Genomic DNA, 69,941 nt, shown 5'->3' with positions numbered 1-69,941 from the left:
TATAAAACCCATGAGTCCAGGTCCGAATGAATCCAGAACTGACTGAAGAGTTTTAGACGTGCCCCCACTGGTGCGGGCTCCTGCAAGAAAGCCCTAGCGTCATGCAGTGGATTTGGCAGAAGCAGAGGACAATCTCTGCTCCTGCAATCTTGAAGAGGCTACAGACCTCTTCCCTCTTCTCCTTCCTCTACCTGCAAAGAAAGGGGAATCTTAACTTCTTGCATATCTATTGGGCCGAAATGACTGCATCAGATAATGATGCGTCTTTATCCGTTGAGAGGGAACATAGTGCAAGAAGGTTGACTTACCTGCGGGAGCTGCCGAGATCAAATTAACTAGGCCGTCGCCAAACAAGGCTTCACCTTCATAGGGAAGAGACTCCCTTTCTTCTTGGAGTCAGTATCAGCATTTCCTTGGTGAATCCAGATATACAGGGAATGGGGGGAAGGGGATGTGTTCTGCACCAGCTATTAAATTCTAAATATTTGTATGAAGAGGCCCCAATAAATGTCCATCAGTTATATTAAATATTAATTGTAGGACGTTCGGGGGTGCTACCAGAGACAAGTAATGTTATGCAGGAAAGGAGAAGAGAAAAGAATGTCTCTTTTGCTGGCGCACAAATGATGATTTAAAAATTAACTTTTAATAAATTTGTTAAAATTGTCTAAACACGAAATAAAGTACAATAAGTTTGTATAATGTAATTACCATATATAATAAATGGAAATACATTTATTAATATCAAGGTTCGCTACCTGTGTTGTGTCTTTATTATTGATCCAAATTGACTATATCAATTAGTCTGATATTGAATTACTGGACACTATGTAATATTAGTTGAATGTATATTAGTAATTCACTTGACAAATGTCAGAACCTGGCAATAGTTCTACATATCATACACTTACAGCACTCTTTCCACAATATTTTCCCTTTATTCCAGATCAAATGGTATAATCCCCCACAGTAATTATTCCTGTTGTAGTATAGTACAGTATGGTTGCTGGGGACGTCTTTAATGAAAAGAGAGGGAACATCTAATGTGTCTCCTTATGGGTAAAATACTTGCAAGCTAAGTGCTATGAATAGCATCAGCATGTAGATAAATGCTGAGTGTTAGGTGAGTAATGCAGATAAATAGGGATATCTAATAATTCTACAGAATAGTGGGTGAATTATTAGATATCCCTATTTATCTGCACCTCTAAGCACACTATTTGACTGTTCACACCCTGCTGTGCCTATTACCCATCTCCTCCACCACCCTCAACACTGACCCACACATCATTCACCCACAAAGATACAATAAAGGTAGTTTGGATAAATTAGCTAAATGAAATGGATTTAACCAATTTATCTAAATGACCATTTTTGGATGTTTTCCAGTGTTTGGGAGCAAATGGTCAATTGTCATTTGCTGCCACATATTAGCATAATTTTGTTTCAACTAGAAAAAAAAATTGGACAGATAATCTAAGTGTGGATCCAGTTTAATGCTGATTTCAGAGCCAACTATAGACTTGATTGAGGTACTGTGTCCCCGGTACCAAATACCAATTAAAATAATATTGTGAGGTGTGAGGTGTTCAAAAAAGACTGAAAATGAGTGGAAATTATGGTTATTGAGGTTAATAATACTATGGGATCAAAATTACCCCCAAATTCTATGATTTAAGCTGTTTTTTAGGGTTTTTTGAAAAAAACACCCGAATCCAAAACACACCCGAATCCGACAAAAAAATTTCGGTGAGGTTTTGCCAAAACGCGTCCGAACCCAAAACACGGCCGCGGAACCGAACCCAAAACCAAAACCCGAAAAATTTCCGGTGCACATCACTACTTAATTAGAACTTCGGTCAATGTGAATTAACCATTGGACTCAACCATGGTTATCCTTAAAACCCAGGGGTCTATTTAAGATCGATCTTAATCGATGTTGGGCTTCCAGGTTGAAAAAAACACACATTTACTAACATTTTAAAATTTATATAAAAAATCATCTGTTCGTAAATGCAGTGCACATGGTTTTGCCCAACTGCTAACAAAATTCCTGCTGCGATCAACTTGGAATTACCCCCATCGATTGATGTTTTCACACTGCTCGTTCCAACCCCAAAAACTATGAAGAGGATGGGGGCATATACGCAGGGTCCATCCTGTGCATGTGCCTACATTTTCTCCGGGTGCCCCGCAGAAAATGCGAATGCCTCTGCCTGTCAATCAGTAGAGGGCGTACCTTCGCAGGTATATCGCGATCATGAGCCATGTCTCCCATTTTTGTCATTATAGGTGCTCTGTGAGCTGCTGACCATGCCCCAGCCCCTCTGTCTCCCGTGAATAGACATTGGGGCTTATTCAGACCAGATCGCTTCAATTTATTTTCACCCAGCGGGCAATCAGGTCTGCACTGCACATGCGTATGCGCCACAATGCGTAGGTGCGACGGTCCGGAGATCACAAGAAGATTGACAAGAAGAGGGTGTTTGTGTGGGTGGCAACTGAATGTTTCTAGGGAGTGTCCGGAATAACACTGGAGGGACCCGGCGTTTTGTGGGAGGATTTGTGACGTCACCTCAATGGCTGAATAAGTGCTGAGCTGTGCAGCTCTTGTGCACATGTGATCACACACCTGCACAGCAAATTTTCCCTTCCGCTGTAGGCGGCAACCACCTGATCACAGGGATGCAAAAAACACACCCTAGCGATCAGGTCTGAATTACCCACAATGTGCAAGCTACAGGGAGCCTTCCACCCCCCCCCCTTCCCCATGACTATGGGACACTGGGGGGGGGGGGGGTTGTTTGGGTTAGCTGGACATTCCCAAAAACAGTGACTGTCCTGCAAAAATTGGGTTAGTTGGGAGGTATGTGCAAATACATTTATTGTTTTGCATGCAGGGTAAATACTGGCTTCTTTGACATTTAGCCACAAATGCTGCACAGTTGAATTACAGTATTACACTGCAATTAACAGTTATGCTAGGACATTCCTTCTCCCAAAATCTACCTCTCTCTGCATGTTACATCTGTCCCACAGTGGCGTGCGGTGAGGTCAGTGGCTAGTGAGGCACTACAGCCATAATGTCCGCCGAATCCTGCCGATGACCCTTAGCCAATGCCCGCTACTGCCTCTGAGCCGATACCCACTGCCACCGCCAATGGCTTACAAACTCTCCCACAATCAACTGACCCAGCCCTCCACCACTAATTTCTATCTCAGTCCGATGCCGCCAATGCCCGCTGCCTGCCTGCTCATGTGATATATTATAAATTTTTAAAGAAAAAAAATGAGTGTTTGGGACTGGGAAGGGTGAGGGAGGAGGACATGAATGCAATTTTGTTGTCCAGGGCTTCCATTAACTTAAAGGAGAAGGGTCTGAATGGGTTAAAAAAAATGTGTGAGGTCCCCCCTCCTTAGTATAACCAGCCTCTTTGAGCCGGTCCTGGTTATTTAAATACTGGGGGAAAAATTGGACAGAGGTTCCCCGTATTTAGACAACCAGCACCGGGCTCTTAGACGGGTCCTGGTTCCAAAAATACGTGGGACAAAAGATGTAGGGGTCCCCCATATTTTTAAAACCAGCACCGGGCTCCACTAGCCAGAGAGATAATGCCACAGCCAGGGGACACTTTTATGTAGGTCCCTGCGGCCCTGGCATTACCCCTCCAACTAGTCACCCCTGGCCGGGGTTCCCTGGAGGAGTGGGGACCCCTTAAATCAAGAGGTTCCTCCCCTCGAGGCACCCAAGGGCCAGGGGTGAAGCCCGAGGCTGTCCCCAGCACCCCTGGGTGGTGGGCGACGGGCTGATAGCCATATGTGTAAAAAAAGAATATTGTTTTTTTGTTGTGGAACTACAAGGCCCAGCAAGCCTCCCCCGCTTGCTGGTACTTGGAGAACCTCAAGTACCAGCAGGCGGGGAAATAACGGGCTCGCTGGTACCTGTAGTTCTACAACAACAAAAAATACCCAAATAAAAACACAAACACACACACCGTGACAGTAAAATTATTGAGACAGGCTGTAGCATGTGGATGCATGTAACCCTATAAAAGTGATGGATTGGGTGACTATTACAATACCCACTGTTGCTGTCTGAAAAATGATGGATTTATAGATTGCTCTGCCGAGATATGTTTTTTTTCTAAAATGCACCACAGGTATGGATGGATAGTATACTTGACGACACAGAGGTAGGTAGAGCAGTGGCCTACTGTACCGTACTGCTATATATTATATTATTTATTATTATTATCCTTTATTTATATGGCGCCACAAGGGTTCCGCAGCACCAAATTACAGAGTACATAAACAAATAATCAAACAGGAAAACAGCAACTTACAGTTGATGACAATATAGGTCAAGTACAGGGTAAATAAACATAGCTACATCAGCAGATGACACTGGAATAAGTATCAGGTGGCAGAAGACTGCTGGATTTGGTGCTGCTGAAGATTATTAAAGTAAGAAAAGAGTAAGCACATGAGGGAAGAGGGCCCTGCTCATGAGAGCTTACATTCTAAAGGGGAGGGGTAGAAAGACAGGGGTGAGACAGATGGGGTACATAGAGAGTGTGGAACAGAGGTTTAGGATGAGATTTGGCTGGGTTTGGTGAAGAAGTGGGTCTTGAGAGCCCATTTGAAGTTTTGTAGAGAGGTGGAGAGTCTGAGGGGGAGAGGTAGGGAATTCCAGAGAAGTGGTGCAGCGCATGAAAAATCTTGGAGGTAGGAGTGGGAGGAAGTAATCCGTAGGCAGGAGAGTCGGCGTGCATTAGCAGAGCGAAGAGGACGGGTGGGAGTGTAAAGCGAGATAAGATCAGAGATGTAGATGGGAGAGGAGTGGGTGAGGGTTTTGTAAGCAAGTGTGAGAAGCTTGAAATGGATTCTGAATGGGAAGGGGAGCCAGTGAAGGACTAGTAAGAGAGGAGAGGTGGACGTAGTGCATTTGGTGAGGAAAATGAGCCGGGCAGCAGCATTGAGGATAGATTGGAGTGGAGAGAGGTATTTGTCAGAAATGCCAGTCAGGAGGAGATTACAGTAGTCCAGTCTGGAGATGACCAGTGAGTGGATAAGAGTCTTAGTAGCATCCTGGGTCAGAAAGGGTCTGATCCTGGAAATATTTTTTAGATGAAAACGGCAGGTTTGTGAGAGGTGCTGAATGTGTGGTTTGAAGGAGAGGGAGGAGTCAAGGATTACTCCAAGACAGCGCACTTGGGGGGTAGAGGAGATAGTAGTGCCATCAATAGATAATGAGATTGTAGGAGGTGAGGTTATGCGGGAGGGAGGGAAGATGATCAGCTCGGTCTTAGACATGTTAAGTTTAAGAAAGCGCTGGGACATCCAGGAAGAGATAGCAGAGAGACAGTTGGAGATACGAGTGAGGAGAGTAGGGGAGAGGTCTGGAGAGGAAAGATAGATTTGAGTGTCATCAGCATAGAGATGATATTGGAAACCAAAAGAACTAATGAGCTTACCTAGTGAGGACGTATAGAGAGAGAAGAGGACCAAGGACAGAACCTTGGGGTACCCCTACAGTTAGTGGAAGTGAGGGGGAGGTGGAGTCATGAGAGGAGACAGAGAATGACGGTCAGAAAGGTAGGACGACAACCAAGAGAGGGCAGTGTTACGCAGACCAATGGAGTGAAGGATTTGCAGTAGGAGAGGATGGTCCACAGTGTCAAAAGCAGCAGAGAGATCAAGTAGAATAAGTAGAGAGTAGTGTCCCTTAGATTTAGCAGCATGGAGGTCATTGCATACTTTTGTAAGGGCAGTTTCAGTGGAGTGGAGAGGACGGAAGCCAGACTGGAATGGGTCAAGCAGTGAGTGTGAGGAAAGAAAGGAAGTAAGGCGGTTGTAGACAATACGCTCAAGGAGTTTGGAGGCAAAAGGGAGAAGAGAGATGGGTCGGTAGTTGGAGAGAGTGTTTGGATCAAGGTTAGGTTTTTTAAGAATAGGAGAGATGAGAGCGTGGTTGAAGGCAGAGGGGACAGTGCCTGATGAGAGGGAGAGATTGAGAAGGTGGGAAAGATGGGAACAAGCAGAAGAAGAGATGTGGCAGAGGAGGCGGGAGGGGATAGGGTCAAGTGGGGAGGTGGTGAGGGGACAGGAACGAATGAGGGCCATGACTTCCTCTCCAGATGCATGGGAGAAAGATGACAGAGTTGGTGCGAGGGATGGGGAGGGTTGGTAAGGGATGGGAGAAGGCTGGTTACTGATAGTCTGGTGTGATGTGATGTCCTGACGTATGGAGTCAATTTTGGATGTGAAGTAAGTGGCAAAGTCAAGAGCAGAGAGTGAGGAAGGGAGACGAGGTGGAGGTGGGCAGAGGAGTGAGTTGAGAGTGGCAAAGAGGCGCCGGGGGTTGGAAGACTGGGAGGAGATGAGGTTCTTGAAGTATGACTGTTTAGCAAGAGAAAGGGCAGCACTGAAGGATGAGAGCATAAGTTTGAAATGGAGGAAGTCTGCCTTAGAGCGTGATTTCCTCCAGTGTCGCTCAGCAGTACGTGAGCATTTTTGCAGATATCTGGTGCATTTGGTGTGCCAGGGTTGAGGTGTTAATTTGCGAGGGTGAACAGTGGTTGGTGGAGCAACAGAGTCAAGAGCAGAAGTAAGGGAAGCATTGTATGAGGAAGTGGCTTGTTCAGGGCATGAGAGAGAGAGAGAATAGGAGAGAGAAGTGAGTCAAACAGGGAGGAAAGGAATGTGGTGTCAATAGCTTCAATGTTACGCTTAGTGATGGTAGCCTTAGGAGGTTGAGATGGGGAAGTCGAGAGAGATAGGTTGAAGGAGAGCAGGTGGTGGTCAGAGAGGGGAAATGGGGAGTTGGAAAAATCAGAAATATCACAGCGGTGAGTGAAGACCAGATCCAGTGAGCTCCCATTCACATGGGAGGGTGAGGAGGTCCACTGGGAGAGACCAAGTGAAGAGGTGAGGTTAAGGAGTTTAGAGGCAGGGGATTGTGTGGGGATGTCAATAGGGATGTTGAAATCGCCTAGGATAATGGTGGGAATGTCAGAAGAGAGGAAGTGAGGAAGCCAGGAAGCAAAGTTGTCGATGAATTTGGAAGCAGTGCCAGGGGGGCGGTAAATGACAGCTACTCTAAGATGGACTGGTTGGAAGAGACATATGGAGTGGACCTCAAATGTAGATAATATAAGGGATGGTTCTGGTGGTATGAGTTGGTAGGAGTAACTAGAAGGTATAAGGACTCCAACACCACCCCCATGGCGACCCCCAGGTCGGGGTGTGTGTGTGTGAATGTAAGGCCCCCAGCAGAGAGAGCAGCAGCAGAAGTAGTGTCAGAGGGCGTAATCCAAGTTTCAGTAATGGCTAGTAGGTGTAGGGAGTTGGAAATGAAAAGGTCATGAGTGGGGACCAGTTTGTTACAAACGGATCTGGCATTCCAGAGGGCACAGGATAGGGGGTATGAGTTTGTGGGAGAGATGTGAATTAGATTTTCAGGGTTGCTGTAGCGATGAGGTGGGATTAACTTTGAGGGCAGGGATGAGAGAGTAGTGATGGTACGGGTGCCTGAGATAGGAGGGGAAACTGCAGGAGGTGGGCAGGGAGGGAGGTCAGTGTGATGTGGATGGGGGTGTGGGGAGGTGACAGGGAAGGGAGAGAGGGAGCAGGGCTGAGTTGTGGGGTAGCAGGACCATGGGGCAGAGGTGAATGAAAGTGGGGTAACAGGAAAGGTGGGGGAAGGAAACAGAGGGATGGAGGGGAGACAGAGGAGGAGGTGGAGGAGACTAGGGGGGAAGGATAAAGATACATTATTAGGTAGACACTGAGTGATGTGGGGAGTATAAGAAAGCATTGACATAGTGTTAAGTAGGTAAATAGGTTGAGGGAAAGTGGAAGTAGGAGAGGAGACTGTAAGGGAATCCGAGCAGAAGAATTGTAGAAATGCAGGTGAGAAAAGCAGTGTAGGCTCAAGGGGTGTAGATTTAGTATGAAATGAGTCAAAAGCGTAGATAAAGTGGGTGCAGAAATGTATTTGGAGTGTAAGAAATGAAAGGATTGTGTGAGGTTTAAGAAGCAATGGTAATTATGTTAGATGTTTTAAGTGTTTGCAGGTAAAATTGCATTGGTGCAGCTGTGCTTAAAAAACAAAATTACAATAATACAGATACAGGCATTTGTAGGTGAAATGGATGGTTTATGAAATGTCCAAGTAAGGTAGTTCTGTGCTATGTAATCAGATGCAACAATCAGGAGGTGAGTGATCTGAGGAGTAAGTGACTCACATTTGTTATTAGTTCTTCAGTTTTCTTTGTTTTGTTAGATTGGTGTGCTTCTGTTTTCCTTCTTTTTCACTTCGATTGAACGCTAATTGAACACTGCTGTTATGTGTCAATTTTATCACGCTTTTATAAAAATGCACGCTTAGATCAATAAATGCACAGCCAAATGGCTTTGCACAGCCTACACCATTGGACTTTAGTAGAAGACTATTACAAGTGAAACCAATAATTGAAATCTGTAACCACACCCCACCCCCTCAAATGCCAGGCAATAAATTACCTTAAAAACAACAACCAGGCATTCCACAAAGATTAAACTGGGTCTATATCATTCAAAACTTTAAAAAAGTACTTCAAAATCACATACTATGCAATAATGTTTCAATTTGCATTACCCAGCAGAATTAGCTTTGCATATATAGATATAGTGCAGCAGAATAGATTGGTGGTTGTAGTCAATTGTAATTACCCAGCAGAATTAGCTTTGCATATATAGATATAGTGCAGCAGAATAGATTGGTGGTTGTAGTCAATTGTAATTACCTGTAGGTGACAAGAAGAGAAGAAACGTCAATTCACAATCGATATCAGCTGAAGATAAATTAACGCTGATTGAACGCTGCGTTATGTGTCAATTTTATCACGCTTTGATAAAAATGCATGCTTAGATCAATAAATGCACAGCCAAACAGCTTTGCACATCCTACACCATTGGACTTAAGTAGAAGTCTGGTGGTCAGCAAAATTTTGCACTGTCCTCCTACTATATATAGTGCGCACAACTACTAAAATACACCACAGGTATGGATGGATAGTATACTTGACGACACAGAGGTAGGTAGAGCAGTGGCCTACTGTACCGTATTGCTATATATTATATACTGGTGGTCAGCAAAATTCTGCCCTGTCCTACTATATATACTGCGCACAACTACTAAAATACACCACAGGTATGGATGGATAGTATACTTGACGACACAGAGGTAGGTAGAGCAGTGGCCTACTGTACCGTACTGCTAATTATTATATACTGGTGGTCAGCAAAATTCTGCCCTGTCCTCATACTATATAATACAATGCAGCACAGATATGGAGCATTTTTCAGGCAGAGAACGTAGATATTTTCAGCACACTGAGCACAGATATTTGCAAGCACACTGAGCACAGATATTTGCAAGCACACTGAGCACAGATATTTGCAGCACACTGAACACAGAAACTGAGAAAACGCTGCACGTCCTCTCCCTATCATCTCCAATGCACAAGTGAAAATGGCGGCGACGCGTGGCTCCTTATATAGAATAGAATAGCTGCTGACGGGCACGATTGAGGGAGGAAAGGGACATTTGAATCCAGCCCATAGATGCAATGTGAATATGTAATTTGTACCTTCCTATCTTAAAATGTATATACAGTGTATATGTCACAACTGAGGGCCTGAGCTGACTGGAGGCAGCCTCAGTTGTAGGGGCTGAGGTGTAGTGGAACCTGGGAGGTTGTATCAGACCCCTGGACATGTAAGTTAAATGTAGAAGAATTGCCCGAAGGCGTGCCCACGACAACCAGGATAAAAGTCAATGATGTTTATTTTGACAAACTCCATGCATCACAGCAGTAATAAAAGAGAAACATAAAATCAGCAGAGAAATAATACAGTTCCTGGGTACTACAGGAGGGCAAGGACCACAGGGCTCTGGTAGTATGAGACAGTTCTTATTATCTTCTAGTTGGAAAGTCCTTACTAGGCCCGACTGTAGCAATGGAGATAGCCCAGGATCATACTAGCTGGTGTTCCAGGAAAAGCTGGGCTGCTGTGGATAAAATGGCTGCTGTGGGTACTGGCTGAAACCAGACTGATGTAAGCACGGAGTGGATTGCTGGATGGAACCAGCCAAATAATAAATGAAGCTTGAGAGCGATGAAATATGATTGATATATGGAGTTTGAGAGCGGTGAAATAATAGTGCCGGTGGTGAGTGGTAATCTGCGGAAATGATACCGGCACTTTAAGAAGAGCTGATCTCTGCTGGAAGCTAGGCTGGAAGCAGGTAAATCTGTAACTGGAAACAGATGAGTCCCAGAGGACTGGAGAGTCAGGCTGCACCGCAGGTGGTAGACTAGAGCGGGTCTCTTTAGTGGAGGTTTGGAGATGGTAACTGGAACCTGGAAAACAACCACGGGAGAGAGACAAACTGGAACTAGGTTTGACAACCAAATCACTGACGCCTTCCTTGCTCAGGCACAGAATACTTATACCTGCAGCAAGGAAGGGATTGGCTAGGCAATTATGCAGATTACAATGGAAACATCGGATTGGTGGAAATGAACAGGTGACAGAATCCAACATGGCTGCGCCCATGCAGACACTTGGAGGGAAGATTGGTTTGATAATCCATGTGGGAACTTTAACAGCAATGGCGGCGCCGGCCACAGTAAACAGGAGACGCCAGACTGATGAGTGCACATTTGAACCACGCGGGCAACAGCGGAGGCCGCGGCTGACATAAGCGCCACTCTGACATCCTGCATGCAGAAACTCAGGGACGGCGGCGGAGGCCGCGGGAGATGCCATTCAAGATGTAACATGGCGCCGCTGTGACAGCGTCTCAGAGTGACAGGAGAGGAGGAAGGAATGGGGACATCAGAATAACAGATGGGATCCGGTCCTGGAGCGCTGAGCCAGCCTTAGGAGGCATCTGAAAGGTAAGTTATGGCGTCCAGATACCCGGATCGTGACAGTATACACTAGAGGTCTTTCCGAACCCCCTAATCCTAACATTGTAATTTGCTTTAGGGCGCACCTCCAATTAGTCTAGTGTTTCTTGCTGCCTTTCCAATGAAGCAAGTTTAATTTAGTAATAGGTGAAAAACCATCCCTACAAAGGTGTTAATCAGAGACTTGGCTTTGTGGACACTTTTCAGAGAACAACTTTGTTAGCATAAAAGTAAAGCCAGAAAATGAAGAGCTGTTTAATCACTAGAGATGAGCGCCGGAAATTTTTCGGGTTTTGTGTTTTGGTTTTGGGTTCGGTTCCGCGGCCGTGTTTTGGGTTCGACCGCGTTTTGGCAAAACCTCACCGAATTTTTTTTGTCTGATTCGGGTGTGTTTTGGATTCGGGTGTTTTTTTCAAAAAACCCTACAAAACAGCTTAAATCATAGAATTTGGGGGTCATTTTGATCCCAAAGTATTATTAACCTCAAAAACCATAATTTCCACTCATTTTCAGTCTATTCTGAATACCTCACACCTCACAATATTATTTTTAGTCCTAAAATTTGCACCGAGGTCGCTGTGTGAGTAAGATAAGCGACCCTAGTGGCCGACACAAACACCGGGCCCATCTAGGAGTGGCACTGCAGTGTCACGCAGGATGTCCCTTCCAAAAAACCCTCCCCAAACAGCACATGATGCAAAGAAAAAAAGAGGCGCAATGAGGTAGCTGTGTGAGTAAGATAAGCGACCCTAGTGGCCGACACAAACACCGGGCCCATCTAGGAGTGTCACTGCAGTGTCACGCAGGATGTCCCTTCCAAAAAACCCTCCCCAAACAGCACATGACGCAAAGAAAAAAAGAGGCGCAATGAGGTAGCTGTGTGAGTAAGATAAGCGACCCTAGTGGCCGACACAAACACCGGGCCCATCTAGGAGTGGCACTGCAGTGTCACGCAGGATGTCCCTTCCAAAAAACCCTCCCCAAACAGCACATGACGCAAAGAAAAAAAGAGGCGCAATGAGGTAGCTGACTGTGTGAGTAAGATAAGCGACCCTAGTGGCCGACACAAACACCGGGCCCATCTAGGAGTGGCACTGCAGTGTCACGCAGGATGTTCCTTCCAAAAAACCCTCCCCAAACAGCACATGACGCAAAGAAAAAAAAGAGGCGCAATGAGGTAGCTGACTGTGTGAGTAAGATAAGCGACCCTAGTGGCCGACACAAACACCGGGCCCATCTAGGAGTGGCACTGCAGTGTCACGCAGGATGTCCCTTCCAAAAAACCCTCCCCAAACAGCACATGACGCAAAGAAAAAAAGAGGCGCAATGAGGTAGCTGACTGTGTGAGTAAGATAAGCGACCCTAGTGGCCGACACAAACACCGGGCCAATCTAGGAGTGGCACTGCAGTGTCACGCAGGATGTCCCTTCCAAAAAACCCTTCCCAAACAGCACATGACGCAAAGAAAAAAAGAGGCGCAATGAGGTAGCTGACTGTGTGAGTAAGATAAGCGACCCTAGTGGCCGACACAAACACCGGGCCCATCTAGGAGTGGCACTGCAGTGTCACGCAGGATGTCCCTTCCAAAAAACCCTCCCCAAACAGCACATGACGCAAAGAAAAAAAGAGGCGCAATGAGGTAGCTGACTGTGTGAGTAAGATAAGCGACCCTAGTGGCCGACACAAACACCGGGCCCATCTAGGAGTGGCACTGCAGTGTCACGCAGGATGTCCCTTCCAAAAAACCCTCCCCAAACAGCACATGACGCAAAGAAAAATAAAAGAAAAAAGAGGTGCAAGATGGAATTGTCCTTGGGCCCTCCCACCCACCCTTATGTTGTATAAACAAAACAGGACATGCACACTTTAACCAACCCATCATTTCAGTGACAGGGTCTGCCACACGACTGTGACTGATATGACGGGTTGGTTTGGACCCCCCCCAAAAAAGAAGCAATTAATCTCTCCTTGCACAAACTGGCTCTACAGAGGCAAGATGTCCACCTCATCATCATCCTCCGATATATCACCGTGTACATCCCCCTCCTCACAGATTATCAATTCGTCCCCACTGGAATCCACCATCTCAGCTCCCTGTGTACTTTGTGGAGGCAATTGCTGCTGGTCAATGTCTCCCCGGAGGAATTGATTATAATTCATTTTAATGAACATCATCTTCTGCACATTTTCTGGATGTAACCTCGTACGCCGATTGCTGACAAGGTGAGCGGCGGCACTAAACACTCTTTCGGAGTACACACTTGTGGGAGGGCAACTTAGGTAGAATAAAGCCAGTTTGTGCAAGGGCCTCCAAATTGCCTCTTTTTCCTGCCAGTATAAGTACGGACTGTGTGACGTGCCTACTTGGATGCGGTCACTCATATAATCCTCCACCATTCTTTCAATGTTGAGAGAATCATATGCAGTGACAGTAGACAACATGTCCGTAATCGTTGTCAGGTCCTTCAGTCCGGACCAGATGTCAGCATCAGCAGTCGCTCCAGACTGCCCTGCATCACCGCCAGCGGGTGGGCTCGGAATTCTGAGCCTTTTCCTCGCACCCCCAGTTGCGGGAGAATGTGAAGGAGGAGATGTTGACAGGTCGCGTTCCGCTTGACTTGACAATTTTCTCACCAGCAGGTCTTTCAACCCCAGCAGACTTGTGTCTGCCGGAAAGAGAGATCCAAGGTAGGTTTTAAATCTAGGATCGAGCACGGTGGCCAAAATGTAGTGCTCTGATTTCAACAGATTGACCACCCGTGAATCCTTGTTAAGCGAATTAAGGGCTCCATCCACAAGTCCCACATGCCTAGCGGAATCGCTCCGTGTTAGCTCCTCCTTCAATGTCTCCAGCTTCTTCTGCAAAAGCCTGATGAGGGGAATGACCTGACTCAGGCTGGCAGTGTCTGAACTGACTTCACGTGTGGCAAGTTCAAAGGGCATCAGAACCTTGCACAACGTTGAAATCATTCTCCACTGCACTTGAGACAGGTGCATTCCACCTCCTATATCGTGCTCAATTGTATAGGCTTGAATGGCCTTTTGCTGCTCCTCCAACCTCTGAAGCATATAGAGGGTTGAATTCCACCTCGTTACCACTTCTTGCTTCAGATGATGGCAGGGCAGGTTCAGTAGTTTTTGGTGGTGCTCCAGTCTTCTGTACGTGGTGCCTGTACGCCGAAAGTGTCCCGCAATTCTTCTGGCCACCGACAGCATCTCTTGCACGCCCCTGTCGTTTTTTAAAAAATTCTGCACCACCAAATTCAAGGTATGTGCAAAACATGGGACGTGCTGGAATTTGCCCATATTTAATGCACACACAATATTGCTGGCGTTGTCCGATGCCACAAATCCACAGGAGAGTCCAATTGGGGTAAGCCATTCCGCGATGATCTTCCTCAGTTGCCGTAAGAGGTTTTCAGCTGTGTGCGTATTCTGGAAAGCGGTGATACAAAGCGTAGCCTGCCTAGGAAAGAGTTGGCGTTTGCGAGATGCTGCTACTGGTGCCGCCGCTGCTGTTCTTGCGGCGGGAGTCCATACATCTACCCAGTGGGCTGTCACAGTCATATAGTCCTGACCCTGCCCTGCTCCACTTGTCCACATGTCCGTGGTTAAGTGGACATTGGGTACAACTGCATTTTTTAGGACACTGGTGAGTCTTTTTCTGACGTCCGTGTACATTCTCGGTATCGCCTGCCTAGAGAAGTGGAACCTAGATGGTATTTGGTAACGGGGGCACACTGCCTCAATAAATTGTCTAGTTCCCTGTGAACTAACGGCGGATACCGGACGCACGTCTAACACCAACATAGTTGTCAAGGCCTCAGTTATCCGCTTTGCAGCAGGATGACTGCTGTGATATTTCATCTTCCTCGCAAAGAACTGTTGGACAGTCAATTGCTTACTGGAAGTAGTACAAGTGGGCTTACGACTTCCCCTCTGGGATGACCATCGACTCCCAGCAGCAACAACAGCAGCGCCAGCAGCAGTAGGCGTTACACGCAAGGATGCATCGGAGGAATCCCAGGCAGGAGAGGACTCGTCAGAATTGCCAGTGACATGGCCTGCAGGACTATTGGCATTCCTGGGGAAGGAGGAAATTGACACTGAGGGAGTTGGTGGGGTGGTTTGCGTGAGCTTGGTTACAAGAGGAAGGGATTTACTGGTCAGTGGACTGCTTCCGCTGTCGGACAAAGTTTTTGAACTTGTCACTGACTTATTATGAATGCGCTGCAGGTGACGTATAAGGGAGGATGTTCCGAGGTGGTTAACGTCCTTACCCCTACTTATTACAGCTTGACAAAGGGAACACACGGCTTGACAAATGTTGTCCGCATTTCTGGTGAAATACTTCCACACCGAAGAGCTGATTTTTTGGGTATTTTCACCAGGCATGTCAACGGCCATATTCCTCCCACGGACAACAGGTGTCTCCCCGGGTGCCTGACTTAAACAAACCACCTCACCATCAGAATCCTCCTTGTCAATTTCCTCCCCAGCGCCAGCAACACCCATATCCTCCTCATCCTGGTGTACTTCAACACTGACATCTTCAATCTGACTATCAGGAACTGGACTGCGGGTGCTCCTTCCAGCACTTGCAGGGGGCGTGCAAATGGTGGAAGGCGCATGATCTTCACGTCCAGTGTTGGGAAGGTCAGGCATCGCAACCGACACAATTGGACTCTCCTTGTGGATTTGGGATTTCGAAGAACGCACAGTTCTTTGCGGTGCTTTTGCCAGCTTGAGTCTTTTCAGTTTTCTAGCGAGAGGCTGAGTGCTTCCATCCTCATGTGAAGCTGAACCACTAGCCATGAACATAGGCCAGGGCCTCAGCCGTTCCTTGCCACTCCGTGTGGTAAATGGCATATTGGCAAGTTTACGCTTCTCCTCCGACAATTTTATTTTAGGTTTTGGAGTCCTTTTTTTACTGATATTTGGTGTTTTGGATTTGACATGCTCTGTACTATGACATTGGGCATCGGCCTTGGCAGACGACGTTGCTGGCATTTCATCGTCTCGGCCATGACTAGTGGCAGCAGCTTCAGCACGAGGTGGAAGTGGATCTTGATCTTTCCCTAATTTTGGAACCTCAACATTTTTGTTCTCCATATTTTAATAGGCACAACTAAAAGGCACCTCAGGTAAACAATGGAGATGGATGGATACTAGTATACAATTATGGATGGACTGCCGAGTGCCGACACAGAGGTAGCTACAGCCGTGGACTACCGTACTGTACTGTGTCTGCTGCTAATATAGACTGGTTGATAATGAGATGTAGTATGTATAAAGAAGAAAGAAAAAAAAACCACGGGTAGGTGGTATACAATTATGGATGGACTGCCGAGTGCCGACACAGAGGTAGCTACAGCCGTGGACTACCGTACTGTACTGTGTCTGCTGCTAATATAGACTGGTTGATAATGAGATGTAGTATGTATAAAGAAGAAAGAAAAAAAAACCACGGGTAGGTGGTATACAATTATGGATGGACTGCCGAGTGCCGACACAGAGGTAGCTACAGCCGTGGACTACCGTACTGTACTGTGTCTGCTGCTAATATAGACTGGTTGATAATGAGATGTAGTATGTATAAAGAAGAAAGAAAAAAAAACCACGGGTAGGTGGTATACAATTATGGACAGACTGCCGAGTTCCGACACAGAGGTAGCTACAGCCGTGGACTACCGTACTGTACTGTGTCTGCTGCTAATATAGACTGGATGATAATGAGATGTAGTATGTATAAAGAAGAAAGAAAAAAAAACCACGGGTAGGTGGTATACAATTATGGACGGACTGCCGAGTGCCGACACAGAGGTAGCTACAGCCGTGGACTACCGTACTGTACTGTGTCTGCTGCTAATATAGACTGGTTGATAATGAGATGTAGTATGTATAAAGAAGAAAGAAAAAAAAACCACGGGTAGGTGGTATACAATTATGGATGGACTGCCGAGTGCCGACACAGAGGTAGCTACAGCCGTGGAATAACGTACTGTACTGTGTCTGCTGCTAATATAGACTGGATGATAATGAGATGTAGTATGTATAAAGAAGAAAAAAAAAACCACGGGTAGGTGGTATACAATTATGGATGGACTGCCGAGTGCCGACACAGAGGTAGCTACAGCCGTGGACTACCGTACTGTACTGTGTCTGCTGCTAATATAGACTGGATGATAATGAGATGTAGTATGTATAAAGAAGAAAGAAAAAAAAACCATGGGTAGGTGGTATACAATTATGGATGGACTGCCGAGTGCCGACACAGAGGTAGCTACAGCCGTGGACTACCGTACTGTACTGTGTCTGCTGCTAATATAGACTGGTTGATAATGAGATGTAGTATGTATAAAGAAGAAAGAAAAAAAAACCACGGGTAGGTGGTATACAATTATGGATGGACTGCCGAGTGCCGACACAGAGGTAGCTACAGCCGTGGACTACCGTACTGTACTGTGTCTGCTGCTAATATAGACTGGTTGATAATGAGATGTAGTATGTATAAAGAAGAAAGAAAAAAAAACCACGGGTAGGTGGTATACAATTATGGACGGACTGCCGAGTGCCGACACAGAGGTAGCTACAGCCGTGGACTACCGTACTGTACTGTGTCTGCTGCTAATATAGACTGGATGATAATGAGATGTAGTATGTATAAAGAAGAAAGAAAAAAAAACCACGGGTAGGTGGTATACAATTATGGACGGACTGCCGAGTGCCGACACAGAGGTAGCTACAGCCGTGGACTACCGTACTGTACTGTGTCTGCTGCTAATATAGACTGGTTGATAATGAGATGTAGTATGTATAAAGAAGAAAGAAAAAAAAACCACGGGTAGGTGGTATACAATTATGGATGGACTGCCGAGTGCCGACACAGAGGTAGCTACAGCCGTGGACTACCGTACTGTACTGTGTCTGCTGCTAATATAGACTGGATGATAATGAGATGTAGTATGTATAAAGAAGAAAAAAAAAACCACGGGTAGGTGGTATACAATTATGGATGGACTGCCGAGTGCCGACACAGAGGTAGCTACAGCCGTGAACTACCGTACTGTGTCTGCTGCGACTGGATGATAAATAATGATATAAAAAATATATATATATCACTACTGCAGCCGGACAGGTATATATTATATAATGACGGACCTGCTGGACACTGTCTGTCAGCAGAATGAGTTTTTTATAGAATAAAAAAACACCACACAAGTCACACGACGAGTGTTTAACTTTTTCAGGCAATCACAATATAGTATACTATACTGGTGGTCAGTGTGGTCAGGTCACTGGTCAGTCACACTGGCAGTGGCACTCCTGCCTGCAGCAAAAGTGTGCACTGTTTAATTTTAATAATATGTATGTACTCCTGGCTCCTGCTATAACCTATAACTGCTCCCCAGTCTCCCCCACAATTAAGCTGTGTGAGCACAGTCAGATATTATACATAGATGATGCAGCACACTGGGCTGAGCACAGATATGGTATGTGACTGAGTCACTGTGTATCGTTTTTTTTCAGGCAGAGAACGGATTATATTAAATAAAACTGCACTGGTGGTCACTGGTCAGTGGTCAGTCACTAGTAAACTCTGCACTCTCTAGTACTCCTAAGCTCCAGTAAATCAAGTGTCTCTGTCTCAATCTCACTCTCTCTCTTCTAATCTAAATGGAGAGGACGCCAGCCACGTCCTCTCCCTATCAATCTAAATGCACGTGTGAAAATGGCGGCGACGCGCGGCTCCTTATATAGAATCCGAGTCTCGCGATAGAATCCGAGCCTCGCGAGAATCCGACAGCGTCATGATGACGTTCGGGCGCGCTCGGGTTAACCGAGCAAGGCGGGAAGATCCGAGTCGCTCGGATCCGTGTAAAAAAAGCTGAAGTTCGGGCGGGTTCGGATTCCGAGGAACCGAACCCGCTCATCTCTATTAATCACTCAATTGGATTTTTTTGCCAGCATATTTCTTTTTCTCTGCAACCCACTGCTAAATTGTGCTTCCTAGCTGTTTTTATAAAATCACTGAATCAAATCTAACTCTGATTACATCAGAGAAGGCCAGGTACCCTACACCATAACAGGGGGTTTGAAATTTTGACTTGTCTACTTAAAGATCACCAAAATCTGATCAAAAGGTCAATTACGTCCCTGGGTGGGATTGAACCACCAACCTTTTGGTTAATAGCCGAACACACTAACCGATTGCGCCACAGAGACACTTTGCGAAAAGTACATACTGACAAAGGCTAATAAGCATTTATCTAGAACGTTTCCTAGAAAAACTTTAAAAAGTCAATAATCTGGAGAGTTTTTGTAAGATGTTTCTTCCACCAACCAACGAAGAAACACATTGGTACTTTTCCATGATGAGTGAGTGCTTCAGGTTCTCTTGCACTTACATGTGCAGCAGAGTACTGCAATGGAAGCATGCTGGGCCCATAACCCAGAGGTAGGCAGATTGAAACTATCCTTTGCTATATGCATTTTTTTTTTGTTAATTAAAGTAATCCAAAACTGGGATTGATATTTTGGTTCTTTTATTTTTACTTAAAGTACAATAACTTTTACCATTTTTATTTGTTTTAATAGTATATTGACAGTATTGTTTTCTTTCAAAAATCCACTTAATTTTCTTTACCCTATTATTAAAATGGTAATTGACAAAAACAAACTACATTGTCACCAGAAGAGCAATACAAAATGTACAAGTGATATATTAAAATCATCTTTTCAGCTTGAATTTCAATGATGCATTGGGGCAACGATTTTGTTAGCAACATCTTCACCCTTAAATAAAGATTTTCTTAATTCCTTACCTGTGTGCTAATTAGATATCACCTTGTTTTCACATTAAACAGACTTCCACATGAGAAAGCAGCAAGGATGCAGTATCGTTAATGTTTCCTGGTGTCAACCCGTATTATTTCAGTAGACATTGAAATGAGGATGCATCTTGCTGCCTTTCCAATGAAGCAAGTTTAATTTAGTAATAGGTGAAAAACCATCCTTACAAAGGTGTTAATCAGAGACTTGGCTTTGTGGACACTTTTCAGGAGAACAAATTTGTTAGCATAAAAATAAAGCCAGAAAATGAAGAGCTGTTTAATCACTCAATTGGATTTTTTTGCCAGCATATTTCTTTTTCTCTGCAACCCACTGCTAAATTGTGCTTCCTAGCTGTTTTTATAAAATCACTGAATCAAATCTAACTCTGATTACATCAGAGAAGGCCAGGTACCCTACACCATAAGAGGGGGTTTGAAATTTTGACTTGTCTACTTAAAGATCACCAAAATCTGATAACAAGGTCAATTACGTTCCTGGGTGGGATTGAACTTGGTCGGCTCTCGTATAATTCAGATCTCTTTGTCTCAGGTCTCTCTCCAGCCTAGTTTGCTGTCTGTTTCCACTTCTCTTTTCTTGAGCCGCTCCCTTCTATGCCCTTGCGCACTATCCTGACTTCTCTCGTCTGCTTACTTTGTGCATTCCAACGCACAATGCAAAAGGCCGCCATGCCCTGCATACCCCTTTTCTCTTTTCATGTGCAGATGAGGGTTCCAGCCAACTTTGGCCCACTGCTTGGATGACATCACCATATGCAAATCCATCTGCTGCAGGCCTTCCCCCAGGAATGCTTGTACTAGTTGTTGCATTTGGTTTGTTGTTTGGGGGTGCTTCAGTATTAGGCAGCCTTCTGCCCTCCCATGTTCATCTGAAAATATGTGTTCTCCCTGCAGTTGTTGTCCCCAGATGAGAGTTCCCTTGTGCTGCCTCAGTTGAATCTCCTTTACTTGACAGAGATGTGCCTGAGCAGCGGCCCTCCCCAGCCCTATCCCAAATCATACTTATTTTGCATAGGAGATACCATGGTCATGAAGATTGTTCTCCCAGGGTGAGGTTCATTCATTGCATTCTGGGTATGCTGACCCCTGTGATTTCCCCAAATGTGGGAAACTCGACTGCATTATTTGTGGTAGTGGGGGACTGTGTTTGTGCTTTTCTCTGGTCAGCTCTCGTAAAAGTCAGATTTCTTTGCCTCAGATCTTCCTCTAGCCTTGTTCTTCTTTTGAGAGTTCTCTTGTGCTGTCTCAGTTGGATCTCCTTCACTTGACAGGGGGGTGCCCGAGCAGCGACCCTCCCCAGCTCTAGCCCAACTCCTACTTACCTGCCAAGTGAGATACTATGATCATGAAGGTGCTTCTCCCAGGGCAAGGCTTACCCATTGCACTCTGGGTGTGTTGCTCCTGCGATTTCCCCAAATGTGGGACACTTGACTGCATAATTTGTGTTTCCCCTGGTCGGCTCTGAGATAATTCAGATCTCTTTGTCTCAGGTCTCTCTCCAGCCTAGTTTGCTCTCTGTTTCCACTTCTCTTTTCTTGAGCCGCTCCCTTCTATGCCCTTGCGCACTATCCTGACTTTTCCCGTCTGCTTACTTTGTGCATTCCAACGCACAATGCGAACTACAGGTAGTGCTGCAGGGCCCACACCCTTTTACTTGCCTTACAGAGGAGCTCTGGAGCTGTTACAGTGCCCAAGCTGCTGCAAGAAATCAGCTTGAATGCTTAAGGGGCTGGGGCATAGCACTCATGAGCCCCACACCGAAGGAGGGTGGAGGTGTTTAATGCGAACTAGGGGTCATCCAAGCGCCGCAAAAGGCCGCCATGCCCTGCACACCCCTTTTCTCTTTTCATATGCAGACGAGGGTTGAAGCCAACTTTGACCCACTGCTTGGATGACATCACCATATGCAAATCCATCTGCTGCAGGCCTTCCCCCAGGAATGCTTGTACTAGTTGTTGCATTTGGTTTGTTGTTTGGGGGTGCTTCAGTATTAGGCAGCCTTCTGCCCTCCCATGTTCATCTGAAAATATGTGTTCTCCCTGCAGTTGTTGTCCCCAGATGAGAGTTCCCTTGTGCTGCCTCAGTTGAATCTCCTTTACTTGACAGAGATGTTCCTGAGCAGCGGCCCTCCCCAGCCCTATCCCAAATCATACTTATTTTGCATAGGAGATACCATGGTCATGAAGATTGTTCTCCCAGGGTGAGGTTCATTCATTGCATTCTGGGTATGCTGACCCCTGTGATTTCCCCAAATGTGGGAAACTCGACTGCATTATTTGTGGTAGTGGGGGACTGTGTTTGTGCTTTCCTCTGGTCAGCTCTGGTAAAAGTCAGATTTCTTTGTCTCAGATCTTCCTCTAGCCTTGTTCTTCTTTCGAGAGTTCCCTTGCGCTGCCTCAGTTGGATCTCCTTCACTTGACATGGGGGTGCCCGAGCAGCGACCCTCCCCAGCTCTAGCCCAACTCCTACTTACATGCCAGGTGAGATACTATGATCATGAAGGTGCTTCTCCCAGGGCAAGGCTCACCCATTGCACTCTGGGTGTGCTGCTCCTGCGATTTCCCCAAATGTGGGAAACATGACTGCATAATTTTTGTTTCCCTTGGTCGACTCTTGTATAATTCAGATCTCTTTGTCTCAGGTCTCTCTCCAGCCTAGTTTGCTGTCTGTTTCCACTTCTCTTTTCTTGAGCCGCTCCCTTCTATGCCCTTGCGCATTATCCTGACTTTTCCCGTCTGCTTACTTTGTGCCTTCCAATGCACAATGCAAACTACAGGTAGTGCTGCAGGGCCCACACCCTTTTACTTGCCTTACAAAGCAGCTCTGGAGCTGTTACAGTGCCCAGCTGCTGCAAGAAATCAGCTTGAATGCTTAAGGGGCTGGGGCATAGCCAACATGAGCCCCACACCGAAGGAGGGTGGGGGTGTTTAATGCGAACTAAGGGTCATCCAAGCGCCGCAAAAGGCCGCCATGCCCTGCATACCCCTTTTCTCTTTTCATATGCAGATGAGGGTTCCAGCCAACTTTGGCCCACTGCTTGGATGACATCACTGTATGCAAATGCGTCTTCTGCAGACCTTCCCCCAGGAATGCTTGTACTAGTTGTTGCATTTGGTTTGTTGTTTGGGGGTGCTTCAGTATTAGGCAGCCTTCTGCCCTCCCATGTTCATCTGAAAATATGTGTTCTCCCTGCAGTTGTTGTCCCCAGATGAGAGTTCCCTTGTGCTGCCTCAGTTGAATCTCCTTTACTTGACAGAGATGTGCCTGAGCAGCGGCCCTCCCCAGCCCTATCCCAAATCATACTTATTTTGCATAGGAGATACCATGGTCATGAAGATTGTTCTCCCAGGGTGAGGTTCATTCATTGCATTCTGGGTATGCTGACCCCTGTGATTTCCCCAAATGTGGGAAACTCGACTGCATTATTTGTGGTAGTGGGGGACTGTGTTTGTGCTTTCCTCTGGTCAGCTCTGGTAAAAGTCAGATTTCTTTGTCTCAGATATTCCTCTAGCCTTGTTCTTCTTTTGAGAGTTCTCTTGTGCTGTCTCAGTTGGATCTCCTTCACTTGACAGGGGGGTGCCCGAGCAGCGACCCTCCCCAGTTCTAGCCCAACTCCTACTTACCTGCCAGGTTAAATACTATGATCTTGAAGGTGCTTCTCCCATGGCAAGGCTCACCCATTGCTCTCTGGGTGTGTTGCTCCTGCGATTTCCCCAAATGTGGGACACTTGACTGCATAATTTGTGTTTCCCCTGGTCGGCTCTCGTATAATTCAGATCTCTTTGTCTCAGGTCTCTCTCCAGCCTAGTTTGCTGTCTGTTTCCACTTCTCTTTTCTTGAGCCGCTACCTTCTATGCCCTTGCGCACTATCCTGACTTCTCCCGTCTGCTTACTTTGTGCATTCCAACGCACAATGCGAACTACAGGTAGTGCTGCAGGGCCCACACCCTTTTACTTGCCTTACAGAGCAGCTCTGGAGCTGTTACAGTGCCCAGCTGCTGCAAGAAATCAGCTTGAATGCTTAAGGGGCTGGGGCATAGCCAACATGAGCCCCACACCGAAGGAGGGTGGAGGTGTTTAATGCGAACTAGGGGTCATCCAAGCGCCGCAAAAGGCCGCCATGCCCTGCACGCCCCTTTTCTCTTTTCATATGCAGACGAGGGTTGAAGCCAACTTTGACCCACTGCTTGGATGACAGAACCATATGCAAATCCATCTGCTGCAGGCCTTCCCCCAGGAATGCTTGCACTAGTTGTTGCATTTGGTTTGTTGTTTGGGGGTGCTTCAGTATTAGGCAGCCTTCTGCCCTCCCATGTTCATCTGAAAATATGTGTTCTCCCTGCAGTTGTTGTCCCCAGATGAGAGTTCCCTTGTGCTGCCTCAGTTGAATCTCCTTTACTTGACAGAGATGTGCCTGAGCAGCGGCCCTCCCCAGCCCTATCCCAAATCATACTTATTTTGCATAGGAGATACCATGGTCATGAAGATTGTTCTCCCAGGGTGAGGTTCATTCATTGCATTCTGGGTATGCTGACCCCTGTGATTTCCCCAAATGTGGGAAACTCGACTGCATTATTTGTGGTAGTGGGGGACTGTGTTTGTGCTTTCCTCTGGTCAGCTCTGGTAAAAGTCAGATTTCTTTGTCTCAGATCTTCCTCTAGCCTTGTTCTTCTTTCGAGAGTTCCCTTGCGCTGCCTCAGTTGGATCTCCTTCACTTGACAGGGGGGTGCCCGAGCAGTGACCCTCCCCAGCTCTAGCCCAACTCCTACTTACCTGCCAGGTGAGATACTATGATCATGAAGGTGCTTCTCCCAGGGCAAAGCTCACCCATTGCACTCTGGGTGTGCTGCTCCTGCGATTTCCCCAAATGTGGGAAACTTGACTGCATAATTTTTGTTTCCCTTGGTCGGCTCTCGTATAATTCAGATCTCTTTGTCTCAGGTCTCTCTCCAGCCTAGTTTGCTGTCTGTTTCCACTTCTCTTTTCTTGAGCCGCTCCCTTCTATGCCCTTGCGCACTATCCTGACGTCTCCCGTCTGCTTACTTTGTGCCTTCCAATGCACAATGCAAACTACAGGTAGTGCTGCAGGGCCCACACCCTTTTACTTGCCTTACAAAGCAGCTCTGGAGCTGTTACAGTGCCCAGCTGCTGCAAGAAATCAGCTTGAATGCTTAAGGGGCTGGGGCATAGCCAACATGAGCCCCACACCGAAGGAGGGTGGAGGTGTTTAATGCGAACTAGGGGTCATCCAAGCGCCGCAAAAGGCCGCCATGCCCTGCACGCCCCTTTTCTCTTTTCATATGCAGACGAGGGTTGAAGCCAACTTTGACCCACTGCTTGGATGACATCACCATATGCAAATCCATCTGCTGCAGGCCCTCCCCCAGGAATGCTTGCACTAGTTGTTGCATTTGGTTTGTTGTTTGGGGGTGCTTCAGTATTACGCAGCCTTCTGCCCTCCCATGTTCATCTGAAAATATGTGTTCTCCCTGCAGTTGTTGTCCCCAGATGAGAGTTCCCTTGTGCTGCCTCAGTTGAATCTCCTTTACTTGACAGAGATGTGCCTGAGCAGCGGCCCTCCCCAGCCCTATCCCAAATCATACTTATTTTGCATAATAGATACCATGGTCATGAAGATTGTTCTCCCAGGGTGAGGTTCATTCATTGCATTCTGGGTATGCTGACCCCTGTGATTTCCCCAAATGTGGGAAACTCGACTGCATTATTTGTGGTAGTGGGGGACTGTGTTTGTGCTTTTCTCTGGTCAGCTCTGGTAAAAGTCAGATTTCTTTGCCTCAGATCTTCCTCTAGCCTTGTTCTTCTTTTGAGAGTTCTCTTGTGCTGTCTCAGTTGGATCTCCTTCACTTGACAGGGGGGTGCCCGAGCAGCGACCCTCCCCAGCTCTAGCCCAACTCCTACTTACCTGCCAAGTGAGATACTATGATCATGAAGGTGCTTCTCCCAGGGCAAGGCTTACCCATTGCACTCTGGGTGTGTTGCTCCTGCGATTTCCCCAAATGTGGGACACTTGACTGCATAATTTGTGTTTCCCCTGGTCGGCTCTCGTATAATTCAGATCTCTTTGTCTCAGGTCTCTCTCCAGCCTAGTTTGCTGTCTGTTTCCACTTCTCTTTTCTTGAGCCGCTCCCTTCTATGCCCTTGCGCACTATCCTGACTTCTCCCGTCTGCTTACTTTGTGCATTCCAACGCACAATGCGAACTACAGGTAGTGCTGCAGGGCCCACACCCTTTTACTTGCCTTACAGAGCAGCTCTGGAGCTGTTACAGTGCCCAGCTGCTGCAAGAAATCAGCTTGAATGCTTAAGGGGCTGGGGCATAGCCAACATGAGCCCCACACCGAAGGAGGGTGGAGGTGTTTAATGCGAACTAGGGGTCATCCAAGCGCCGCAAAAGGCCGCCATGCCCTGCACGCCCCTTTTCTCTTTTCATATGCAGACGAGGGTTGAAGCCAACTTTGACCCACTGCTTGGATGACAGAACCATATGCAAATCCATCTGCTGCAGGCCTTCCCCCAGGAATGCTTGCACTAGTTGTTGCATTTGGTTTGTTGTTTGGGGGTGCTTCAGTATTAGGCAGCCTTCTGCCCTCCCATGTTCATCTGAAAATATGTGTTCTCCCTGCAGTTGTTGTCCCCAGATGAGAGTTCCCTTGTGCTGCCTCAGTTGAATCTCCTTTACTTGACAGAGATGTGCCTGAGCAGCGGCCCTCCCCAGCCCTATCCCAAATCATACTTATTTTGCATAGGAGATACCATGGTCATGAAGATTGTTCTCCCAGGGTGAGGTTCATTCATTGCATTCTGGGTATGCTGACCCCTGTGATTTCCCCAAATGTGGGAAACTCGACTGCATTATTTGTGGTAGTGGGGGACTGTGTTTGTGCTTTCCTCTGGTCAGCTCTGGTAAAAGTCAGATTTCTTTGTCTCAGATCTTCCTCTAGCCTTGTTCTTCTTTCGAGAGTTCCCTTGCGCTGCCTCAGTTGGATCTCCTTCACTTGACAGGGGGGTGCCCGAGCAGTGACCCTCCCCAGCTCTAGCCCAACTCCTACTTACCTGCCAGGTGAGATACTATGATCATGAAGGTGCTTCTCCCAGGGCAAAGCTCACCCATTGCACTCTGGGTGTGCTGCTCCTGCGATTTCCCCAAATGTGGGAAACTTGACTGCATAATTTTTGTTTCCCTTGGTCGGCTCTCGTATAATTCAGATCTCTTTGTCTCAGGTCTCTCTCCAGCCTAGTTTGCTGTCTGTTTCCACTTCTCTTTTCTTGAGCCGCTCCCTTCTATGCCCTTGCGCACTATCCTGACGTCTCCCGTCTGCTTACTTTGTGCCTTCCAATGCACAATGCAAACTACAGGTAGTGCTGCAGGGCCCACACCCTTTTACTTGCCTTACAAAGCAGCTCTGGAGCTGTTACAGTGCCCAGCTGCTGCAAGAAATCAGCTTGAATGCTTAAGGGGCTGGGGCATAGCACTCATGAGCCCCACACCGAAGGAGGGTGGAGGTGTTTAATGCGAACTAGGGGTCATCCAAGCGCCGCAAAAGGCCGCCATGCCCTGCACACCCCTTTTCTCTTTTCATATGCAGACGAGGGTTGAAGCCAACTTTGACCCACTGCTTGGATGACATCACCATATGCAAATCTGCTGCAGGCCTTCCCCCAGGAATGCTTGTACTAGTTGTTGCATTTGGTTTGTTGTTTGGGGGTGCTTCAGTATTAGGCAGCCTTCTGCCCTCCCATGTTCATCTGAAAATATGTGTTCTCCCTGCAGTTGTTGTCCCCAGATGAGAGTTCCCTTGTGCTGCCTCAGTTGAATCTCCTTTACTTGACAGAGATGTGCCTGAGCAGCGGCCCTCCCCAGCCCTATCCCAAATCATACTTATTTTGCATAGGAGATACCATGGTCATGAAGATTGTTCTCCCAGGGTGAGGTTCATTCATTGCATTCTATGTATGCTGACCCCTGTGATTTCCCCAAATGTGGGAAACTCGACTGCATTATTTGTGGTAGTGGGGGACTGTGTTTGTGCTTTCCTCTGGTCAGCTCTGGTAAAAGTCAGATTTCTTTGTCTCAGATCTTCCTCTAGCCTTGTTCTTCTTTCGAGCGTTCCCTTGCGCTGCCTCAGTTGGATCTCCTTCACTTGACAGGGGGGTGCCCGAGCAGCGACCCTCCCCAGCTCTAGCCCAACTCCTACTTACCTGCCAGGTGAGATACTATGATCATGAAGGTGCTTCTCCCAGGGCAAGGCTCACCCATTGCACTCTGGGTGTGCTGCTCCTGCGATTTACCCAAATGTGGGAAACTTGACTGCATAATTTTTGTTTCCCTTGGTCGGCTCTCGTATAATTCAGATCTCTTTGTCTCAGGTCTCTCACCAGCCTAGTTTGCTGTCTGTTTCCACTTCTCTTTTCTTGAGCCGCTCCCTTCTATGCCCTTGCGCACTATCCTGACTTCTCCCGTCTGCTTACTTTGTGCCTTCCAATGCACAATGCAAACTACAGGTAGTCCTGCAGGGCCCACACCCTTTTACTTGCCTTACAAAGCAGCTCTGGAGCTGTTACAGTGCCCAGCTGCTGCAAGAAATCAGCTTGAATGCTTAAGGGGCTGGGGCATAGCCAACATGAGCCCCACACCGAAGGAGGGTGGAGGTGTTTAATACGAACTAGGGGTCATCCAAGCGCCGCAAAAGGCCGCCATGCCCTGCACGCCCCTTTTCTCTTTTCATATGCAGACGAGGGTTGAAGCCAACTTTGACCCACTGCTTGGATGACATAACCATATGCAAATCAATCTGCTGCAGGCCTTCCCCCAGGAATGCTTGCACTAGTTGTTGCATTTGGTTTGTTGTTTGGGGGTGCTTCAGTATTAGGCAGCCTTCTGCCCTCCCATGTTCATCTGAAAATATGTGTTCTCCCTGCAGTTGTTGTCCCCAGATGAGAGTTCCCTTGTGCTGCCTCAGTTGAATCTCCTTTACTTGACAGAGATGTGCCTGAGCAGCGGCCCTCCCCAGCCCTATCCCAAATCATACTTATTTTGCATAGGAGATACCATGGTCATGAAGATTGTTCTCCCAGGGTGAGGTTCATTCATTGCATTCTAGGTATGCTGACCCCTGTGATTTCCCCAAATGTGGGAAACTTGACTGCATTATTTGTGGTAGTGGGGAACTGTGTTTGTGCTTTCCTCTGGTCAGCTCTGGTAAAAGTCAGATTTCTTTGTCTCATTTCTTCCTCTAGCCTTGTTCTTCTTTCGAGAGTTCCTTTGTGCTGCCTCAGTTGGATCTCCTTCACTTGACAGGGGGGTGCTTGAGCAGCGACCCTCCCCAGCTCTAGCCCAACTCCTACTTACCTGCCAGGTGAGATACTATGATCATGAATGTGCTTCTCCCAGGGCAAGGCTCACCCATTGCACTCTGGGTGTGCTGCTCCTGCGATTTCCCCAAATGTGGGACACTTGACTGCATAATTTGTGTTTCCCCTGGTCGGCTCTCGTATAATTCAGATCTCTTTTTCTCAGGTTTCTCTCCAGCCTAGTTTGCTGTCTGTTTCCACTTCTCTTTTCTTGAGCCGCTCCCTTCTATGCCCTTGCGCACTATCCTGACTTCTCCCGTCTGCTTACTTTGTGCCTTCCAACACACAATGCGAACTACAGGTAGTGCTGCAGGGCCCACACCCTTTTACTTGCCTTACAGAGCAGCTCTGGAGCTGTTACAGTGCCAAGCTGCTGCAAGAAATCAGCTTGAATGCTTCAGGGGCAGGGGCATTGCCAACATGAGCCCCACACCAAAGGAGGGTGGGGGTATTTAATGCGAACTAAGGGTCATCCAAGCGCCGCAAAAGGCCGCCATGCCCTGCATACCCCTTTTCTCTTTTCATATGCAGATGAGGGTTCCAGCCAACTTTGTCCCACTGCTTGGATGACATCACTGTATGCAAATGCGTCTTCTGCAAACCTTCCCCCAGGAATGCTTGTACAAGTTGTTGCATTTGGTTTGTTGTTTGGGGGTGCTTTAGTATTAGGCAGCCTTCTGCCCTCCCATGTTCATCTGAAAATATGTGTTCTCCCAGCAGTTGTTGTCCCCAGATGAGAGTTCCCTTGTGCTGCCTCAGTTGAATCTCCTTTACTTGACAGAGATATGCCTGAGCAGCGGCCCTCCCCAGCCCTATCCCAAATCATACTTATTTTGCATAGGAGATACCATGGTCATGAAGATTCTTCTCCCAGGGTGAGGTTCATTCATTGCATTCTGGGTATGCTGACCCCTGTGATTTCCCCAAATGTGGGAAACTCGACTGCATTATTTGTGGTAGTGGGGGACTGTGTTTGTGCTTTCCTCTGGTCAGCTCTGGTAAAAGTCAGATTTCTTTGTCTCAGATCTTCCTCTAGCCTTGTTCTTCTTTCGAGAGTTCCCTTGCGCTGCCTCAGTTGGATCTCCTTCACTTGACAGGGGGGTGCCCGAGCAGCGACCCTCCCCAGCTCTAGCCCAACTCCTACTTACCTGCCAGGTGAGATACTATGATCAGGAAGGTGCTTCTCCCAGGGCAAGGCTCACCCATTGCACTCTGGGTGTGCTGCTACTGCGATTTCCCCAAATGTGGGACACTTGACTGCATAATTTGTGTTTCCACTGGTCGGCTTTCATATAATTCAGATCTCTTTGTCTCAGGTCTCTCTCCAGCCTAGTTTGCTGTCTGTTTCCACTTCTTTTTTTTTGAGCCCCTCCCTTCTATACCCTTGTGCACTATCCTGACTTCTCCTCCTGTCTGCTTACTTTGTGCCTTCCAACGCACAATGCGAACTACAGGTAGTGCTGCAGGGCCCACACCCTTTTACTTGCCTTACAGAGCAGCTCTGGAGCTGTTACAGTGCCAAGCTGCTGCAAGAAATCAGCTTGAATGCTTCAGGGGCTGGGGCATTGCCAACATGAGCCCCACACCGAAGGAGGGTGGGGGTGTTTAATGTGAACTAGGGGTCATCCAAGCGCCGCAAAAGGCCGCCATGCCCTGCACGCCCCTTTTCTCTTTTCATATGCAGACGAGGGTTGAAGCCAACTTTGACCCACTACTTGGATGACACAACCATATGCAAATCCATCTGCTGCAGGCCTTCCCCCAGGAATGCTTGCACTAGTTGTTGCATTTGGTTTGTTGTTTGGGGGTGCTTCAGTATTAGGCAGCCTTCTGCCCTCCCATGTTCATCTGAAAATATGTGTTCTCCCTGCAGTTGTTGTCCCCAGATGTGAGTTCCCTTGTGCTGCCTCAGTTGAATCTCCTTTACTTGACAGAGATGTGCCTGAGCAGCGGCCCTCCCCAGCCCTATCCCAAATCATACTTATTTTGCATAGGAGATACCATGGTCATGAAGATTGTTCTCCCAGGGTGAGGTTCTATTCAAAATCGCAGTTGGTCCCAATGACGCGGTTGTTGTTTTTGGGAGTCATACTGGACACAGAAGAGGCTTTCTTCCAGTGGAAAGGCTATGGAGATCCAGAGTCTGGTCAAACAAATTCTAAAACCAGCAAGAGTGTTAATCCATCAATGCATTCTGTTGCTTGGAAAGATGGTTGCGGCCTACGAGGCCATTCAGTTTGGCAGGTTCCATGCCAGAGTGTTCCAGTGAGACCTGTTGGACAAGTGGTCCGGATCCCACCTACACATGCACCGGAGGATAATCCTGTCTTCCAAGACCAGAATCTCACTCCATTGGTGGCTGCACAGTTCTCACCTCCTAGAGGGGCGATGGTTCGGGATCCAGGACTGGATCCTAGGGACCACGGATGCAACCCTCCGAGGCTGGGGAGCAGTCACACAGGGGAAAACATCCAAGGAAGATGGTCAAGTCAGGAAAGTTGTCTCCACATAAATATTCTGGAGTTAAGGGCCATTTAATAACTGCAGACACAGTACGCACTGGGACGGGTGCCCAGCATCCTCTACGGACTAAGAGAAAAGGATTTACCGGTAGGTATTAAAATCCTATTTTCTCTAACGTCCTAGAGGATGCTGGGGACTCCGTAAGGACCATGGGGATAGACAGGCTCCGCAGGAGACATGGGTACTTTAAGAAAGACTTTAGTTCTTGGTGTACACTGGCTCCTCCCTCTATGCCCCTCCTCCAGACCTCAGTTTGATACTGTGCCCAGTGGAGACTGGATGCTTTCAGGAGCTCTCCTGAGCTTTCTGACAGAAAGTATTTTGTTAGGTTTTTAATTTTCAGGGAGCACTGCTGGCAACAGATTCCCTCATCGAGGGACTGAGGGGAGAGAAGCAGCCCTACTCTGAGTTGCAAGGTCCTGCTTCTTAGGCTACTGGACACCATTAGCTCCAGAGGGATTGGTACGCAGGATCTCACCATCGCCGTCCGTCCCAGAGCCGCGCCTCCGTCCCCCTTGCAGAGCCGGAGGATAGAAGCCGGGTGAGTATGAGAAGAAAAGAAGACTTCAGAGGTGGCAGAAGACTTCATGATCTTCACTGAAGTAACGCACAGCACTGCAGCTGTGCGCCATTGCTCCCATACAGCTCACACACTCCAGTCACTGCAGGGTGCAGGGCGCAGGGGGGGGCGGGGCACCTGGGCAGCAATATAACCTCTTTTTGGCAAAAATATAACACATATACAGCTGGGCACTATATATATGTATGAGCCCCCACCAATTTTACAGTTTAAGCGGGACAGAAGCCCGCCGCCGAGGGTGCGGGGCTTCTCCCTCAGCACTCACCAGCGCCATTTTTTCTTCACAGCACCGCTGAGAGGAAGCTCCCCGGACTCTCCCCTGCTTATACCATAGTAGACAAGAGAGTTGAAAAGAGGGGGGGGGGGGCACATAATTCGGCGCAAATTACATACAGCAGTACTACTGGGCAAACGTTAAGTTACTGTGTATTCCTGGGTTATATAGCGCTGGGGTGTGTGCTGGCATACTCTCTCTCTGTCTCTCCAAAGGGCCTTGTGGGGAAACTGTCTTCAGAAAAAGCATTCCCTGTGTGTGTGGTGTGTCGGTACACGTGTGTCGACATGTCTGAGGAAGAAGGCTATATTAGAGAGGAGCAGGAGCAAATGAATGTGGTGTCTCCACCGACAGCTGATTGGATGGATATGTGGAATGTTTTAAATGCTAGTGTAAACTCATTGCACAAAAGATTAGACAAGGCTGAAGCTTTGGGACAGTCAGGGTCTCAACCCATGCCTGATCCTATGTTGCAGGGACTGTCAGGGTCTCATAAGCGCCCACTATCCCAGATTGTTGACACAGATACCGACACGGATTCTGACTCCAGTGTCGATTACGATGATGCAAAGTTACAGCCAAAATTGGCAAAATCCATTCGATATATGATTATGGCAATAAAAGATGTTTTGCACATCAGAGAGGAATCCCCTGTCCCTGACAAGAGGGTACATATGTACAAGGGAAAAAAGCCTGAGGTAACCTTTGAGGGGGTCACACGAGCTGAACGAGTTATGTGAAAAAGCTTGGGAATCTCCAGATAAAAGACTGCAGATTTCCAAAAGGATTCTTATGGCGTATCCTTTCCTATCAATGGATAGGTTACGATGGGAATCCTCCCCTAGGGTGGACAAAGCATTAACACGCTTATCCAAGAAGGTAGCCCTCCCGTCCCAGTATACGGCTACCCTCAAAGAGTCTGCTGACCGCAAACAGGAGATTACCCTGAAGTCCATTTATACACATTCAGGTACCTTACTCAGACCGGCAATTGCGTCGGCCTGGGTGTGTAGTGCTGTAGCGGCATGGACGGATACCTTATCTGAGGGGATGGATACCCTAGATAAGGATACTATTTTATTGACCCTGGGGCATATAAGAGATGCTGTCCTATATATGTGTGTATGCAAACTACAGGTGGTGCTGCAGGGCTCACACCCTTTTACTTGTCTTGTAGAGCAACTCTGGAGCTGTTACTGGGTCCAGCTGCTGCAAGAAATCAGCTTGAATGCTTCAGGGGCTGGGGCATGGCCAACATGAGCCCACACTGATGGGGGGTGGGGGTGTATAAAGCGATTTAGGCGTCATCCAAGCGCAACCCCACAAAGGCCGCCATGCCCTGCGTGACCCTTTTCTCTTTTCATATGCAGACGAGGGTTGCAGCCAACTATGCCCACTGCTTGGATGACATCACCATATTCAAATCCATCTGCTGCAGGCCTTCCCCCAGGAATGCTTGCACTAGTTGCTGCATTTGGTTTGTTGTTTGGGGGTGCTTCAGTATTAGGCAGCCTTCTGCCCTCCCACATTCGTCTGAAAATGTGTTCTCCCTGCAGTTGTTGTCCCCAGATGAGAGTTCCCTTGTGCTGCCTCTGTTGAATCTCCTTAACTTGACAGGGGTGTGCCCGAGCAGCCGCCCTCCACAGCCCTATCCCAACACATACTTATCTTGCATATGAGGTCTCTTGATCATGAAGATAGTTCTCACAGGGTGAGGTTCATCCATTACATTTTAAAGTAGGAAGGTACAAATTACATATTCAAATTACATATATGTGCTGGATTTAAATGTTTCCCCCCCTTCCTTTCTCAATTGTGCCCATCAGCAGCTATTCTAATGTTGCTGCCAATGGGTGTGACACATTAATTTCTTCTGTGGGGTACACTGGACTCCACAAGGATTCACATTGGGGTGTAGAGTAGGATCTTGATCTGAGGCACCAACAGGCTCAAAGCTTTTGACTGTTCCCAAGATGCTCAGCGCCCCCTCCTCTATAACCTCGCTTCCATGAACAGGGAGCTCAGTTTGTAGTTGGTGCCTTCAGTAGCAGGCCACTTAACAGGGGGATGCCTCAGGCAGCCTATTCTTAGCTATTAATTTTGGCAAGAAAAGAAGAACTTTTTTTATAAGAATCTACAAGGGCTGCAGCAGGCTAGGTCTAATAGACTTCTTTACTGCAGCTCCATCACTCCCAATGGCGCAGTATACTCCCGTGCCCCGGTTGCTGGGTCACTGCAGCGGAGGCTCCGGTTTCTTCCTAAGGTCAGTCACACACACACACCGCCCTCCGGGATCACGAGGCCGCTGATGGGGGCGGGCCGTGTGCGCACTGGCGTGGACACTGATTACTGGGCAGCCGCTCCACTAGCCACCAGGGACAGTTAAGGTTGGGGTTTTTTCTCCTATATTAACCCCATTTTGTACTACCCGCAGTGCATTGTGATAGGTAATGGGGCCTGATTCAGGTTGGATCGCAATCCAACTGCAAAAACTGCTAAGAGCATACGCATCCGCCTGCATTTTCTGCGACACCCCGCAGATAATGCGATCGCCTCTGTCTGTGAATCGGTGAAGGGGGGGGTGGGAGGGGGGTCAACAACACTCCATTTCCAAGTCGGAGATGGAGCGGTGCGGGGGCATGGTTTCAAAATGGGGTCGGCAACGGAGAAACAGGAGGTGTGGTCAGAGCAGCTGCATGACATCACATGGGCCGGACTCTGCCAGTGGAGCCCCAGCGTCATGAGGTAGATTTTGTAGAGGCCGGGGAGGACTTCTGTTCCTGGAAACTAGCTGTGTTGTGCAGCTTTATTCCTCTGCCCCTACCTCTGGCAAGAAAGGACGCACCTCGCACTTTCTTGTTTCTTTGTGACCGAAAGGACTGCATTTGATAATGCGGAGCTTTCTTATGCTTTGAGGGAACATAAGGTAAAAAATTTGATTTTCCAACTGTAGCTGTGCGTGTTAATGCTTTGTCCATCCTAGGGGAGGATTTCCATCGTAACCTATCCGTTGATGGAAAAGGATACGCCATAAGAATCCTTTTGGAAATCTGCAGTCTTTTATCTGGAGATTCCCAAGCTTTTTCACATAACTCGTTCAGCTCGTGTGACCCCCTCAAAGGTTACCTCAGGCTTCTTTCCCTTGTACATATGTACCCTCTTGTCAGGGACAGGGGGTTCCTCTGTGATGTGCAAAACATCTTTTATTGCCATAATCATATATCGAATGGATTTTGCCAATTTTGGCTGTAACTTTGCATCATCGTAATCGACACTGGAGTCAGAATCCATGTCGGTATCTGTGTCAACAATCTGGGATAGTGGGCGCTTATGAGACCCTGACAGTCCCTGCAACATAGGATCAGGCATGGGTTGAGACCCTGACTGTCCCAAAGCTTCAGCCTTGTCTAATCTTTTGTACAATGAGTTTACACTAGCATTTAAAGCATTCCACATATCCATCCAATCAGGTGTCAGCGGAGACACCACATTCATTTGCTCCCGCTCCTCTCTAATATAGCCTTCTTCCTCAGACATGTCGATACACGTGTACCGACACACCACACACACAGGGAATGCTTTTTCTGAAGACAGTTTCCCCACAAGGCCCTTTGGAGAGACAGAGAGAGAGTATGCCAGCACACACCCCAGCGCTATATAACCCAGGAATAACACAATAACTTAATGTTTGTCCAGTAGCGCTGCTGTATGTAATTTGCGCCGAATTTTGTGCCCCCCCCTCTTTTCAACCCTCTTCTCTACCGTGGTATAAGCAGGGGAGAGTCCGGGGAGCTTCCTCTCAGCGGTGCTCTGGAGAAAAAATGGCTCTGGTGAGTGCTGAGGGAGAAGCCCCGCCCCCTCGGCGGCGGGCTTCTGTCCCGCTTAAACTGTAAAATTGGCGGGGGCTCATACATATATACAGTGCCCAGCTGTATATATGTTATATTTTTGCCAAAAAGAGGTTTATATTGCTGCCCAGGGTGCCCCCCCTGCGCCCTGCACCCTTACAGTGACCGGAGTATGTGAGGTGTATGGGAGCAATGGCGCACAGCTGCAGTGCTGTGCGTTACCTCAGTGAAGATCATGAACTCTGCGGAGCCCGTCTATCCCCATGGTCCTTACGGAGTCCCCAGCATCCTCTAGGACGTTAGAGAAACTAGGATTTTAATACCTACCGGTAAATCCTTTTCTCTTAGTCTGTAGAGGATGCTGGGCACCCGTCCCAGTGCGTACTGTGTCTGCAGTTATTAAATGGCCCTTAACTCCAGAACATTTATGTGGAGACAACTTTCCTGACTTGACCATCTTCCTTGGACGTTTTCCCCCTGTGTGACTGCTCCCCAGCCTCGGAGGGTTGCATCTGTGGTCCGTAGGATCCAGTGCTGGATCCCGAACCATCGCCCCTCTAGGAGGTGAGAACTGTGCAGCCACCAATGGAGTGAGATTCTGGTCTTGGAAGACAGGATTATCCTCCGGTGCATGTGTAGGTGGGATCCGGACCACTTGTCCAACAGGTCCCACTGGAACACTCTAGCATGGAACCTGCCAAACTGAATGGCCTCGTAGGCCACAACCATCTTCCCCAGCAACCGAATGCATTGATGGATTAACACTCTTGCTGGTTTCAGAATTTGTTTGACCAGACTCTGGATCTCCATAGCCTTTCCCCTGGAAGAAAACCTCTTCTGTGTCCAGTATGACTCCCAAAAACAACTACCGCGTCATTGGGACCAACTGCGATTTTGGCAAGTGTAGGAGCCAACCATGTTGTTGAAGAACTGTCAGGGAGAGTGCAATGTTTTGCACCAACTGGTCCCTGGATCTCACCTTTATCAGGAGATCATCCAAGTACGGGATAATTGTGACTCCTTGCTTGCGAAGGAGAACCATCATTTCCGCCATCACCCTGGTGAAAATCCTCGGAGCCGTGGACAGACCAAACGGCAATGTCTGAAATTGGTAATGACAATCCTGAATTGCAAACCTTAGGTAGCTTGATGCAGTGGCTAAATGGGAACATGTAAGTAGGCATCCTTTATGTCTACCAAAACCATGAAATCTCTTTCCTCCGGACTGGAGATCACTACCCTGAGAGATTCCATCTTGAAATTGAATTTCTTTAGGAAGAAATTGAGGGATTTCAGAATTTAGATTGGTCTGACTGAGCCGTCCGGCTTCGGGACCACGAAGAGGCTTGAATAAAAACCTTCTCCCTGCTGACTAAGGCCGATTTGAACAATCGGTGAGGGGGAACGTCTTGAAACCCCAGTTTGTACCCTTGGGACACTATTTGTAAAACCCACGAGTCCAGGTCCGAATGAATCCAGAACTGACTGAAGAGTTTTAGACGTGCCCCCACTGGTGTGGGCTCCTGCAAGAAAGCCCCAGCGTCACGCAGTGGATTTGGCAGAAGCAGAGGACAATCTCTGCTCCTGCGATCTTGAAGAGGCTACAGACCTCTTCCTTCTCCTTCCTCTACCTGCAAAGAAAGGGGAATCTTAACTTCTTGCATATCTATTGGGCCAAAATGACTGCGGTAGATAATGATGCGTCTTCATCCGTTGAGAGGGAACATAGGGCAAGAAGGTTGGCTTACCTGCGGGAGCTGCCGAGATCAAATTAACTAGGCCGTCGCCAAACAAGGCTTCACCTTCATAGGGAAGAGACTCCCTTTCTTCTTGGAGTCAGCATCAGCATTCCCTTGGTGAATCCACAATGCCCTCCTATCCGAGACTGCCATGAAATTGGCCCGTGAACTCAAGAGTCCTATATCCCTTGCAGTCGTAAGTATGCTGCAGTGTCAACAGGCCAACTAAACCCTCCCCCCTCCTTTTACCCCATCACTTTGTCCAGTCCCTGTTGTCCATACTGTATTGCCATTATTATGCATGTTGCTGTGCTGGCCCTTTTCTGAATGTCCCTGCCACCGCCACCGAAGAGCTGGATAGCCCAGTATGAAAACCACCTGCCGGCCTCACTGACGGTCCGAGTCAAAGGCTCCATTTTTTTTTTAAAGATCCCTCTGCCAAGTTAAGGGGGGCTTAAGGGGGCCCCAGAGATATCAGTGTACTGGGGCCCAAGATTTCTGTTGCTGGCCCTGACCCTCAGGGGCGTATCTACCCCTTGGCCAGGATGTCACTTGCCAGGAGCACCATCCAGGTTTCAGTTGTGGGATTAGAGTTCATACAGTAATTAAATGTTTTCATATTGAGAACTACATCTCCCAGCATATACAGTGTGCTGGGGATGCTAACAAGCTTTATTTAAAAGTTTAAAAAAACATTGCTTTTATAATTGCAATGGTTAAAAAGGGAGAGCTATAAATCAATTTATCAGTGAATGATCGCAGTTTGAGCCGTTACATTTTACTGAACCACCTATCCCTCCACACTCACTACCTGTCCTCAGGATACATTTACCATCCCGGCAGATGGTATACCGGCGGTCATTTGACCGATGTTGGAATCCTGACACCACTTGGGAGACTGGTGCCGGCACACAGACAGCCAACATCCCGAAGGTGAGTATTGGAGGGAGGGTTAGGAGTCGGACCAGGGGAGGTGGTGTAAGGGAAGGCACTAGGAGGGGGGGGGGTAGCCCTAGCTGCCACCCCCTGAGGGTTAGCCCTATCCGCCACCCCCCCAGAGGGTTAGTATTAGGATTGGGGATCATGTGACCTCTGGAATCCCGAGCGCCGGATGCCATACCCAACCCCCTTTACTTTTTCAGGCATTTCTATCTCTCCTCTCTCTATGGTGTTCCAATTGCCCACTTTCCCTTGTGCTTTACTCTCTCTCTCTCTCTCTCTCTCTCCTTTGTTTAGAGCATCAGTTTCTGTAGTCCACTTATACCCTTATTTTTTCCAGTGTTTCACTAACTCTCTGATGTAATGAGGATGTATGGTCTAGAGGGATCAGTAATGCATTGTACTGTATAGAGGCGTCAGGGATGTAGCGTAGGGAATAGAGGCGTCAGGGATGTAGCGTAGGGAATAGAGGCGTCAGGGATGTGGCGTAGGGAATAGAGGCGTCAGGGATGTGGCGTAGGGAATAGAGGCGTCATGGATGTGGCGTAGGGAATAGAGGCGTCAGGGATGTAGCGTAGGAAATAGAGGCGTCAGGGATGTGGCGTAGGGAATAGAGGCGTCAGGGATGTGGCGTAGGGAATAGAGGCGTCAGGGATGTGGCGTAGGGAATAGAGGCATCAGGGATGTGGCGTAGGGAATAGAGGTGTCAGGGATGTAGCGTAGGGAATATAGGCATCAGGGATGTACTAGCAGGTATATAGAGGTCAGTGTACTGTAAAGAGGGGTCAGTAATGCAGTGATGGTTATAGAAAGGTCAGTGATGTAGTGTAGGGTATAGAGGGGTCAGTTATGTAGTGTGGGGTAAAGAGGGGTCAGTAAAGATACTAAGCTGAAGTACTTAGAACACTTCTTGAATTAAGACACAACCTGCAAGAAAAAGTATGCAATATGGGTGAAAAGGCAAATGTCAGAGGTCTGATACAAGTGACCAGCTCCATACCTTGCACCACATAGCGTTATGTTAAACTGGGATATGTTCTTTTTTGGTGTGTGTGTGTGTGTGTGTGTGTGTGTGTGTGTGCCAAAGGCTGCCTGCCTTATTGCTCCTCCCCCATCCGGCTCCCAAGCACCTCTGCTGCCCAGTGATCCAGGAGCCTGCTGCTAGGAAGAAGTGGCCGAGCTTCAGCAAGCGAGTCTGGAAACTGGCGGAGGAAGTCATGATAACCAGATAATGGGGAGTGGAGAGCCAGTTCCAAGGTAATACTTTATACAGCTGGTTGAGATCCTGGTCGGTGGATATGGATTCCAAGAAAACCCTGGAGGTGCTTCCTATCAAGGGAGACACTCTCTTTGGAGAAGACCTCAATAAGATTGTAGCTGATCTGGCTACTGCTAAAACAACTTGCCTACCTAGTATGACTCCTACCACGTAGAAGGCTAAAAGTACTTTTCCTTGGCCCTTTCATCCTCCAGGTAAAGCGTACCCATGGTCAGGCATACCCAAAGCAAGCTCATGCTTCCAGACCTGCCAAGCCCAGACTGAAGCAAGCCTGGGCTGCCCGTCAGCCTGCTTCCAAAACGGACAAGCCTGCCGCATGACGGGGCGGGCCTCCCTCTGGGGGATCCCAGGGTGGGGGGCCCGACTTCTAAGTTTGGCATAGAAAGGTATAATTCTAAGATAGAGAATTCTATTTGGAGCTCACCTTGTACTTTGTGAAGAAATAATCAGCATTGTGGCTGAGCAGATACATGTAGTGTGTGGCTGCAAACTGCATGGATCTGCTGCGTTGCAATGCTGATACTTTTTTTTTCAAAGTACCAATAGCTTCATATAATGTTCACAATTTTTATGCAGGATCAAATAGCTCAATGGGTAGGGTGTTTGATTAGAATTCAACAGGTTATAGGTTTGAATCCTTGGTATTGTAGTTTGAGATGTCGGCATCCTATCACCTGGGATATCATACTAAATAAATGGAGTTGATCAATTTTTTTTTTTTTTATTAAACTAGGGACAATTTCCAGATACTTTTATTTATAACTGAGATTGCCCCCTGGAACTTCACATCAGTTGACAACTATGCATGAGTGGGCAGTGCTTGCCCTGGATCTGCCCACCCATTTGTGTGCCATCATAAAAGAAAGCATAACTGACAGTTATCCTGGGCGTACACTACACAATTATCTGTCAGGCTATCTATCCAGTCTGGATGGATGGAATAAAAATCTGGTAATGTATAGGAGCAAATGTCAATTAACCATTTGCTCCCAAACACTAGAAAAGTGGTCAAAAATGGTCATTACACAAATTGGTTAAACCCAAAATTTAACCAATTTGTTTAGGGGACCATTTTTGTCCATTTTCTAGTGTTTGAGAGTAAATCGTTGATGGTCATTTGCTCACATAGATAACCGTATTTCTATTCCAATCAGCCAGTGTTGGAGAGATGGTCTGCCAGATTACATAATGCATACCAGAGCCATAACTAGACTTTTTAGTGCCCTGTGACAGAGAATTATATGCCCCCCCCCACACTATTTTTGCAATATGGACAAAAGGCGCATGCCTCGTGGGGAAGGGGCATAACAAGATTGGTCTCAGAGAAAGCACATGAGATATGAAGATATATCTAGTATACTTGACACTCAATGGTTTGTGGTATTGCCGGGGGGCCCTCCTTAAATGCATATACAGTCACACATGGCTTGCTTGTGCAAATGGCATATCAGCAGTCAGCACTAACTGGTGACATGCCATTTGTACAAGTAAGCCATGTGTGACTAATATATAAACACACTTTATTAAATAACACCTCAAACTACCATACCCAGGATTCAAACCTATAACCTGTTGAATTCTAATCAAACACCCTACCCATTGAGCTACTTGATCCTGCATAAAAATTGTGAACATTATTTGAAGCTATTGGTACTTTGCAAAAAAAAATTATTAGCATTGCAACTCAGCAGATCAATGCAGTGTGCAGCCACACACTCCATATATCTGCTCAGCCACAATGCTGATTATTTCTTCACAAAGTACAAGGTGAGCTCCAAATAGAATTCTCTAGCTTAGATTATACCTTTCTATGCAAGGGTAAATAGCTCAATTGTTTGACTGCAATGCCACAGGAAATGGTTTGGATCCAAGACAGTGTGACTGAATAATAAAGAAACCTTAAGATGAGTTCATGAATGTTGTATAAGTATTAGTGAGAGAAGGGGTCAGGAGCATGCTAGGCTGCAAAAAATAAGGTAGGCTGCAAGTGAAAGTAATGATCTCCTATATATTTTCCCAGATCTGTCACTCTGTGTGGCTAACTCTGGGGGAAGTCACAGCAATGGGCGGAGACGGCATCTGCAGGACGATACACCAGTGCCAGCAGCAGACCGTAACAAAGTGACAGATTTGGGAGAATATATAGGAGGTAGGGAGGTGGCCATGGTACATGGCTGACCAAGGGACACTAGCTCATGTACCCCTTTACCACTGAGGCTAGCCACCAAGGATGGACCTGTCACCAGTGCACATGCAATAACCTCTTCTGCTGCCCTCTTTGCAACTCAGATTGCCCAGTGCTCCCCTTCGCTAACAGTCCACAAAGTTTCCCCATCTCACGATCTGCCTCCTCACCGCCACTTTCATCTCTACAGCACACGCGCATATCATACAAGATCCCATCATGCGTACGTAGGTCTGAAATGCCAGAGGGAGGTTGGGGGGAGATTGACATGCGCCAGCAACACCACACAGCTCACTGTGACCACAGTGGAGAGGCGCTGCAACAGGACAATACACCAACCTCGGAGCAAGGAACTGCGTCGGTCAGGAGGAGAACTATTTCAATAGCATAAAAAGGTTAGTGCGTCCCACCCTATGGACACCAGACTCATCAATTCACTGTTGCCAGAGTCTCATACAATGACTCTGAACCTCTAAGCACACTATTTGACTGTCCACACCCTGCTGTGCCTATTACCCATCTCCTCCACCACCCTCAACACTGACCCACACATCATTCACCCACAAAGATACAATAAAGGTAGTTTGGATAAATTAGCTAAATGAAATGGATTTAACCAATTTATCTAAATGACCATTTTTGGATGTTTTCCAGTGTTTGTGAGCAAATGGTCAATTGTCATTTGCTGCCACATATTAGCATAATTTTGTTTCAACTAGAAAAAAAAAATGGACAGATAATCTAAGTGTGGATCCAGTTTAAAGGTCCGTATTCACGGACCGATTTTGGGGAGAGATGTGTGCTGAGCGAACTGCTCAGCACACATCTCTCCCCCCGCTCAGCACAGCGTGATGTGTGCTGAGCGTACGGGGGGTGGGGGGGCGCTCATTTCACCCCCTGTGTAGGGCATTCTGTGTGTATCCAGCTTAACAGGTGTGAGCATCATACAACTACTGACTTGCGAGTAACTATACAGCAGCTCCATACCTTGTGACTTGAAGAAACACCAGTTAACCCCGGGAATGCTGCAGTCAAAGCAACAATTCCTCTTCTTACATTCCGCTGCACTTATTGTGGGGTAGCCGCAATCCCTTCTGCTGTACGGTTCCACATTACATTGTTTCTTGTCACTTCCTGTTGATGCAGTAAGGAAACATCCAGGAATTACAGCAGCTTAGTTTTTTTTTTTTTTTTAACTGGTGCAATTTAGCTAAAACAGCTAACAGGAAATTTCCACTTAAATGGTATTTTCTAATCTTATCTGACCATGACTAAGAATAAAGGATACACAAGATAAACTCTTATAGCTATGGACCTTATCCATGTTTAAGCTCCATCAAATCTGTAATCAATAGCACTACATGCTCCCACTCTACCACTGTACTGTATACTCTACCTGTGTTTTTAAGGTAAAAACACCATTTAACCCCAGTGACACTTGAATTAAAGCAGCAGCCTCTATAATAGCATTCTTTAGCATTAATCCCAGGAAATCTGCAATCTTCACGCTCTTTGATAGCCACGCTACATTGCTGTTTACTTGGATGGAGCAGAGAGCACAACATCAGGACATAGGAAATATTACAATGCATGATAAGAAAGGTGTGAGTTCTACAGCAAGGCTCTAACCCTTTGCCAGTGCCAAATACATAGGGCTTAACTCAGATCTGATCACAGCAGCAAATTTATTAGCTAAAACCATGTACACTGCAGGGGGGGGGGTGTATAATATGTGCAGAGAGAGTTAGATTTTGGTGCGGTGTGTTCAAACTGAAATCTACATTGCAGTGTAAAAACAAAACAGCCAGTATTTACCCTGCACACAAACAATATAACCCACCTAAATCTCTCTGCAAATGTTATATCTGCCCCCCCCCCCCCCCATCCCTGCAGTGCACATGGTTTTGCCCACTAGCTAACAAATTTGCTGCATCTGGGAATTACAGCATCTTAATATTTCTTTTTACAGAGGGTTCAGCAAATTAAATTATTTAGTGAAATACTGTAATCATAACAGTTACAGGGATATTGTAGGTAGATTTATTGTCAGTGGATAAATGTAAAAATTAAACCCTTAGGCATAGTTCCCAAATGCTGCCATTGCAATCCAGATTTTAAGGATATCATGCTTGAGCACGGGTGACTTAATTAGAACTTCGGTCAATGTGAATTAACCATTGGACTCAACCATGGTTATCCTTAAAACCCAGGGGTCTATTTAAGATCGATCTTAATCGATGTTGGGCTTCCAGGTTGAAAAAAAAACACACATTTACTAACATTTTAAAATTTATATAAAAAATCATCTGTTCGTAAATGCAGTGCACATGGTTTTGCCCAACTGCTAACAAAAATCCTGCTGCGATCAACTCAGAATTACCCCCCATGGCCCTCATTCCGAGTTGTTCGCTCGCAAGCTGCTTTTAGCAGCATTGCACACGCTAAGCCGCCGCCTACTGGGAGTGAATCTTAGCATCTTAAAATTGCGAACGAAAGATTTGCACTATTGCGATAAGACATCTCTGTGCAGTTTCTGAGTAGCTCGAGACTTACTCTGCCAGTGCGATCAGTTCAGTGCTTGTCGTTCCTGGTTTGACGTCACAAACACACCCAGCGTTCGCCCAGACACTCCTCCGTTTCTCCAGCCATTACCGCGTTTTTCCCAGAAACGGTAGCATTTTTTCCCACACGCCCCTAAAACGGTCTGTTTCCGCCCAGAAACACCCACTTCCTGTCAATCACATTACGATCACCAGAACGATGAAAAAACCGTGAGTAATATTCCTAACTGCATAGCAAATTTACTTGGCGCAGTCGCAGTGCGAACATTGCGCATGCGCATTAAGCGGAAAATCGCTGCGATGCGAAGAAAATTACCGAGCGAACAACTCGGAATGACCACCTATGTGCACTGCAGGGAAGGCAGATTTAACATGTGCAGAGAGAGTTAGATTTGGGTGTGGTGTGTTCAATCTGCAATCTAATTTGCAGTGTAAAAATAAAGCAGTCAGTATTTACCCTGCACAGAAACAAAATAACTCACCCAAATCTAACTCTTTCTGCACATGTTATATCTGCCTCCCCTGCAGTACACATGGTTTTGCCCAACTGCTAACAAAATTCCTGCTGCGATCAACTTGGAATTACCCCCATCGAATTACCCCCATTTTCACACTGCTCGTGTATATAAGACATAGGGCCTAATTCAGTTTGGATCGTAATACGCGTTCCAACCGCAAAAACTATGAAGAGGATTGGGGCATATACGCAGGGTCCATCCTGTGCGCGTGCCTACATTTTCTCCGGGTGCCCCGCAGAAAATGCGAATGCCTCTGCCTGTCAATCAGTAGAGGGCGTACCTTCGCAGGTATATCGCGATCATGAGCCATGTCTCCCATTTTTGTCATTATAGGTGCTCTGTGAGCTGCTGGCCATGCCCCAGCCCCTCTGTCTCCCGTGAATAGACATTGAGGCTTATTCAGACCAGATCGCTTCAATTTATTTTCACCCAACGGGCAATCAGGTCTGCACTGCACAAGCGTATGCGCCACAATGCGTAAGTGCGACGGTCCGGAGATCACAAGAAGATTGACAAGAAGAGGGTGTTTGTGTGGGTTGCAACTGAATGTTTCTAGGGAGTGTCCGGAAAAACACTGGAGGGACCCGGCGTTTTGTGGGAGGATTTGTGACGTCACCTCAATGGCTGAGTAAGTGCTGAGCTGTGCAGCTCTTGTGCACATGTGATCACACACCTGCACAGCAAATTTTCCCTTCCGCTGTAGGCGGCAACTACCTGATTACAGGGATGCAAAAAACACACCCTAGCGATCAGGTCTGAATTACCCACAATGTGCATATTTGCAGAGCAACAAGCTACAGGGAGCCTTCCACCCCCCCCCCCTTCCCCATGACTATGGGACACTGCGGCCCCCACAGGGGGGGGGGGGTTGTTAGCTGGACATTCCCAAAAAAAGTGACTGTCCTGCAAAAATTGGTATAGTTGGGAGGTATGTTCAAATACATTTATTGTTTTGCATGCGGGGTAAATACTGGCTTCTTTGACATTTAGCCACAAATGCTGCACAGCTGAATTACAGTATTACACTGCAATTAACAGTTATGCTAGGACATTCCCCCTCCCAAATCTACCTCTCTCTGCATGTTACATCTGTCCCACAGTGGCGTGCGGTGAGGTCAGTGGCTAGTGAGGCACTACAGCCATAATTTCCGCCGAATCCTGCCGATGACCCTTAGCCAATGCCCGCTACTGCCTCTGAGCCGATACCCGCTGCCACCGTCAATGGCTTACAAACTCTCCCACAATCAACTGACCCAGCCCTCCACCACTAATTTCTATCTCAGTCCGATGCCGCCAATGCCCGCTGCCTGCCTGCTCATTGTTCTTGTTATATATTATACATTTTTAAAGAAAAAAAAATGAGTGTTTGGGACTGGGAAGGGTGAGGGAGGAGGACATGAATGCACTTTTGTTGTCCAGGGCTTCCATTAACTTAAAGGAGAAGGGTCTGAATGGGTTAAAAAAAATGCGTGAGGTCCCCCCTCCTTAGTATAACCAGCCTCGGGCTCTTTGAGCTGGTCCTGGTTATTTAAATACTGGGGGGAAAATTGGACAGGGGTTCCCCGTATTTAGACAACCAGCACCGGGCTCTTAGAACGGTCCAGGTTCCAAAAATACGTGGGACAAAAGATGTAGGGGTCCCCCATATTTTTAAAACCAGCACCGGGCTCCACTAGCCAGAGAGATAATGCCACAGACAGGGGACACTTTTATGTAGGTCCCTGCGGCCCTGGCATTACCCCTCCAACTAGTCACCCCTGGCCGGGGTTCCCTGGAGGAGTGGGGACCCCTTAAATCAAGAGGTTCCTCCCCTCGAGGCACCCAAGGGCCAGAGGTGAAGCCCGAGGCTGTCCCCAGCACCCCTGGGTGGTGGGTGCCGGGCTGATAGCCATGTGTGTAAAAAAAGAATATTGTTTTTGTTGTTGTGGAACTACAAGGCCCAGCAAGCCTCCCCCGCTTGCTGGTACTTGGAGAACCTCAAGTACCAGCAGGCGGGGAAATAACGGGCTTGCTGGTACCTGTAGTTCTACAACAACAAAAAATACCCAAATAAAAACACAAACACACACACCGTGACAGTAAAATTATTGAGACAGGCTGTAGCATGTGGGTGCATGTAACCCTATAAAAGTGATGGATTGGGTGACTATTACAATACCCACTGTTGCTGTCTGAAAAATTATGGATTTATAGATTGCTCTGCCGAGACATGTTTTTTTCTAAAATGCACCACAGGTATGGATGGATAGTATACTTGACGACACAGAGGTAGGTAGAGCAGTGGCCTACTGTACCGTACTGCTATATATTATATTATTTATTATTATTATTATTATCCTTTATTTATATGGCGCCACAAGGGTTCCGCAGTGCCCAATTACAGAGTACATAAACAAATAATCAAACAGGAAAACAGCAATTTACAGTTGACAACAATATAGGACAAGTACAGGGTAAATAAACATAGCTACATCAGCAGATGACACTGGAATAAGTATCAGGTGGCAGAAGACTGCTGGATTTGGTGCAGCTGAAGATTATTAAAGTAAGAAAAGAGTAAGCACATGAGGGAAGAGGGCCCTGCTCGTGAGAGCTTACATTCTAAAAGGGAGGGGTAGACAGACAGGGGTGAGACAGATGGGGTACATAGAGAGCGTGGAACAGAGGTTTAGGATGAGATTTGGCTGGGTTTGGTGAAGAAGTGGGTCTTGAGAGCCCGTTTGAAGTTTTGTAGAGAGGTGGAGAGTCTGAGGGGGAGAGATAGGGAATTCCAGAGAAGTGGTGCAGCACGTGAAAAATCTTGGAGGTAGGAGTGGGAGGAAGTAATCCGTAGGCAGGAGTCGGTGTGCATTAGCAGAGCGAAGAGGGCGGGTGGGAGTGTAAAGCGAGATAAGATCAGAGATGTAGATGGGAGAGGAGTGGGTGAGGGCTTTGTAAGCAAGTGTGAGAAGCTTGAAATGGATTCTGAAAGGGAAGGGGAGCCAGTGAAGAACTAGTAAGAGAGGAGAGGTGGACGTAGTGCGTTTGGTGAGGAAAATGAGCCGGGAAGCAGCATTGAGGATAGATTGGAGTGGAGAGAGGTATTTGTCAGGAATGCCAGTCAGGAAGAGATTACAGCAGTCCAGTCTGGAGATGACCAGTGAGTGGATAAGAGTCTTAGTAGCATCCTGGGTCAGAAAGGGTCTGATCCTGGAAATATTTTTTAGATGAAAACGGCAGGTTTGTGAGAGGTGCTGAATGTGTGGTTTGAAGGAGAGGGAGGAGTCAAGGATTACTCCAAGACAGCGCACTTGGGGGGTAGAGGAGATAGTAGTGCCATCAATAGATAATGAGATTGTAGGAGGTGAGGTTATGCGGGAGGGAGGTAGGATGATCAGCTCGGTCTTAGACATGTTAAGTTTAAGAAAGCGCTGGGACATCCAGGAAGAGATAGCAGAGATACAGTTGGAGATACGAGTGAGGAGAGTAGGGGAGAGGTCTGGAGAGGAAAGATAGATTTGAGTGTCATCAGCATAGAGATGATATTGGAAACCAAAAGAACTAATGAGCTTACCTAGTGAGGATGTATAGAGAGAGAAGAGAAGAGGACCAAGGACAGAACCTTGGGGTACCCCTACAGTTAGTGGAAGTGAGGGGGAGGTGGAGTCATGAGAGGAGACAGAGAATGAACGGTCAGAAAGTTAGGACGACAACCAAGAGAGGGCTGTGTTACGCAGACCAATGGAGTGAAGGATTTGCAGTAGGAGAGGATGGTCCACAGTGTCAAAAGCAGCAGAGAGATCAAGTAGAATAAGTAGAGAGTAGTGTCCCTTAGATTTAGCAGCATGGAGGTCATTGCATACTTTTGTAAGGGCAGTTTCAGTGGAGTGGAGAGGACGGAAGCCAGACTGGAATGGGTCAAGCAGTGAGTGTGAGGAAAGAAAGGAAGTAAGGCGGTTGTAGACAATACGCTCAAGGAGTTTGGAGGCAAAAGGGAGGAGAGAGATGGGTCGGTAGTTGGAGAGAGTGTTTGGATCAAGGGTAGGTTTTTTAAGAATAGGAGAGATGAGAGCGTGCTTGAAGGCAGAGGGGACAGTGCCTGATGAGAGGGAGAGATTGAGAAGGTGGGAAAGATGGGAAAAAGCAGAAGAAGAGAGGTGGCAAAGGAGGCGGGAGGGGATTGGGTCAAGTGGGGAGGTGGTGAGGGGACAGGAACGAATGAGGGCCATGACTTCCTCTCCAGATGCATGGGAGAAAGATGACAGAGTTGGTGCGAGGGATGGGGAGGGTTGGTAAGGGTTGGGAGAAGGCTGGTTACTGATAGTCTGGTGTGATGTGATGTCCTGACGTATGGAGTCAATTTTGGATGTGAAGTAAGTGGCAAAGTCAAGAGCAGAGAGTGAGGAAGGGAGACGAGGTGGGCAGAGGAGTGAGTTGAGAGTGGCAAAGAGGCGCCGGGGGTTGGAAGACTGGGAGGAGATGAGGTTCTTGAAGTATGACTGTTTAGCAAGAGAAAGGGCAGCACTGAAGGATGAGAGCATAAGTTTGAAATGGAGGAAGTCTGCCTTAGAGCGTGATTTCCTCCAGTGTCGCTCAGCCGTACGTGAGCATTTTTGCAGATATCTGGTGCATTTGGTGTGCCAGGGTTGAGGTGTTAATTTGTGAGGGTGAATAGTGGTTGGTGGAGCAACAGAGTCAAGAGCAGAAGTAAGGGAAGCATTGTATGTGGAAGTGGCTTGTTCAGGGCATGAGAGAGAGAGAATAGGAGAGAGAAGTGAGTCAAACAGGGAGGAAAGGAATGTGGTGTCAATAGCTTCAATGTTACGCTTAGTGATGGTAGCCTTAGGAGGTAGAGATGGGGAAGTCGAGAGAGATAGGTTGAAGGAGAGCAGGTGGTGGTCAGAGAGGGGAAATGGGGAGTTGGAAAAATCAGAAATATCACAGCGGTGAGTGAAGACCAGATCCAGTGAGCTCCCATTCACATGGGAGGGTGAGGAGGTCCACTGGGAGAGACCAAGTGAAGAGGTGAGGTTAAGGAGTTTAGAGGCAGGGGATTGTGTGGGGATGTCAATAGGGATGTTGAAATCGCCTAGGATAATGGTGGGAATGTCAGAAGAGAGGAAGTGAGGAAGCCAGGAAGCAAAGTTGTCGATTAATTTGGAAGCAGTGCCAGGGGGGCGGTAAATGACAGCTACTCTAAGATAAACTGGTTGGAAGAGGCATATGGCGTGGACCTCAAATGTAAAGAATATAAGGGATGGTTCTGGTGGTATGAGTTGGTAGGAGTAACTAGAAGGTAAAAGGACCCCAACACCACCCCCATGGCGACCCCCAGGTCGGGGTGTGTGTGTGAATGTAAGGCCCCCAGCAGAGAGAGCAGCAGCAGAAGTAGTGTCAGAGGGCGTAATCCAAGTTTCAGTAATGGCTAGTAGGTGTAGGGAGTTGGAAATGAAAAGGTCATGAGTGGGGACCAGTTTGTTATAAACAGATCTGGCATTCCAGAGGGCACAGGATAGGGGGTATGAGTTTGTGGGAGAGATGTGAATTAGATTTTCAGGGTTGCTGTAGCGATGAGGTGGGATTAACTTTGAGGGCAGGGATGATGAGAGAGTAGTGATGGTACGGGTGCCTGAGCTAGGAGGGGAAACTGCAGGAGGTGGGCAGGGAGGGAGGTCAGTGTGATGTGGATGGGGGTGTGGGGAGGTGACAGGGAAGGGAGAGAGGGAGCAGGGCTGAGTTGTGGGGTAGCAGGACCATGGGGCAGAGGTGAATGAAAGTGGGGTAACAGGAAAGGTGGGGGAAGGAAACAGAGGGATGGAGGGGAGACAGAGGAGGGGAGAGAGGAGGAGGTGGAGGAGACTAGGGGGGAAGGCTAAAGATACATTATTAGGTAGACACTTAGTGATGTGGGGAGTATAAGAAAACCTTGACATAGTGTTAAGTAGGTAAATAGGTTGAGGGAAAGAGGAAGTAGGAGAGGAGACTGTAAGGCAATCCGAGCAGAAGAATTGCAGAAATGCAGGTGAGAAAAGCTGTGTAGGCTCAAGGGGTGTAGATTTAGTATGAAATGAGTCAAAAGCGTAGATAAAGTGGGTGCAGAAAAGTATTTGGAGTGTAAGAAATGAAAGGATTGTGAGAGGTTTAAGAAGCAATGGTAATTATGTTAGATGTTTTAAGTGTTTGCAGGTAAAATTGCATTGGTGCAGCTGTGCTTAAAAAACAAAATTACAATAATACAGATACAGGCATTTGTAGGTGAAATGGATGGTTTATGAAATGTCCAAGTAAGGTAGTTCTGTGCTATGTAATCAGATGCAACAATCAGGAGGTGAGTGATCTGAGGAGTAAGTGACTCACATTTGTTATTAGTTCTTCAGTTTTCTTTGTTTTGTTAGATTGGTGTGCTTCTGTTTTCCTTCTTTTTCACTTCGATTGAACGCTGATTGAACACTGCTGTTATGTGTCAATTTTATCACGGTTTGATAAAAATGCACGCTTAGATCAATAAATGCACAGCCAAATGGCTTTGCACAGCCTACACCATTGGACTTAAGTAGAAGACTATTACAAGTGAAACCAATAATTGAAATCTGTAACCACACCCCACCCCCTCAAATGCCAGGCAATAAATTACCTTAAAAACAACAACCAGGCATTCCACAAAGACTAAACTGGGTCTATATCATTCAAAACTTTAAAAAAGTACTTCAAAATCACATACTATGCAATAATGTTTCAATTTGCATTACCCAGCAGAATTAGCTTTGCATATATAGATATAGTGCAGCAGAATATATTGGTGGTTGTAGTCAATTGTAATTACCTGTAGGTGACAAGAAGAGAAGAAACGTCAATTCACAATCGATATCAGCTGAAGATAAATTAATGCTGATTGAACACTGCTGTTATGTGTCAATTTTATCACGCTTTGATAAAAATGCATGCTTAGATCAATAAATGCACAGCCAAACGGCTTTGCACAGCCTACACCATTGGACTTAAGTAGAAGACTATTACAAGTGAAACCAATAATTGAAATCTGTAACCACACCCCACCCCCTCAAATGCCAGGCAATAAATTACCTTAAAAACAACAACCAGGCATTCCACAAAGATTAAACTGGGTCTATATCATTCAAAACTTTAAAAAAGTACTTCAAAATCACATACTATGCAATAATGTTTCAATTTGCATTACCCAGCAGAATTAGCTTTGCATATATAGATATAGTGCAGCAGAATATATTGGTGGTTGTAGTCAATTGTAATTACTCAGCAGAATTAGCTTTGCATATATAGATATAGTGCAGCAGAATATATTGGTGGTTGTAGTCAATTGTAATTACCCAGCAGAATTAGCTTTGCAAATATAGATATAGTGCAGCAGAATATATTGGTGGTTTTAGTCAGTTGTAATTACCCAGCAGAATTAGCTTTGCATATATATAGTGCAGCAGAATATATTGGTGGTTGTAGTCAAATTAAGCAGACGGGAGAAGTCAGGATAGTGCGCAAGGGCATAGAAGGGAGCGGCTCAAGAAAAGAGAAGTGGAAACAGACAGCAAACTAGGCTGGAGAGAGACCTGAGACAAAGAGATCTGAATTATACGAGAGCCGACCAGGGGAAAAACAAATTATGCAGTCAAGTTTCCCACATTTGGAAAAATCACAGGAGCAGCACACCCAGAGTGCAATGAGTGAGCCTTGCCCTGGGAGAAGCACCTTCATGATCATAGTATATCACCTGGCAGGTAAGTAGGAGTTGGGCTAGAGCTGGGGAGGGTCGCTGCTCGGGCACCCCCCTGTCAAGTGAAGGAGATCCAACTGAGGCAGCACAAGGAATCTCTCGAAAGAAGAACAAGGCTAGAGGAAGATCTGAGACAAATAAATCTGACTTTTACCAGAGCTGACCAGAGGAAAGAACAAACACAGTCCCCCACTACCACAAATAATGCAGTCGAGTTTCCCACATTTGGGGAAATCATACGGGTCAGCATACCCAGAATACAATGAATGAACCTCACCCTGGGAGAACAATCTTCATGACCATGGTATCTCCTATGCAAAATAAGTATGATTTGGGATAGGGCTTGGGAGGGCCGCTGCTCAGGCACATCTCTGTCAAGTAAAGGAGATTCAACTGAGGCAGCACAAGGGAACTCTCATCTGGGGACAACAACTGCAGGGAGAACACATATTTTCAGATGAACATGGGAGGGCAGAAGGCTACCTAATACTGAAGCACCCCCAAACAACAAACCAAATGCAACAACTAGTGCAAGCATTCCTGGGGGAAGGCCTGCAGCAGATGGATTTGCATATGGTGATGTCATCCAAGCAGTGGGTCAAAGTTGGCTTCAACCCTCGTCTGCATATGAAAAGAGAAAAGGGGCGTGCAGGGCATGGCAGCATTTTTCGGCGCTTGGATGACCCCTAGTTCGCATTAAACACCTCCACCCTCCTTCGGTGTGGGGCTCATGTTGGCTATGCCCCAGCCCCGAAGCATTCAAGCTGATTTCTTGCAGCAGCTGGGCACTGTAACAGCTCCAGAGCTGCTCTGTAAGGCAAATAAAAGGGTGTGGGACCTGCAGCACTACCTGTAGTTCGCATTGTGCGTTGGAAGGCACAAAGTAAGCAGACGGGAGAAGTCAGGATAGTGCGCAAGGGCATAGAAGGGAGCAGCTCAAGAAAAGAGAAGTGGAAACAGACAGCAAACTAGGCTGGAGAGAGACCTGAGACAAAGAGATCTGAATTATACGAGAGCCGACCAGGGGAAACACAAATTATGCAGTCAAGTTTCCCACATTTGGGGAAATCGCAGGAGCAGCACACCCAGAGTGCAATGGGTGAGCCTTGCCCTGGGAGAAGCACCTTCGTGATTATAGTATCTCACCTGGCAGGTTAGTAGGAGTTGGGCTAGAGCTGGGGAGGGTCGCTGCTCGGGCACCCCCCTGTCAAGTGAAGGAGATCCAACTGAGGCAGCACAAGGGAACTCTCGAAATAAGAACAAGGCTAGAGGAAGATCTGAGACAAAGAAATCTGACTTTTACCAGAGCTGACATCACATCACACCAGACTATCAGTAACCAGCCTTCTCCCATCCCTTACCAACCCTCCCCATCCCTCGCACCAACTCTGTCATCTTTCTCCCATGCATCTGGAGAGGAAGTCATGGCCCTCATTCGTTCCTGTCCCCTCACCACCTCCCCACTTGACCCTATCCCCTCCCGCCTCCTCTGCCACATCTCTTCTTCTGCTTGTTCCCATCTTTCCCACCTTCTCAATCTCTCCCTCTCATCAGGCACTGTCCCCTCTGCCTTCAACCACGCTCTCATCTCTCCTATTCTTAAAAAACCTACCCTTGATCCAAACACTCTCTCCAACTACCGACCCATCTCTCTTCTCCCTTTTGCCTCCAAACTCCTTGAGCGTATTGTCTACAACCGCCTTACTTCCTTTCTTTCCTCACACTCACTGCTTGACCCATTCCAGTCTGGCTTCCGTCCTCTCCACTCCACTGAAACTGCCCTTACAAAAGTATGCAATGACCTCCATGCTGCTAAATCTAAGGGACACTACTCTCTACTTATTCTACTTGATCTCTCTGCTGCTTTTGACACTGTGGACCATCCTCTCCTACTGCAAATCCTTCACTCCATTGGTCTGCGTAACACTGCCCTCTCTTGGTTGTCGTCCTAACTTTCTGACCGTTCATTCTCTGTCTCCTCTCATGACTCCACCTCCCCCTCACTTCCACTAACTGTAGGGGTACCCCAAGGTTCTGTCCTTGGTCCTCTTCTCTCTCTATACGTCCTCACTAGGTAAGCTCATTAGTTCTTTTGGTTTCCAATATCATCTCTATGCTGATGACACTCAAATCTATCTTTCCTCTCCAGACCTCTCCCCTACTCTCCTCACTCGTATCTCCAACTGTCTCTCTGCTATCTCTTCCTGGATGTCCCAGCGCTTTCTTAAACTTAACATGTCTAAGATCGAGCTGATCATCTTCCCTCCCTCCCGCATAACCTCACCTCCTACAATCTCATTATCTATTGATGGCACTACTATCTCCTCTACCCCCCAAGTGCGCTGTCTTGGAGTAATCCTTGACTCCTCCCTCTCCTTCAAACCACACATTCAGCACCTCTTACAAACCTGCCGTTTTCATCTAAAAAATATTTCCAGGATCAGACCCTTTCTGACCCAGGATGCTACTAAGACTCTTATCCACTCACTGGTCATCTCCAGACTGGACTACTGTAATCTCCTCCTGACTGGCATTCCTGACAAATACCTCTCTCCACTCCAATATATCGTCAATGCTGCTGCCCGGCTCATTTTCCTCACCAAATGCACTACGTCCACCTCTCCTCTCTTACTAGTCCTTCCCTGGCTCCCCTTCCCTTTCAGAATCCATTTCAAGCTTCTCACACTTGCTTACAAAGCCCCTAACCACTCCTCTCCCATCTACATCTCTGATCTTATCTCGCTTTACACTCCCACCCGTCCTCTTCGCTCTGCTAATGCACGCCGACTCTCCTGCCTACGGATTACTTCCTCCCACTCCTACCTCCAAGATTTTTCACGTGCTGCACCACTTCTCTGGAATTCCCTACCTCTCCCCCTCAGACTCTCCACCTCTCTACAAAACTTCAAATGGGCTCTCAAGACCCACTTCTTCACCAAACCCAGCCAAATCTCATCCTAAACCTCTGTTCCACGCTCTCTATGTACCCCATCTGTCTCACCCCTGTCTGTCTACCCCTCCCCTTTAGAATGTAAGCTCTCACGAGCAGGGCCCTCTTCCCTCATGTGCTTACTCTTTTCTTACTTTAATAATCTTCAGCTGCACCAAATCCAGCAGTCTTCTGCCACCTGATACTTATTCCAGTGTCATCTGCTGATGTAGCTATGTTTATTTACCCTGTACTTGTCCTATATTGTCATCAACTGTAAGTTGCTGTTTTCCTGTTTGATTATTTGTTTATGTACTCTGTAATTGGGTGCTGCGGAACCCTTGTGGCGCCATATAAATAAAGGATAATAATAATAATAAATAATATAATATATAGCAGTACGGTACAGTAGGCCACTGCTCTACCTACCTCTGTGTCATCAAGTATACTATCCATCCATACCTGTGGTGCATTTTAGAAAAAAAACATATCTCGGCAGAGCAATCTATAAATCCATCATTTTTCAGACAGCAACAGTGGGTATTGTAATAGTCACCCAATCCATCACTTTTATAGGGTTACATGCATCCACATGCTACAGCCTGTCTCAATAATTTTACTGTCACGGTGTGTGTGTTTGTGTTTTTATTTGGGTATTTTTTTGTTGTTGTAGAACTACAGGTACCAGCGAGCCCGTTATTTCCCCGCCTGCTGGTACTTGAGGTTCTCCAAGTACCAGCAAGTGGGGGAGGCTTGCTGGGCCTTGTACTTCCACAACAAAAAAACAATGTTCTTTTTTTACACTTATGGCTATCAGCCCGGCACCCACCACCCAGGGGTGCTGGGGACAGCCTCGGGCTTCACCCCTGGCCCTTGGGTGCCTCGAGGGGAGGAACCTCTTGATTTAAGGGGTCCCCACTCCTCCAGGGAACCCCGGCCAGGGGTGACTAGTTGGAGGGGTAATGCCAGGGCCGCAGGGACCTACATAAAAGTGTCCCCCGTCTGTGGCATTATCTCTCTGGCTAGTGGAGCCCGGTGCTGGTTTTAAAAATATGGGGGACCCCTACATCTTTTGTCCCACGTATTTTTGGAACCAGGACCCGTCTAAGAGCCCGGTGCTGGTTGTCTAAATACGGGGAACCTCTGTCCATTTTTCCCCCCAGTATTTAAATAACCAGGACCGGCTCAAAGAGGCTGGTTATACTAAGGAGGGGGGACCTCACACATTTTTTTTTAACCCATTCAGACCCTTCTCCTTTAAGTTAATGGAAGCCCTGGACAACAAAAGTGCATTCATGTCCTCCTCCCTCACCCTTCCCAGTCCCAAACACTCATTTTTTTTTTCTTTAAAAATTTACAATATATCACAAGAACAATGAGCAGGGCATTGGCGGCATCGGACTGAGATAGAAATTAGTGGTGGAGGGCTGGGTCAGTTGATTGTGGGAGAGTTTGTAAGCCATTGGCGGTGGCAGTGGGTATCGGCTCAGAGGCAGTAGCGGGCATTGGCTAAGGGTCATCGGCAGAATTCAGCGGACATTATGGCTGTAGTGCCTCACTAGCCACTGACCTCACCGCACGCCACTGTGGGACAGATGTAACATGCAGAGAGAGGTAGATTTTGGGAGAAGGAATGTCCTAGCATAACTGTTAATTGCAGTGTAATACTGTAATTCAACTGTGCAGCATTTGTGGCTAAATGTCAAAGAAGCCAGTATTTACCCTGCATGCAAAACAATAAATGTATTTGCACATACCTCCCAACTAACCCAATTTTTGCAGGACAGTCACTTTTTTGGGAATGTCCAGCTAACCCAAACAACCCCCCCCCCCCCCAGTGTCCCATAGTCATGGGGAAGGGGGGGGTGGAAGGCTCCCTGTAGCTTGTTGCTCTGCAAATATGCACATTGTGGGTAATTCAGACCTGATCGCTAGGGTGTGTTTTTTGCATCCCTGTGCTCAGGTAGTTGACGCCTACAGCGGAAGGGAAAATTTGCTGTGCAGGTGTGTGATCACATGTGCACAAGAGCTGCACAGCTCAGCACTTACTCAGCCATTGAGGTGACGTCACAAATCCTCCCACAAAACGCCGGGTCCCTCCAGTGTTTTTCCGGACACTCCCTAGAAACATTCAGTTGCCACCCACACAAACACCCTCTTCTTCTCAATCTTCTTGTGATCTCCGGACCGTCGCACCTACGCATTGTGGCGCATACGCATGTGCAGTGCAGACCTGATTGCCCGCTGGGTGAAAATAAATTGAAGCGATCTGGTCTGAATAAGCCACAATGTCTATTCACGGGAGACAGAGGGGCTGGGGCATGGTCAGCAGCTCACAGAGCACCTATAATGACAAAAATGGGAGACATGGCTCATGATCGCGATATACCTGCGAAGGTACGCCCTCTACTGATTGACAGGCAGAGGCATTCGCATTTTCTGCGGGGCACCCGGAGAAAATGTAGGCACATGCACAGGATGGACCCTGCGTATATGCCCCCATCCTCTTCATAGTTTTTGCGGTTGGAACGAGCAGTGTGAAAACATCAATCGATGGGGGTAATTCCAAGTTGATCGCAGCAGGAATTTTGTTAGCAGTTGGGCAAAACCATGTGTACTGCAGGGGAGGCAGATATAACATGTGCTGAAAGAGTTAGATTTGGGTGAGTTAATTTGTTTCTGTGCATGGTAAATACTGACTGCTTTATTTTTACACTGCAAATCAGATTGCAGATTGAACACACCACACCCAAATCTAACTCTGGTGGTCATTCCGAGTTGTTCGCTCGGTAATTTTCTTCGCATCGCAGCGATTTTCCGATTATTGCGCATGCGCAATGTTCGCACTGTGACTGCGCCAAGTAAATTTGCTATACAGTTAGGAATTTTACTCACGGCATTACGAGGTTTTTTCTTCGTTCTGGTGATCGGAGTGTGATTGACAGGAAGTGGGTGTTTCTGGGCGGAAACTGGTCATTTTATGGGCGTGTGGGAAAAAACGCTACCGTTTCTGGGAAAAACGCGGGAGTGGCTGGAGAAACGGAGGAGTGTCTGGGCGAACGCTGGGTGTGTTTGTGACGTCAAACCAGGAACGACAAGCACTGAACTGATCGCACTGGCAGAGTAAGTCTCGAGCTATTCAGAAACTGCACAGAGATGTCTTTTCGCAATATTGCGAATCTTTCTTTCGCAATTTTAAGATGCTAAGATTCACTCCCAGTAGGCGGCGGCTTAGCGTGTGCAATGATGCTAAAAGCAGCTTGCGAGCGATCAACTCGGAATGAGGGCCTCTCTCTGCACATGTTAAATCTGCCTTCCCTGCAGTGCACATGGGGGGTAATTCTGAGTTGATCGCAGCAGGATTTTTGTTAGCAGTTGGGCAAAACCATGTGCACTGCATTTACGAACAGATGATTTTTTATATAAATTTTAAAATGTTAGTAAATGTGTGTTTTTTTCAACCTGGAAGCCCAACATCGATTAAGATCGATCTTAAATAGACCCCTGGGTTTTAAGGATAACCATGGTTGAGTCCAATGGTTAATTCACATTGACCGAAGTTCTAATTAAGTAGTGATGTGCACCGGAAATTTTTCGGGTTTTGTGTTTTGGTTTTGGGTTCGGTTCCGCGGCCGTGTTTTGGGTTCGGACGCGTTTTGGCAAAACCTCACCGAAATTTTTTTGTCGGATTCGGGTGTGTTTTGGATTCGGGTGTTTTTTTCAAAAAACCCTAAAAAACAGCTTAAATCATAGAATTTGGGGGTCATTTTGATCCCATAGTATTATTAACCTCAATAACCATAATTTCCACTCATTTTCAGTCTTTTTTGAACACCTCACACCTCACAATATTATTTTAATTGGTATTTGGTACCGAGGACACAGTACCTCAATCAAGTCTATAGTTGGCTCTGAAATCAGCATTAAACTGGATCCACACTTAGATTATCTGTCCATTTATTTTTTCTAGTTGAAACAAAATTATGCTAATATGTGGCAGCAAATGACAATTGACCATTTGCTCCCAAACACTGGAAAACATCCAAAAATGGTCATTTAGATAAATTGGTTAAATCCATTTCATTTAGCTAATTTATCCAAACTACCTTTATTGTATCTTTGTGGGTGAATGATGTGTGGGTCATTGTTGAGGGTGGTGGAGGAGATGGGTAATAGGCACAGCAGGGTGTGGACAGTCAAATAGTGTGCTTAGAGGTGCAGATAAATAGGGATATCTAATAATTCACCCACTATTCTATAGAATTATTAGATATCCCTATTTATCTGCATTACTCACCTAACACTCAGCATTTATCTACATGCTGATGCTATTCATAGCACTTAGCTTGCAAGTATTTTACCCATAAGGAGACACATTAGATGTTCCCTCTCTTTTCATTAAAGACGTCCCCAGCAACCATACTGTACTATACTATAACAGGAATAATTACTATGGGGGATTATACCATTTGATCTGGAATAAAGGGAAAATATTGTGGAAAGAGTGCTGTAAGTGTATGATATGTAGAACTATTGCCAAGTTCTGACATTTGTCAAGTGAATTACTAATATACATTCAACTAATATTACATAGTGTCCAGTAATTCAGTATCAGACTAATTGATATAGTCAATTTGGATCAATAATAAAGACACAACACAGGTAGCGAACCTTGATATTAATAAATGTATTTCCATTTATTATATATGATAATTACATTATACAAACTTATTGTACTTTATTTCGTGTTTAGACAATTTTAACAAATTTATTAAAAGTTAATTTTTAAATCATCATTTGTGCGCCAGCAAAAGAGACATTCTTTTCTCTTCTCCTTTCCTGCATAACATTACTTGTCTCTGGTAGCACCCCCGAACGTCCTACAATTAATATTTAATATAACTGATGGACATTTATTGGGGCCTCTTCATACAAATATTTAGAATTTAATAGCTGGTGCAGAACACATCCCCTTCCCCCCATTACCTGTATATCTGGATTCACCAAGGAAATGCTGATGCTGACTCCAAGAAGAAAGGGAGTCTCTTCCCTATGAAGGTGAAGCCTTGTTTGGCGCCGGCCTAGTTAATTTGATCTCGGCAGCTCCCGCAGGTAAGTCAACCTTCTTGCACTATGTTCCCTCTCAACGGATAAAGACGCATCATTATCTGATGCAGTCATTTCGGCCCAATAGATATGCAAGAAGTTAAGATTCCCCTTTCTTTGCAGGTAGAGGAAGGAGAAGAGGGAAGAGGTCTGTAGCCTCTTCAAGATTGCAGGAGCAGAGATTGTCCTCTGCTTCTGCCAAATCCACTGCATGACGCTAGGGCTTTCTTGCAGGTGCCCGCACCAGTGGGGGCACGTCTAAAGCTCTTCAGTCAGTTCTGGATTCATTCGGACCTGGACTCATGGGTTTTACAAATAGTGTCCCAAGGGTACAAACTGGGGTTTCAAGACGTTCCCCCTCACCGATTGTTCAAATCAGCCTTAGTCAGCAGGGAGAAGGTTTTTATTCAAGCCTCTTCGTGGTCCCGAAGCCGGACGGCTCAGTCAGACCAATCTGAAATCTGAAATCCCTCAATTTCTACCTAAAGAAATTCAATTTCAAGATGGAATCTCTCACGGTAGTGATCTCCAGTCCGGAGGAAGGAGATTTCATGGTTTTGGTAAACTTAAAGGATGCCTACTTACATGTTCCCATTTAGCCACTGCATCAAGCTACCTGAGGTTTGCAATTCAGGATTGTCATTACTAATTTCAGACGATGCCATTTGGTCTGTCCACGGCTCCGAGGATTTTCACCAGGGTGATGGCGGAAATGATGGTTCTCCTTCGCAAACAAGGAGTCACAATTATCCCGTACTTGGATGTTCTCCTGATAAAGGCGAGATCCAGGGACCAGTTGGTGCAAAACATTGCACTCTCCCTGACAGTTCTTCAACAACATGGTTGGCTCCTAAACTTGCCAAAATCGCAGTTGGTCCCAATGACGCGGTTGTTGTTTTTGGGAGTGATACTGGACACAGAAGAGGTTTTCCTCCAGTGGAAAGGCTATGGAGATCCAGAGTCTGGTCAAACTAATTCAGAAACCAGCAAGAGTGTTAATCCATCAATGCATTCGGTTGCTGGGGAAGATGGTTGCGGCCTACGAGGCCATTCAGTTTGGCAGGTTCCATGCCAGAGTGTTCCAGTGGGACCTGTTGGACAAGTGGTCCGGATCCCACCTACACATGCACCGGAGGATAATCCTGTCTTCCAAGACCAGAATCTCACTCCATTGGTGGCTGCACAGTTCTCACCTCCTAGAGGGGCGATGGTTCGGGATCCAGGACTGGATCCTAGGGACCACGGATGCAACCCTTTCGAGGTGGGGAGCAGTCACACAGGGGGAAAACGTCCAAGGAAGATGGTCAAGTCAGGAAAGTTGTCTCCACATAAATATTCTGGAGTTAAGGGCCATTTAATAACAGCAGACACAGTACACACTGGGACGGGTGCCCAGCATCCTCTACGGACTAAGAGAAAAGGATTTACCGGTAGGTATTAAAATTCTAGTTTCTCTAATGTCCTAGAGTATGCTGGGGACTCCGTAAGGACCATGGGGATAGCAGGAGACATGGGCACTTTAAGAAAGACTCTAGTTCTGGGTGTGCACTGGCTCCTCCCTCTATGCCCCTCCTCCATACCTCAGGTTGATACTGTGCCCAGTGGAGACTGGGTGCTTTTCAGGAGCTCTCCTGAGCTTTCTGACAGAAAGTATTTTGTTAAGTTTTTAATTTTCAGGGAGCACTGCTGGCAACAGACTCCCTGCATCGAGGGACTGAGGGGAGAGAAGCAGCCCTACTCTCTGAGTTGCAAGGTCCTGCTTCTTAGGCTACTGGACACCATTAGCTCCAGAGGGATTGGTACGCAGGATCTCACCCTCGCCGTCCATCCCAGAGCCGCGCCGCCGTCCCCCTCGCAGATTCAGAAGATAGAAGCCGGGTGAGTATGAGAAGAAAAGAAGACTTCAGAGGCGGCAGAAGAGTTCATGATCTTCACTGAGGTAATGCACAGCACTGCAGCTGTGCACCATTGATCCCATACACCTCACATACTCCGGTCACTGTAAGGGTGCAGGGCGCAGGGGGGGCACCCTGGGCAGCAATATAAACCTCTTTTTGGCAAAAATATAACATATATACAGCTGGGCACTGTATATGTATGAGCCCCTGCCAATTTTACAGTTTAAGCGGGACAGAAGCCCGCAACCGAGGGGGCGGGGCTTCTCCCTCAGCACTCACCAGCGCCATTTTTTCTCCACAGCACCGCTGAGAGGAAGCTGCCCGGACTCTCCCCTGCTTATACCACGGTAGACAAGAGGGTTGAAAAGAGAGGGGGGGCACATAATTAGGCGCAAATTACATACAGCAGCGCTACTGGACAAACATTAAGTTACTGTGTTATTCCTGGGTTATATAGCGCTGGGGTGTGTGCTGGCATACTCTCTCTCTCTGTCTCTCCAATGGGCCTTGTGGGGAAACTGTCTTCAGAAAAAGCATTCCCTGTGTGTGTGGTGTGTCGGTACACGTGTGTCGACATGTCTGAGGAAGAAGGCTATATTAGAGAGGAGCAGGAGCAAATGAATGTGGTGTCTCCGCCGACACCTGATTGGATGGATATGTGGAATGTTTTAAATGCTAGTGTAAACTCATTGCACAAAAGATTAGACAAGGCTGAAGCTTTGGGACAGTCAGGGTCTCAACCCATGCCTGATCCTATGTCGCAGGGACTGTCAGGGTCTCATAAGCGCCCACTATCCCAGATTGTTGACACAGATACCGACACGGATTCTGACTCCAGTGTCGATTACGTTGATGCAAAGTTACAGCCAAAATTGGCAAAATCCATTCGATATAGGATTATGGCAATAAAAGATGTTTTGCACATCACAGAGGAACCCCCTGTCCCTGACAAGAGGGTACATATGTACAAGGGAAAGAAGCCTGAGGTAACCTTTCCCCCCTCACACGAGCTGAACGAGTTATGTGAAAAAGCTTGGGAATCTCCAGATAAAAGACTGCAGATTTCCAAAAAGATTCTTATGGCGTATCCTTTCCCATCAACGGATAGGTTACGATGGGAATCCTCCCCTAGGATGGACAAAGCATTAACACGCACAGCTACAGCTGGAAAATCAATTTTTTTACCTTATGTTCCCTCACAGCATAAGAAAGCTCCGCATTATCAAATGCAGTCCTTTCGGTCACAAAGAAACAAGAAAGTGCGAGGTGCGTCCTTTCTTGCCAGAGGTAGGGGCAGAGGAAAAAAGCTGCACAACACAGCTAGTTCCCAGGAACAGAAGTCCTCCCCGGCCTCTACAAAATCTACTGCATGTTGCTGGGGCTCCACTGGCGGAGTCCGGCCCATGTGATGTCATGCAGCCGCTCTGACCACGCCTCCTGTTTCTCCGTTGCCGACCCAATATTGAAACCCTGCCCCCGCACCGCTCCATCTCCGACTTGGAAATGGAGTGTTGTTGACCCCCCTCGCCCCCCCCCCCCCCCCCCCCCTGCACCGATTGACAGGCAGAGGCGATCGCATTATCTGCAGGCGGATGCGTATGCTCTTAGCAAATTTTGCAGTTGGATTGCTTATTGCGATTGCAATCCAACCTGAATCAGGCCCTATTACCTATCACAACGCACTGCGGGTAGTACAAAATGGGGTTAATATAGGAGAAAAAACCCCAGAGCCGTGCTCCTTAACTGTCCCTGGTGGCTAGTGGAGCAGCTGCCCAGTAATCAGTGTCCACGCCAGTGCGCACACGGCCCGCCCCCTACAGCCACGCTGGATCACGGTATAGTGTGGGCACAGAAGCCCCTTACCACCCTTTCATCAGCGGCCTCGTGATCCCGGAGGGCGGTGTGTGTGTGACTGACCTTAGGAAGAAACCGGAGCCTCCGCTGCAGTGACCCAGCAACCGGGGCACGGGAGTATACTGTGCCGCTGGGAGTGATGGAGCTGCTGTAAATATATCTATTAGACCTAGCCTGCTGCAGCCCTTGTAGATTCTTATTAAAAAAGTACTTATTTTCTTGTCAAAACTAATAGCTAAGAATAGGATGCCTGAGGCAGCCCCCTGTTAAGTGGCCTGCTACTGAAGGCACCAACTACAAACTGAGCTCCCTGTTCATGGAAGCGAGGTTATAGAGGAGGGGGCGCTGAGTATCTTGGGAACAGTCAAAAGCTTTGAGCTTGTTGGTGCCTCAGATCAAGATCCTACTCTACACCCCAATGTGAATCCTTGTGGAGTCCAGTGTACCCCACAGAAGAAAAAAATGTGTCACAACCATTGGCAGCAACATTAGAATAGCTGCTGATGGGCACAATTGAGAAAGGAAGGGGAGAAAACATTTGAATCCAGCACATATATGTAATTCGAATATGTAATTTGTACCTTCCTACTTTAAAATGTAATGGATGAACCTCACCCTGTGAGAACTATCTTCATGATCAAGAGATCTCATATGCAAGATAAGTATGTGTTGGGATAGGGCTGTGGAGGGCGGCTGCTCGGGCACACCCCCGTCAAGTTAAGGAGATTCAACTGAGGAAGCACAAGGGAACTCTCATCTGGGGACAACAACTGCAGGGAGAACACATTTTCAGATGAATGTGGGAGGGCAGAAGGCTGCCTAATACTGAAGCACCCCCAAACAACAAACCAAATGCAACAACTAGTGCAAGCATTCCTGGGGGAAGGCCTGCAGCAGATGGATCCAGTAACAGCTCCAGAGTTGCTCTACAAGACAAGTAAAAGGGTGTGAGCCCTGCAGCACCACCTGTACTTTGCATACACACATATATAGGACAGCATCTCTTATATGCCCCAGGGTCAATAAAATAGTATCCTTATCTAGGGTATCAATCCCCTCAGATAAGGTATCCGTCCATGCTGCTACAACACTACACACCCAGGCCGACGCAATTGCCGGTCTGAGTAAGGTACCCGAATGTGTATAAATGGACTTCAGGGTTATCTCCTGTTTGCGGTCAGCAGACTCTTTGAGGGTAGCCGTATCCTGGGACGGGAGGGCTACCTTCTTGGATAAGCGTGTTAATGCTTTGTCCACCCTAGGGGAGGATTCCCATCTTAACCTATCCATTGATGGGAAAGGATACGCCATAAGAATCCTTTTGGAAATCTGCAGTCTTTTATCTGGAGATTCCCAAGCTTTTTCACATAACTCGTTCAGCTCGTGTGAGGGGGGAATGGTTACCTCAGGCTTCTTTCCCTTGTACATATGTACCCTCTTGTCAGGGACAGGGGGTTCCTCTGTGATGTGCAAAACATCTTTTATTGCCATAATCATATATCGAATGGATTTTGCCAATTTTGGCTGTAACTTTGCATCATCGTAATCGACACTGGAGTCAGAATCCGTGTCAGTATCTGTGTCAACAATCTGGGATAGTGGGCGCTTATGAGACCCTGACAGTCCCTGCGACATAGGATCAGGCATGGGTTGAGACCCTGACTGTCCCGAAGCTTCAGCCTTGTCTAATCTTTTGTGCAATGAGTTTACACTAGGGATGTGCACTTGAAATTTTTCAGATTTTGTGTTTTGGTTTTGGGTTCGGTTCCGCGGCCGTGTTTTGGGTTCGAACACGTTTTGGCAAAACCTCACCGAATTTTTTTTGTCGGATTCGGGTGTGTTTTGGATTCGGGTGTTTTTTTCAAAAAACCCTAAAAAACAGCTTAAATCATAGAATTTGGGGGTCATTTTGATCCCAAAGTATTATTAACCTCAAAAACCATAATTTCCACTCATTTTCAGTCTATTCTGAACACCTCACACCTCACAATATTATTTTTAGTCCTAAAATTTGCACCGAGGTCGCTGGATGACAAAGCTAAGCGACCCAAGTGGCCGACACAAACACCTGGCCCATCTAGGAGTGGCACTGCAGTGTCACGCAGGATGGCCCTTCCAAAAAACACTCCCCAAACAGCACATGACGCAAAGAAAAAAAGAGGCGCAATGAGGTAGCTGTGTGACTAAGCTCAATGACCCAAGTGGCCGACACAAACACCTGGCCCATCTAGGAGTGGCACTGCAGTGTCACGCAGGATGGCCCTTCCAAAAAACACCCCCCAAACATCACATGACGCAAAGAAAAAAAGAGGCGCAATGAGGTAGCTGTGTGAGTAAGCTAAGCGACCCTAGTGGCCGACACAAACACCTGGCCCATCTAGGAGTGGCACTGCAGTGTCACGCAGGCTGGCCCTTCAAAAAACTACTCCCCAAACAGCACATGACGCAAAGAAAAAAAGAGGCGCAATGAGGTAGCTGCGTGAGTAAGCTAAGCGACCCTAGTGGCCGACAAAAACACCTGGCCCATCTAGGAGTGGCACTGCAGTGTCACGCAGGATGGCCCTTCAAAAAACACTCCCCAAACAGCACATGACGCAAAGAAGAAAAAAAAGAGGCGCAATGAGGTAGCTGTGTGAGTAAGCTAAGCGACCCTAGTGGCCGACACAAAAACCTGGCCCATCTAGGAGTGGCACTGCAGTGTCACGCAGGATGGCCCTTCAAAACAATACTCCCCAAACAGCACATGACGCAAAGAAAAATTAAAGAAAAAAGAGGTGCAAGATGGAATTGTCCTTGGGGCCCTCCCACCCACCCTTATGTTGTATAAACAGGACATGCACACTTTAACCAACCCATCATTTCAGTGACAGGGTCTGCCACACGACTGTGACTGAAATGACGGGTTGGTTTGGACCCCCACCAAAAAAGAAGCAATTAATCTCTCCTTGCACAAACTGGCTCTACAGAGGCAAGATGTCCACCTCATCATCATCCTCCGATATATCACCGTGTACATCCCCCTCCTCACAGATTATCAATTCGTCCCCACTGGAATCCACCATCTCAGCTCCCTGTGTACTTTGTGGAGGCAATTGCTGCTGGTCAATGTCTCCACGGAGGAATTGATTATAATTCATTTTAATGAACATCATCTTCTCCACATTTTCTGGATGTAACCTCGTACGCCGATTGCTGACAAGGTGAGCGGCGGCACTAAACACTCTTTCGGAGTACACACTTGTGGGAGGGCAACTTAGGTAGAATAAAGCCAGTTTGTGCAAGGGCCTCCAAATTGCCTCTTTTTCCTGCCAGTATAAGTACGGACCGTCTGACGTGCCTACTTGGATGCGGTCACTCATATAATCCTCCACCATTCTTTCAATGGGGAGAGAATCATATGCAGTGCCAGTAGACGACATGTCCGTAATCGTTGGCAGGTCCTTCAGTCCGGACCAGATGTCAGCATCAGCAGTCGCTCCAGACTGCCCTGCATCACCGCCAGCAGGTGGGCTCGGAATTCTGAGCCTTTTCCTCGCACCCCCAGTTGCGGGAGAATGTGAAGGAGGAGATGTTGACAGGTCGCGTTCCGCTTGACTTGACAATTTTCTCACCAGCAGGTCTTTGAACCCCAGCAGACTTGTGTCTGCCGGAAAGAGAGATCCAAGGTAGGTTTTAAATCTAGGATCGAGCACGGTGGCCAAAATGTAGTGCTCTGATTTCAACAGATTGACCACCCGTGAATCCTTGTTAAGCGAATTAAGGGCTCCATCCACAAGTCCCACATGCCTAGTGGAATCGCTCTGTCTTAGCTCCTCCTTCAATGTCTCCAGCTTCTTCTGCAAAAGCCTGATGAGGGGAATGACCTGACTCAGGCTGGCAGTGTCTGAACTGACTTCACGTGTGGCAAGTTCAAAGGGCAGCAGAACCTTGCACAACGTTGAAATCATTCTCCACTGCGCTTGAGACAGGTGCATTCCACCTCCTATATCGTGCTCAATTGTATAGGCTTGAATGGCCTTTTGCTGCTCCTCCAACCTCTGAAGCATATAGAGGGTTGAATTCCACCTCGTTACCACTTCTTGCTTCAGATGATGGCAGGGCAGGTTCAGGCGTTTTTGGTGGTGCTCCAGTCTTCTGTACGTGGTGCCTGTACGCCGAAAGTGTCCCGCAATTCTTCTGGCCACCGACAGCATCTCTTGCACGCCCCTGTCGTTTTTTAAATAATTCTGCACCACCAAATTCAAGGTATGTGCAAAACATGGGACGTGCTGGAATTTGCCCAGATTTAATGCACACACAATATTGCTGGCGTTGTCCGATGCCAAAAATCCACAGGAGAGTCCAATTGGGGTAAGCCATTCCGCGATGATCTTCCTCAGTTGCCGTAAGAGGTTTTCAGCTGTGTGCGTATTCTGGAAACCGGTGATACAAAGCGTAGCCTGCCTAGGAAAGAGTTGGCGTTTGCGAGATGCTGCTACTGGTGCCGCCGCTGCTGTTCTTGCGGCGGGAGTCCATACATCTACCCAGTGGGCTGTCACAGTCATATAGTCCTGACCCTGCCCTGCTCCACTTGTCCACATGTCCGTGGTTAAGTGGACATTGGGTACAGCTGCATTTTTTAGGACACTGGTGACTCTTTTTCTGAGGTCTGTGTACATTTTCGGTATCGCCTGCCTAGAGAAATGGAACCTAGATGGTATTTGGTACCGGGGACACAGTACCTCCAACAAGTCTCTAGTTGGCTCTGCAGTAATGATGGATACCGGAACCACGTTTCTCACCACCCAGGATGCCAAGGCCT

At 47.1% G+C, this 69,941-nt stretch overlaps 20 non-coding genes and 1 pseudogene across 20 annotated transcripts; 18 read left to right on the top strand and 3 right to left on the bottom strand.

Moving 5' to 3' along the window:
- The first annotated feature begins 20,808 nt into the window (after positions 1-20,808).
- On the top strand, positions 20,809-20,972 carry LOC134990476 (U1 spliceosomal RNA). The gene has a single exon (XR_010195288.1). It is a non-coding gene; the product is annotated as a U1 spliceosomal RNA (small nuclear RNA).
- Positions 20,973-21,124: 152 nt separating this feature from the next.
- On the top strand, positions 21,125-21,266 carry LOC134990493 (U1 spliceosomal RNA; annotated as a pseudogene).
- A 693-nt stretch (positions 21,267-21,959) lies between these two features.
- LOC134990475 (U1 spliceosomal RNA) lies at positions 21,960-22,123 on the top strand. Its single transcript, XR_010195287.1, has one exon. It is a non-coding gene; the product is annotated as a U1 spliceosomal RNA (small nuclear RNA).
- A 152-nt stretch (positions 22,124-22,275) lies between these two features.
- Positions 22,276-22,438, top strand: LOC134990491 (U1 spliceosomal RNA). The gene has a single exon (XR_010195303.1). It is a non-coding gene; the product is annotated as a U1 spliceosomal RNA (small nuclear RNA).
- Positions 22,439-23,109: 671 nt separating this feature from the next.
- LOC134990474 (U1 spliceosomal RNA) lies at positions 23,110-23,273 on the top strand. Its single transcript, XR_010195286.1, has one exon. It is a non-coding gene; the product is annotated as a U1 spliceosomal RNA (small nuclear RNA).
- A 152-nt stretch (positions 23,274-23,425) lies between these two features.
- On the top strand, positions 23,426-23,588 carry LOC134990495 (U1 spliceosomal RNA). The gene has a single exon (XR_010195306.1). It is a non-coding gene; the product is annotated as a U1 spliceosomal RNA (small nuclear RNA).
- Positions 23,589-24,259: 671 nt separating this feature from the next.
- On the top strand, positions 24,260-24,423 carry LOC134990473 (U1 spliceosomal RNA). The gene has a single exon (XR_010195285.1). It is a non-coding gene; the product is annotated as a U1 spliceosomal RNA (small nuclear RNA).
- Positions 24,424-24,575: 152 nt separating this feature from the next.
- LOC134990486 (U1 spliceosomal RNA) lies at positions 24,576-24,738 on the top strand. Its single transcript, XR_010195298.1, has one exon. It is a non-coding gene; the product is annotated as a U1 spliceosomal RNA (small nuclear RNA).
- A 671-nt stretch (positions 24,739-25,409) lies between these two features.
- Positions 25,410-25,573, top strand: LOC134990482 (U1 spliceosomal RNA). The gene has a single exon (XR_010195294.1). It is a non-coding gene; the product is annotated as a U1 spliceosomal RNA (small nuclear RNA).
- A 152-nt stretch (positions 25,574-25,725) lies between these two features.
- LOC134990492 (U1 spliceosomal RNA) lies at positions 25,726-25,888 on the top strand. The gene has a single exon (XR_010195304.1). It is a non-coding gene; the product is annotated as a U1 spliceosomal RNA (small nuclear RNA).
- A 671-nt stretch (positions 25,889-26,559) lies between these two features.
- On the top strand, positions 26,560-26,723 carry LOC134990472 (U1 spliceosomal RNA). Its single transcript, XR_010195284.1, has one exon. It is a non-coding gene; the product is annotated as a U1 spliceosomal RNA (small nuclear RNA).
- A 152-nt stretch (positions 26,724-26,875) lies between these two features.
- On the top strand, positions 26,876-27,038 carry LOC134990485 (U1 spliceosomal RNA). The gene has a single exon (XR_010195297.1). It is a non-coding gene; the product is annotated as a U1 spliceosomal RNA (small nuclear RNA).
- A 667-nt stretch (positions 27,039-27,705) lies between these two features.
- Positions 27,706-27,869, top strand: LOC134990478 (U1 spliceosomal RNA). Its single transcript, XR_010195290.1, has one exon. It is a non-coding gene; the product is annotated as a U1 spliceosomal RNA (small nuclear RNA).
- Positions 27,870-28,021: 152 nt separating this feature from the next.
- LOC134990484 (U1 spliceosomal RNA) lies at positions 28,022-28,184 on the top strand. Its single transcript, XR_010195296.1, has one exon. It is a non-coding gene; the product is annotated as a U1 spliceosomal RNA (small nuclear RNA).
- Positions 28,185-28,855: 671 nt separating this feature from the next.
- On the top strand, positions 28,856-29,019 carry LOC134990480 (U1 spliceosomal RNA). Its single transcript, XR_010195292.1, has one exon. It is a non-coding gene; the product is annotated as a U1 spliceosomal RNA (small nuclear RNA).
- Positions 29,020-29,171: 152 nt separating this feature from the next.
- LOC134990488 (U1 spliceosomal RNA) lies at positions 29,172-29,334 on the top strand. The gene has a single exon (XR_010195300.1). It is a non-coding gene; the product is annotated as a U1 spliceosomal RNA (small nuclear RNA).
- A 671-nt stretch (positions 29,335-30,005) lies between these two features.
- On the top strand, positions 30,006-30,169 carry LOC134990477 (U1 spliceosomal RNA). Its single transcript, XR_010195289.1, has one exon. It is a non-coding gene; the product is annotated as a U1 spliceosomal RNA (small nuclear RNA).
- A 152-nt stretch (positions 30,170-30,321) lies between these two features.
- Positions 30,322-30,484, top strand: LOC134990490 (U1 spliceosomal RNA). The gene has a single exon (XR_010195302.1). It is a non-coding gene; the product is annotated as a U1 spliceosomal RNA (small nuclear RNA).
- A 22,718-nt stretch (positions 30,485-53,202) lies between these two features.
- LOC134990494 (U1 spliceosomal RNA) lies at positions 53,203-53,365 on the bottom strand. Its single transcript, XR_010195305.1, has one exon. It is a non-coding gene; the product is annotated as a U1 spliceosomal RNA (small nuclear RNA).
- Positions 53,366-53,517: 152 nt separating this feature from the next.
- On the bottom strand, positions 53,518-53,681 carry LOC134990481 (U1 spliceosomal RNA). Its single transcript, XR_010195293.1, has one exon. It is a non-coding gene; the product is annotated as a U1 spliceosomal RNA (small nuclear RNA).
- Positions 53,682-54,351: 670 nt separating this feature from the next.
- On the bottom strand, positions 54,352-54,514 carry LOC134990489 (U1 spliceosomal RNA). The gene has a single exon (XR_010195301.1). It is a non-coding gene; the product is annotated as a U1 spliceosomal RNA (small nuclear RNA).
- Between the last annotated feature and the right edge of the window lie 15,427 nt (positions 54,515-69,941).

Source organism: Pseudophryne corroboree, unplaced genomic scaffold, assembly GCF_028390025.1.
Source record: "Pseudophryne corroboree isolate aPseCor3 unplaced genomic scaffold, aPseCor3.hap2 scaffold_1170, whole genome shotgun sequence".
Lineage (NCBI taxonomy): Eukaryota > Metazoa > Chordata > Amphibia > Anura > Myobatrachidae > Pseudophryne > Pseudophryne corroboree.
The sequence above is the reverse complement of the archived record's forward strand: the minus strand, read 5'-3'. Positions and strand labels throughout refer to the sequence as shown.